This window comes from Salvelinus namaycush, chromosome 34 (genome assembly GCF_016432855.1).
Source record: "Salvelinus namaycush isolate Seneca chromosome 34, SaNama_1.0, whole genome shotgun sequence".
NCBI lineage: Eukaryota > Metazoa > Chordata > Actinopteri > Salmoniformes > Salmonidae > Salvelinus > Salvelinus namaycush.
The window spans coordinates 29,366,018-29,438,106 of NC_052340.1; the positions used below are offsets into that span (position 1 = coordinate 29,366,018).

At 43.9% G+C, this 72,089-nt stretch overlaps 1 protein-coding gene across 2 annotated transcripts; it reads right to left on the minus strand.

Moving 5' to 3' along the window:
* Positions 1-2,074: 2,074 nt before the first annotated feature.
* On the minus strand, positions 2,075-56,561 carry LOC120028567 (solute carrier family 12 member 9-like). 2 transcript variants are annotated; one of them, XM_038973762.1, is made up of 14 exons: positions 56,413-56,561; positions 55,941-56,202; positions 54,575-54,709; positions 54,049-54,186; positions 53,129-53,446; positions 50,305-50,412; positions 50,056-50,167; positions 34,125-34,282; positions 33,386-33,468; positions 32,114-32,238; positions 17,405-17,597; positions 13,452-13,626; positions 3,996-4,142; positions 2,075-3,858 (listed from the first exon to the last, which is right to left on the minus strand). In XM_038973762.1, the coding sequence occupies exons 2-14, from the start codon at positions 56,164-56,166 to the stop codon at positions 2,915-2,917; spliced, it is 2,862 nt and encodes a 953-aa protein (XP_038829690.1). In that variant the 5' UTR covers positions 56,167-56,202; positions 56,413-56,561; the 3' UTR covers positions 2,075-2,914. The 2 variants fall into 2 exon arrangements, with proteins under 2 accessions (XP_038829690.1, XP_038829689.1); XM_038973761.1 differs by having other exon boundaries at positions 55,941-56,561.
* Positions 56,562-72,089: the final 15,528 nt, after the last annotated feature.

A 72,089-nucleotide genomic window follows, 5' to 3' on the forward strand; every position in this document is an offset into this window, starting at 1 on the left:
GATGAACCCTACCTGGATGCCTGACAAGCAGAACAAGAGGAGGGTGTTCCTGGAGCAGCCGGGAAAGGCACTTGTAAACCCACACATTCAAAGAAGGGAGCACCTCCCCCACACAGCAGCCCCTGCAGCGCTTGTGAAAGCTGTTCAGGGGGCTGAATCTTGTCCTGATTCACCGGAGGCTGCAGCTAGGGCAGGCAGAGGAGATGCCAATTCTGCCCCCCAAAGGAGGACTGTAAGACAAATACTATGTCCTGCACATGTGAGAAATACATCTGCAAAGTCTATGCACACACACTTGCATACTGTCCTACATGTGCTAATTAGAGTTGATTGATTTATGTTCTTCACGTTTTTGTTTTGTATCGATTATCTTATTTTGTTGTTTATACACCTTGTGGGTGGGGGCAATGGTTAGAAAATGGGAGAAGACTAGTATTTTGTAGTTGAATTCCTCATTGTACAGAATATAGGAATATATCACTGTTGCCAAAAGTTCAAGACTGTTATTGTTTCCCTTCAATAAAATGCATTCAAAACTACTTTCTGCACATTTCTGCTACTTTCTTAGGTTATACAAGTGCCATATCTTGCTAAAAAAAAAGTATGTTTACACCTATGCAGTACCTATAGCAACAATAATAACAATAAACTTAAATTCAATTCAGCCGCTTTATTTTAGGGGTTTAGTGAAGGCGTGTCATTTTTTACCCTTAGGACAAGGGAAGTACACATAATGTTAAGACTGCACAAGGGTTAAGTTAAAATGATTCAGACTGACACGTAGCATCAGCGACTGAGCAGTCAGTTGTATCAATGCATTGCATAAAATCAATCAACTCTTTATATCGATATCTATATTCTCAATTGCATAGCGTTCATAGACTCATATCTCCCTCACTAACTTTAAGCACCAGCTGTCAGAGCAGCTCACAGATCACTGCATCTGTACATAGCCCAGCTGTAAACAGCCCATCCAACTACCTCATCTCCATACTGTTATTTTTTCATTTTGCTCCTTTGCACAACAGTATTTCTACTTGCACATTCATCTTCTGCACATCTATCACTCCAGCGTTAAAATTTCTAAATTGTAATTATTTCGCCACTATGGCCTATTTATTGCATTACCTCCCTTATCTTACATCATTTGCACACACTCTACATAGACTTTTTTCCCCCATTGTGTTATTGACTGTATGTTTGTTTATTCCATGTGTAACTCTGTGTTTGTGTCACACTGCTTTGCTTTATATTGGCCAGGTGGCAGTTGTAAATGAGAACTTGTTCTCAACTAGCCTACCTGCTTAAATAAAGGTGAAATAAAATAAATAACAAATATTTCTATTATAAGCATTACTAATCAAGCACCACACAAACAGATATCAATGGAGCACACAGATCATCATATTACATTTATTATTAGAATATTACTTACGATTCTGTATTATTATCAGTGATGTAGTGGTAAAAAGGTTGGTAATGGTTAAACTTAAGAGCGAAAAGCACCGATAAACAAAAACATATTACATTTTTTTTTTTACACGTTGTTTGCGATTGTGAGGCCGGTTGGACGAACTGCCAAGTAATTTAAAACATTATGGTTTTAAAATGAACATTCATTTATCTGGCAGCAGCCCTAGTGGACTTTCCCGCAGTCAGCATGCCAATTGCACTCCCTGAAATCTTGAGACATCTGTGGCATTGTGTTGAGTGACAAAACTGCACATTTTAGAGGCCTTTTATTGTCCCCAGCACAAGGTGCACCTGTGTAATGATCATGCTGTTTAATCAACTTCTTGATATGCCACAGGTGTCAGGTGGATGTATTATCTAGGCAAAGGAGAAACGCTCACTAACAGGGACGTACATTTATTAAAAAAAAAAAAAAATTGTGCGAATGGAACATTTCTGGGATATTTTATTTCAGCTCGTGAAACCAACACTTTACATGTCGCATTTATATTTTTGTTTAGTATACTTAGACCTGAACATTGACACAATCAACATTTCAACTAGGTTTAGATAAATTGCTGGCACAATGACAGTGAAATTAAAAAAAGACAATACACAGAACTTATACAAAACAGCTTCTTTATTCAATTACAATACACACATTTTAAAATATGATTTGGATGGTGCTTTTAAAATGTGTCATTATTTCCTTAATTTAAAATAGTGTCGATGTACCGGTATGTGTTCACCCAAAAAGTCATTGAGCTGCGTAGGACCTGTCATATACCAGCATTCTTTGCATAGTTGTGTAGTGTCCAATAGAAGGGCTTCATGGAGATTAAATAGATCTATATAGAATAGATATCCTTTCAGTAAACATCCATGGGATTCCATGTAGACTAGAGTTGGACTAGAGTTGGTCCAGGAAACTACTGCTCCTAAAGCCTACATGGAGTGTGCAATGTATAGTCTTCTACACTCAGGCACACAAGAGCACTTTGGCATTCTAATCAGTTCAGTCAGTAATGCATAGTCATAACGATACAAAAGGGAAAAAAGATCAAGAGCACCCAAATACATTTCTTTAATGCTTTTTTGTTGTTTTATTAAACAGATCGATGGATTTTCATATTTGAACTGTAAACGTTTAAAGGTCACATGTTTCTTATCTTGTAGATAAACTCCAAAAGTGCTTTCAGAAAATCAAACATTTAGCTGAGCTCCAATGACTTGGCAGTGTCAGACTTCAGTCCCCTTGAAGGAGTAAAATCAATATATTATTTACTTTTTGGCCATTGCAACCCTTCCATATTCATAAGGAGGATGGGGCTGTATTTTAGTACAGCTTTGAGGAAGGTAAGTGGATCCTTGACCTTTGTCTAAGTACCACTTCTACCTGCAGCAATTTGGTAAGGGGATGTAATAAGGCTTTAATCAGAGGTTAGCTGGTGAAAGTTTAGGGTTAGAGGTCAGTGGTGAGGACAGGTGTAACCCCGTGTATGAGCAGGGTAGGACCCAGATCCTTGGTGAGCAAGTCCAGCTGGCGCAGGTAGGCCGTGTAGCGGCGCGTGTCAGCCGGGGGGCGGGGTAAATACAGGAAACGCACAGCCGGAGGGGGGCGGGCCTGCTCCAGGATCAACCTATTAACTGCCAACAGATACTCATCCGACAGCCTTGTGGCGTTGCTTGGGAAGCTATTCACATAGTCGTCGTCTCCTTCCTCCTCCTCAAACAACCCCTTGTTTCCCAGCCCCTCCTCCTCTCTCCGTGATTGGCGGGAGGGCCTCCGCTTGCCCGCCTCACCCTGCCTCTGCCAATGTAGCGCCACCTGCTGGTCCCAGGGCACCGTGTACACGTTGGCTTTGATCCTCAGCTCCTTTAGCAGCTGACCCAGCTTCCCTTCAGAGCCCCGCAGGCTCCGCCCTTCCTCCACACACAGAAAGAGGCGGAGTCTAGCATGGCGCCAGGCGCGGACCATGTTGAGGACGCAGGCGAGCTGGAGCAGGAAGAGGGAGCAGGTGTCTACGTAGCTGGAGCTGTCTGGTCTCAGCAGGTTGACGGGCCACACGTCCACGTACAGAGCACCCTTCCCTGGGGACGAGGAGATGGTCGAGGCCCGGTCGAACTGGTGGAAGTAGCGGGCTAGCGCTACATTCTTCATCATCTTCATGGCATCTGCGATCACCGCCACGTATTCTTGGGGTCCCATGACTTTTCCGTTTTCTCCGTTGCCCTCCTCCTTGCCATCAATGGACGCCCGCAGGGCAGGAAAGTGGTAGGGCGGGCGTTCGTCCTCGGGGTCCTGAGTGGGGACGGTGGCATCTGCGAGGTTGTGGTCAGTGAGTTTGTCTTTGGGGGTGCAGTCATCATAGAAACCCAGGACCAAGGTGTTGGGCCTCATCCCACCTAGAGAGACAAAGGGATGGAAAGAGGGAGATACGAGTCAATGGGTATGATAGTAAAAGAGGTGTTTGAGTGACAGTTGGGGCAGTTACAGGTAATAGAGAACATGGTATCAGAGAGTAGTGAATGGAATCACTGACCTAGGCCAGAGATGAAGAGTAGATGTTGGACTCCGTGCCGTACTGAGTCAGCCAAGGTGAGGTTGACAAATGCCTTGATGTTGAGGTGGTCCACCAGAGATAACCATGAGTCATAACGACACTGGAGAGGGTCAGACGGTAATGTGTCTGAGAGAGAAGGGGGGGAAAGAGAGCGAGAGAGAAACAAAACATCAATATCTATGCAAACATTTTGGCCAGGGGCCATTATCTGCCAAGTGCTCTTAGCGAATAAGAGATTAAGTTCTTTCTCTGTATAGTGACCTGATTTGGCAGTGTGCCACAGAAGAACATAAGCTCTAGACAGAAGAGACACACGAGAGAGCGAGAGAGAAGCACCACCCTCTTCAACATATATATCAACGAATTGGCGAGGGAACTAGAATAGTCTGCAGCACCTGGCCTCACCCTACTAGAATCTTAAGTCAAACGTCGACTATTTGCTGACGATCTGATGTTTCTGTCACCAACCAAGGAGGGCCTACAGCAGCACCTACAATCTTTTGCATAGATTTAGCCAGACACCGTTGCCCTAGAGCACACAAAAACTATACATACCTCAACCTAAACATCAGTGCCACAGGTAACTTCCACAAAGCTGTAAACGAGCTGAGAGACAAGGGCTTTCTATGCCCACAAAAGGAACATAAAATTTGACATACCAATTAGAATCTGCCCCAAAAAATACTTGACTCAGTTTACTTTATGGTTGTGAGGTCTGGGGTCCGCTCACCAACCAATTATTGGCAAAATGGGACAAACACCAAATTGAGACTCTGCATGCAGAATTCTGCAAAAATATCCTCCGTGTACAACGTAAAACACCAAATAATGCATGCAGAGCAGAATTAGGCAGAAACCCGCAAATGATCAAAATCCAGAAATGACACGTTAAATTCTACAACCACCTAAAAGGAAGCGATTCCCAAACCTTCCATAACAAAGCCATCACCTACAGAGAGATGAACCTGGAGAAGAGTCCCCGAAGCAAGCTGGTCCTGGGACTCTGTTCACAAACACAGACAGACCCCACAGAGCCCTAGGACAGCACAGCAGCACAATTAGACACAACCAAATCATGAGAAAACAAAAAGATAATTACTTGACACATTGGAAAGAATTAACAAAAAAACCAACAAACTAGAATGCTATTTGGCCCTAAACAGAGTACACAGTGGCAGAATACCTGCCTACTGTGACTGACCCAAACTTAAGGAATGCTTTGACTATGTACAGACTCAGTGAGCATAGCCTTGCTATTGAGAAAGGCCACACTAGGCAGACCTGGCTCTCAAGAGAAGACAGGCTATGTGCATGTGCACACTGCCCACAAAATGAGGTGGAAACTGAGCTGCACTTCCTAACCTCCTGCCAAATGTATGACCATATGAGAGACACATATTTCCCTCCGATTACAGAGATCCACAAAGAATTCAAAAACAAACCCAATTTTGATAAACTTCCATATCTACTGGGTGAAATACCATAGTGTGTCATCACAGCAGCAAGATGTGTGACCTGTGGCTACAAGAAAAGGGCAACTAGTGAAGAACAAACACCATTGTAAATACAACCCATATTTATTTTCCCTTTTGCACTTTTAACTATTTGCACATGGTTACAACACTATATAGACATGACATTTGAAATGTCTACTCTTTTGGAACTTTGTGAGTGTAATGTTTACTTTAAATTTTTATTGTTTATTTCACTTTTATTATCTACAGTTGAAGTTGGAAGTTTACGTACACTTAGGTTGGAGTCATTAAAACTCATTTTTCTAATTTCTTGTTAACAAACTATAGTTATGGCAAGTCGGTTAGGACATCTACTTGGTGCATGACAAACCATTTTTCCAACAATTATTTAGACAGATTATTTCACTTATAATTCACTGTATCACAATTCCAGTGGGTCAGAAGTTTACATTCAATACGTTGACTGTGCCTTTAAACAGCTTGGAAAATTCCAGAAAATGTCATGGCTTTAGAAGCTTCTGATTGACTCAAATTATGTCAATTAGCCAATTGGAGGTGTACCTGTGAATGTATTTCAAGGCCTACCTTCAAACTTAGTGCCTCTTTGCTTGACATCATGGGAAATTCAAAAGAAATCAGCCAAGACCTCAGAAAAAAAATTGTAGACCTCCACAAGTCGGGTTCATCCTTGGGAGCAATTTCCAAATGCCTGAAGGTACCACGTTCACCTGTACAAACAATAGTACGCAAGTATAAACACCATGGGACCATGCAGCCGTTATACCGCTCAGGAAGGAGACCCGTTCTGTCTCCTAGAGATGAACGTACTTTGGTGTGAAAAGGGAAAATCAATCCCAGAACAACAGCAAAGGACCTTGTGAAGATGCTGGAGGAAACAAGTACAAAAGTATCTATATCCACAGTAAAACAAGTCCTATATCGACATAACCTGAAAGGCCGCTCAGCAAGGAAGAAGCCACTGCTCCACAACCACCATTAAAAAGCCAGACTACGGTTTGCAACTGCACATGAGGACAAAGATCGAAATTTTTTGAGAAATGTCCTCTGGTCTGATGAAACAAAAATAGAACTGTTTGGCCATACTGACCATCGTTGTGTTTGGAGGAAAAAGGGGGAGGCTTGCAAGCCAAAGAACACCATCTCAACCGTGAAGCAAAGGGCTGGCAGCATCATGTTGTGGGGGTGCTTTGCTGCAGGAGGGACTGGTGCACTTCACAAAATATATGGCATCATGAGGGAGGAAAATTAGATGGCTATATTGAAGCAACATCTCAAGACATCAGTCAGGAAGTTAAAGCTTGGTCGCAAATGGGTCTTCCAAATGGACAATGACCCCAAGCATACTTCCAAAGTTGTGGCAAAATGGCTTAAGGACAACAAAGTCAAGGTATTGGAGTGGCCATCACAAAGCCCTGACCTCAATCCTATAGAAAATGTGTGGGCAAAACTGAAAAAGCGTGCGCGAGCAAGGAGGCCTACAAAGCTGACTCAGTTACACCAGCTCTGTCAGGAGGAATGGGCCAAAATTCACCCAACTTATTGTGGGAAGCTTATGGAAGGCTACCCAAAACATTTCACCCAAGTTAAAAGATTTAAAGGCAATGCTACCAAATACTAATTGAGTGTATGTAAACTTCTGACCCATTGGGAATGTGATGAAAGAAATAAAAGCTGGAAAGAAATAAAAAAATAAAATCACTCTACTATTATTGTGACATTTCACATTCTTAAAATAAAGTGGTGATCCTAACAGACCTAAGACAGGGAATGTTTACAAATCAAATCAAATTTTATTTGTCACATACACATGGTTAGCAGATGTTAATGTGAGTGTAGCGAAATGCTTGTGCTTCTAGTTCCGACAATGCAGTAATAACCAACAAGTAATCTAACCTAACAATTCCACAACTACTACCTTATACACACAAGTGTAAAGGGATAAAGAATATGTACATAAAGATATATGAATGAGTGATGGTACAGAACGGCATAGGCAAGATGCAGTAGATGGTATAGAGTACAGTATATACATATGAGATGAGTAATGTAGGGTATGTAAACATAAAGTGGCATAGTTTAAAGTGGCTAGTGATACATGTATTACATAAAGATGGCAAGATGCAGTAGATGATATAGAGTACAGTATATACACTGCTCAAAAAAATAAAGGGAACACTTAAACAACACAATGTAACTCCAAGTCAATCACACTTCTGTGAAATCAAACTGTCCACTTAGGAAGCAACACTGATTGACAATAAATTTCACATGCTGTTGTGCAAATGGAATAGACAAAAGGTGGAAATTATAGGCAATTAGCAAGACACCCCCAATAAAGGAATGGTTCTGCAGGTGGTGACCACAGACCACTTCTCATTTCCTATGCTTCCTGGCTGATGTTTTGGTCACTTTTGAATGCTGGCGGTGCTTTCACTCTAGTGGTAGCATGAGACGGAGTCTACAACCCACACAAGTGGCTCAGGTAGTGCAGTTCATCCAGGATGGCACATCAATGCGAGCTGTGGCAAAAAAGTTTGCTGTGTCTGTCAGCGTAGTGTCCAGAGCATGGAGGCGCTACCAGGAGACAGGCCAGTACATCAGGAGACGTGGAGGAGGCCGTAGGAGGGCAACAACCCAGCAGCAGGACCGCTACCTCCGCCTTTGTGCAAGGAGGTGCACTGCCAGAGCCCTGCAAAATGACCTCCAGCAGGCCACAAATGTGCATGTGTCTGCTCAAACGGTCAGAAACAGACTCCATGAGGGTGGTATGAGGGCCCGACGTCCACAGGTGGGGGTTGTGCTTACAGCCCAACACCATGCAGGACGTTTGGCATTTGCCAGAGAACACCAAGATTGGCAAATTCGCCACTGGCGCCCTGTGCTCTTCACAGATGAAAGCAGGTTTACACTGAGCACATGAGCACATGTGACAGAAGTGACAGAGTCTGGAGACGCCGTGGAGAACGTTCTGCTGCCTGCAATATCCTCCAGCATGACCGGTTTGGCGGTGGGTCAGTCATGGTGTGGGGTGGCATTTCTTTGTGGGGCCGCACAGCCCTCCATGTGCTCGCCAGAGGTAGCCTGACTGCCATTAGGTACCGAGATGAGATCCTCAGACCCCTTGTGAGACCATATGCTGACACATGCACATTTGTGTTCTGCTGGAGGTCATTTTGCAGGGCTCTGGCAGTGCACCTCCTTGCACAAAGGCGGAGGTAGCGGTCCTGCTGCTGGGTTATTGCCCTCCTACGGCCTCCTCCACGTCTCCTGATGTACTGGCCTGTCTCCTGGTAGCGCCTCCATGCTCTGGACACTACGCTGACAGACACAGCAAACCTTTTTGCCACAGCTCGCATTGATGTGCCATCCTGGATGAACTGCACTACCTGAGCCACTTGTGTGGGTTGTAGACTCCGTCTCATGCTACCACTAGAGTGAAAGCACCGCCAGCATTCAAAAGTGACCAAAACATCAGCCAGGAAGCATAGGAACTGAGAAGTGGCCTGTGGTCACCACCTGCAGAACCATTCCTTTATTGGGGGTGTCTTGCTAATTGCCTATAATTTCCACCTTTTGTCTATTCCATTTGCACAACAGCATGTGAAATTTATTGTCAATCAGTGTTGCTTCCTAAGTGGACAGTTTGATTTCACAGAAGTGTGATTGACTTGGAGTTACATTGTGTTGTTTAAGTGTTCCCTTTATTTTTTTGAGCAGTGTACATATACATATGAGATGAGTAATGTAGGGTATGTAAACATTATATTAAGTGGCATTGTTTAAAGTGGCTAGTGGTACATTTTTACATAATTTCCATCAATTCCCATTATTAAAGTGGCTGGAGTTGAGTCAGTATGTTGGCAGCGGCCGCTAAATGTTAGTGGTGGCTGTTTAACAGTCTGATGGCCTTGAGATAGAAGCTGTTTTTCAGTCTCTCGGTCCCTGCTTTGATGCACCTGTACTGACCTCGCCTTCTGGATGATAGCGGGGTGAACAGGCAGTGGCTTGGGTGGTTGTTGTCCTTGATGATCTTTATGGCCTTCCTGTGACATCGGGTGGTGTAGGTGTCCTGGAGGGCAGGTAGTTTGCCCCCGGTGATGCGTTGTGCAGACCTCACTACCCTCTGGAGAGCCTTACGGTTGTGGGCGGAGCAGTTGCCGTACCAGGCGGTGATACAGCCCGACAGGATGCTCTCGATTGTGCATCTGTAGAAGCTTGTGAGTGCTTTTGGTGACAAGCCGAATTTCTTCAGCCTCCTGAGGTTGAAGAGGCGCTGCTGCGCCTTCTTCACAACGCTGTCTGTGTGGGTGGACCAATTCAGTTTGTCCGTGATGTGTACACCGAGGAACTTAATACTTTCCACCTTCTCCACTACTGACCCGTCGATGTGGATAGGGGGGTGCTCCCTCTGCTGTTTCCTGAAGTCCACAATCATCTCCTTTGTTTTGTTGACGTTGAGTGTGAGGTTATTTTCCTGACACCACACTCCGAGGGCCCTCACCTCCTCCCTGTAGGCCGTCTCGTCGTTGTTGGTAATCAAGCCTACCACTGTAGTGTCGTCCGCAAACTTGATGATTGAGTTGGAGGCGTGCATGGCCACGCAGTCGTGGGTGAACAGGGAGTACAGGAGAGGGCTCAGAACGCACCCTTGTGGGGCCCCAGTGTTGAGGATCAGCGGGGTGGAGATGTTGTTACCTACCCTCACCACCTGGGGGGCGGCCCGTCAGGAAGTCCAGGACCCAGTTGCACAGGGCGGGGTCGAGACCCAGGGTCTCGAGCTTGATGACGAGTTTGGAGGGTACTATGGTGTTAAATGCTGAGCTGTAGTCGATGAACAGCATTCTCACATAGGTATTCCTCTTGTCCAGATGGGTTAGGGCAGTGTGCAGTGTGGTTGCGATTGCGTTGTCTGTGGACCTATTGGGTCGGTAAGCAAATTGGAGTGGGTCTAGGGTGTCCGGTAGGGTGGAGGTGATATGGTCCTTGACTAGTCTCTCAAAGCACTTCATGATGATGGAAGTGAGTGCTACGGGGCGGTAGTCGTTTAGCTCAGTTACCTTAGCTTTCTTGGGAACAGGAACAATGGTTGCCCTCTTGAAGCATGTAGGAACAGCAGACTGGGATAAGGATTGATTGAATATGTCCGTAAACACACCAGCCAGCTGGTCTGCGCATGCTCTGAGGACGCGGCTGGGAATGCCGTCTGGGCCTGCAGCCTTGCGAGGGTTAACACGTTTAAATGTTTTACTCACCTCGGCTGCAGTGAAGGAGAGCCCGCAGGTTTTGGTAGCGGGCCGTGTCAGTGGCACTGTATTGTCCTCAAAGCGAGCAAAAAAGTTATTAAGCCTGTCTGGGAGCAAGACATCCTGGTCCGCGACGGGGCTGGTTTTCTTTTTGTAATCCGTGATTGACTGTAGACCCTGCCACATACCTCGTGTCTGAGCTGTTGAATTGCGACTCTATTTTGTCTCTGTACTGGGACTTAGCTAGTTTGATTGCCTTGCGGAGAGAATAGTTACACTGTTTGTATTCGGTCATGTTTCCGGTCACCTTGCTCTGGTTGAAAGCAGTGGTTCGCGCTTTCAGTTTCACGCGAATGCTGCCATCAATCCACGGTTTCTGGTTTGGGAATGTTTTAATCATTGCTGTGGGTACGACATCGTCAATGCACTTTCTAATGAACTCGCTCACCGAATCAGCATATTCGTCAATGTTGTTGTTGGACGCAATGCGGAACATATTCCAATCCACGTGATCGAAGCAGTCTTGAAGCGTGGAATCAGATTGGTCGGACCAGCGTTGAACAGACCTGAGCGAGGGAGCTTGTTGTTTTAGTTTCTGTTTGTAGGCTGGAAGCAACAAAATGGAGTCGTGGTCAGCTTTTCCGAAAGGAGGGCGGGGGAGGGCCTTATATGCGTCGCGGAAATTAGTGTAACAATGATCCAAGGTTTTACCAGCCCTGGTAGCACAATCGATATGCTGATAGAATTTAGGGAGTTTTGTTTTCAGATTGGCCTTGTTAAAATCCCCAGCTACGACCACACACCCTCAGGGTGTGTGGTTTCCAGTTTACAAAGAGTCAGATAAAGTTCGTTCAGGGCCATCGTTGTGTCTGCTTGGGGGGGGATATATACGGCTGTGATTATAATTGAAGAGAATTCCCTTGGTAGATAATGCGGTCGACATTTGATTGTGAGGAGTTCTAGATCAGGTGAACAGAATGAGGATTAAATGTCAGGAATTATGAAAAACTGAGTTTAAATGTATTTGTCTAAGGTGTACGTAAACTTCCGACTTCAACTGTATTTCACTTGCTTTGGCAATGTTAACATATGTTTCCCATGCCAATAAAGCCCTTGAATTGAATTGAGAGACACAGATAGGCTGGGCTTGTCAATACTGGAGGAGCTCGGTCACCACTGAAAGCCTTGTCAAGATAAAAAAGTGACACTATACCATATAGCGCCACACACCTACACTACAGAGAACAGCCTGATCACATGACACCATATAGCGCCACACACCTACACTACAGAGAACAGCCTGATCACATGACACCATATAGCACCACACCTACACTACAGAGAACAGCCTGATCACATGACACCATATAGCACCACACACCTACACTACAGAGAATAGCCTGATCACATGACACCATATAGCACCACACACCTACACTACAGAGAACAGCCTGATCACAGGACACCATATAGCACCACACACCTACACTACAGAGAACAGCCTGATCACATGACACCATATAGCACCACACACCTACACTACAGAGAACAGCCTGATCACCAGATAACAGCCTGATCACAGGACACCATATAGCAGCACACACACACTAAGTAGCCAGTTTATTAGGTACACCCATCCAGTACCAAGTCTGACCCCGCCCCATCTATGCATCCATAACAGTCTGAATTATTGGGTGCATGGACACGTTGCTCAATTGGTATCAAGGGACCTGACCGAGGAACCTGACTGAGGGACATGACCTGTGCCAGGAAAACATTCCCCACACACCACCAGCCTGTACGGTTGACACCAGGCAGGATGGGGCCATGGACTCATGCGGCTTATGTCAAATCCTGACACTGCCATCAGCATGATACAACAGGAACTGGGATTCGTTGGACCAGGTAATGTTTTTCCACCCCTCAATTGTCCTGTGTTGGTGATGGCGTGCCCACTGGAGGCGCTCCTTCCACTTTTTAGCTGATAGGAGTGGAGCCCGGTGTGGTCGACTGCTGGAATAGCCCATCCGTGACAAGGACCGACGAGTTATGAATTCCGAGATACCGTTCAGCAGTGGTTCCCAAACTGTGCGGGCGTGACGGGTCGGTGCAGGATGTTCTCCAATGCTGGAAGGGGGTCCTGAATGAAAAAGTTTGGGAACCCCTGGAGCACACCACTGTTGTACTGCTCCGTATTTTCCCGTTTGTGGCCCGCCTGTTAGCTTGCACCATTCTTGCCATTCTCATCAAGTTTTCGCCCACAGGACTGCCGCCTGACTAGATGTTTTTGTTTGTTGCACCATTCTCGGTAAACCCTAGACACTGATGTGGGTGAAAAGCCCAGGAGGCCGGACGTTTCTGAGATACTGGAACAAGCGCCTGGCAGCGACTCACTGTCTGTAGGAGCGGACTATTTTCGTGAATGAGGTGGTGTACCTAATAAACGTCACGCTGGTCAGCAGCCTGGCTTACCACACATATAGCTTCAGTTACTGTACTAGCCAAGTCAGAGACATACTGCTTCAAACATTTGTTTGACATCAACTCAGTCGAACAATTCCCCTAGACATTCACCAAGAAGCCTGAACTGAAATGGATGAGTGGGAGGTATTCAGCCACTCTTGGGGAATAATGGAAGTGAAATGTGAAAGGCTTCTTTATTCTTGAAAAGCCAACATCTCCGTATGCCCTCTTACCCAGGTCTCCTAGCTGTACATGTCCCAAGACATAGAGACCACTCTTCTTGATGTCATTGATGAAGGTGATGAGACCTACACTGCTACGGGGGTTAGATACCATCAGCAACACCTGGGGTCTCCAGAACTTTACATGGTCCTTACGCACGTCCAACATCAACAGGTACTTACGCACCTGGAGGGAAGAAATAAAAGAGAAAGACCGAGAGAGAGAGAGAGACAGGTTACAATAGAGCTGTATACAGTATTCTCTATAGCAGTGGTTCCCAACCGTTTTTGGTTAAATGTACCACCAACTGAATTTTGCTGTGCCAAAGGGAGTACCCCTGAAGTACCCCCTTGTGTATTTTGGTCTCATGAGCATTCTCAATTACCCCATGGATAGGCCAAGTACCCCCAGCGGTACTAGTACCCATGGTTGGGAACCACTGCTCTATAATACACACACAATAGTTATCAGGACTGGATGACTGGAATGCTAAGTGGTAACAGACGTAGAATCTTAATTTGACCTATATTGTCACAGCAAAATACTTTTAGCCCGGTAGTTAGGCTATTAGCCGTAGGCTACATGAAAGGTGCAATACTGTTAAGATAACACATGGTTAGTGTGGGCTTTCAGTAAATTTATTTAAATCACAAAGCTCATCTGCATTTCCTTCGGTGCAGTAAAATTTCTCAGCAACAAAAGAGTGATCAAATGAAGATCCTACATGTGGACAGTAGAATGGTTACCAAGGCATGTTGCTACTACTGTAGCCTAGTGGCCAGATGATTTGGCAAACTCCCCAGTTGAACATGTATGGTATAACAATGAACATGTCATATATATTATGTATGGTACAACAACAAACCACAGAGGAGTTGGCTAAATCACAGATCTGGTTACTAGCGGCAACTAGAAACATGGTGTATATCGCTAAAGTTTGACACGGAATAAAACCATTCCTTTACTCTCCTCTGACACACACGTTCTTGTGCATCCCCCACACCAAGCTCCCTGTCTGCAGAGTGTGTGTCTGTGTGGTCTAGTCAGGATTCCGCCAATGCAGAAACAAATTGGATCCACAATCAGAATCCCATTAAGACATGAGACTGTAGCAGAGACTGCAGACTAGGGAGTGTGTAGGAGGGGTGTGTGTGGTGGTCATGAAGAGATAGTTGTCATTAAGGAAAGGGAGTACCGCCGACCTCCCGCCATATTCTCATTACATAAAATCACAGAGCTGTAATTATATCTACAGTACTAATGTTGAAACATTCCAAGTCTGGAATATAAACCTGCCTCTCCTATATTCATTCCTGTTACCTAGCCAACCATAGAGATAATTAGCAAATACTAGGTCCAAATGGCCACCAACCTACAGACATTCAAGATAATGGGTCTTAAAATCCTCTGAAAACATTGTTCCTTCCACCCTTCCTTGGAGTGATCACTGAAGGGGCATGGCTGGATATGTGAAAGATGTGTAATCGATTCTAGGTTTCATTAAGATCAGTGACTACTTTACGGGAGACAGGATACTAAGATAAGTATTTTAATAACTAAACACTATGATAAAAAGTACTGAAACCATGCTTATGACCAGACAACCTCATCTGAATAATTAGTGTGTGTGCATGTGCATGCGTGTGTGTATGCATGTTTATGTGAGTGTGTGCATGTTTGTGTTTACATACTGCTAATGATGAGAATGCTAAACACTCATAATAACACAATCATTATCATCATAATTATCATTATCAAAGTTTCTGCTAAACAGAGAGGTCCTGGAGTCAATGTGCTTCTGCCTCCTCCACTCATCTACCGCTCCATCGCTCCCTCACGCCATCTCTCCATCACCCTCTCTCCTGATCCATCTCGGTCTTCTGATCCATCACGCCTTTTCTCAATCACTCCTCTCCATTACCCTCTTCCATTGCATTTCCAACTTGTATTATTTTAGCAATCTATAAACTTCCTTTCTATCACTCCTTCAATAGTATCAGCTTGCATCTCCTTGGCTGGATCACATGAATCCCTTCTTCGTCTTTCCTCAATGTCACCCAGTTGGCACCGATACATAGAGCACTGCCGAAACATGCACCCTCGTAATCCCCAGACACACGCACACACACACGCTAGTTTAATCTAAGTGGGCCAGTCTCTCTGCGTTCCCCTCATTTCCCTCTCTCCCTGGGACGGGGGGATGGGGAGGAGAGGAGGAGAGAGGGAGCAGTGGAGGAGAAAGGCTCAATAAGTTAAGTGGCTGTAATAATGCTCCTGGAGCAGCCTAGCTTTTGACAGGCTCCTGGCACCTCACTGCCCTGGCAACTGTCCCCTTGGCAACGGTCCCTCCTGGCAACACTACCCTCCTCCTTGAAAATATGGTGTGCAGAGCAAAAGGCTTGTAAAATAGAGGACAAATACAAACACTTCTGGATAAGAGGCTTGGGCGGTATACCGTATATACACACACCTTATACCAGGGTATTTTGAAATAGCCACGGGATGGTTTTTCAATACCGTCAAAACAATTTCTTTGAAGTTTTTCAATACATTTTTATATTTGTAGCTACTTAAGTAAATACCTGCTGTCAACTTGTGCAATACATTAGGAGATAAAGCAAATTGCGTTCTTAATTTCACCTGGCACATTATTTTACATTATGAAGCTTACCATAGTTGAGCCACTTGTTTGTAAATAACAACGAGAGAAAGCGGGAGCAGGTGACTGAGGTGAGTACAGCTGTGTATGGACAGGGGTTGCATTTTATATTGAAAGTCATGACAACAGAAGAGCAACGCTATTTGGCTGGCAGTCACACAAGGAGCTTACAATGAAAAAGCAAGGTATTTTTTGCTAAAATTATGCATGGCCATCAGATTTCTAATGTTTATCATAGAAAGAATGTGGCTAGCTGCATTTCCTATGTTTTAAAGTTAATCTAGCATTTTACTGGAGAAAAGTAGGCTGGGTTACACTGAGAAAAGTACCAGAGAAAAGTAGCTCCACATCAGTCAGAGCGCTGTCTGCTGATAGAACGCCTGTTCGTGAATTCTCATTCGAGTGGAGAAGTGCAACTGAAGCACAGAATTAGTCTGATGCCGAGCAGAAATTACAACAAGAAGCATTTTAGATTTGCGTTTACAAAACGCAGCCAAAATACACTATTTCTTATGCATTATATATTGTTTCCCTGTGTGAACGAATTCTGCATTAATGCGACCCTTAAGTTTAATTTGCTAGACATCTAAGTAAGTGGCTGAATTAATAAGGTGACAGGGCATCATATTGTGTTAGCTTTCTGCCATGTTTGAGAAGTCAAAGCCCTTTGGATGAGTTCTGTACAACTGCCACTGTTATCTTGATTTTCTGGTGTTTTTTTCCCTTCTCTGTTCTCAGCCCGTCTGCTCCTCCCCCTCGTGTCAGAGCAGAGCAAGCAGGCCCGTTGCCCTAGCGAATCCAGACTCCACACATGTACGGATGCTGCACTAGCGACAGTACTGTTGTTGTTCCTTCAGACAAGCATGCATAACAAATGGGTTCAATTGCACAACGTTGCTCATTCACATTCGCTCGTAAATGTCCAAACTCACCAAAAAAGACATTCAGTAACTCCTACCTATATATATATGTTTAACTTTATGAGCTAGATTGCTTGTCTTTGCGAGTCATTTATTTTCGTTTGTGCTCGTTAACATACAGTACTTAGCTAGCAGCCTCCATGGAAATTCACTATTAATTGTGCAGATTTTGTTAGCATTCTGGTAATAGACGCCCAATGGGCTTTTATGCTGTTTTGTGTACTAAACCGGTAAAACCCGAGATGAGAAATACAGTATAACGATATGAAAATCTGGACACCGCTCAACCCTACTGGATGACATCATAATGTTCTGCAGACTGATGTAGCTGAGGAAGTGAATGTGGCACAGAAGTGTGTGTGTGTGTACACACTGTACTGTGTACCTGGTGGAAGATGAGAGCCTGGCTGATATAGCCCCAGCTGCTGGTAGGGCTGAGGTAGTGGATGAGCAGCAGTAGTAGCAGCATGAAGGCGATGGAGGCTGAGGCGTAGATAGAGTTGATCAGGAACATCATAACAGCACAGCCCACGATGCCCAGCACACAGGTGTGCCACGTGAAGTAACGGAAGGTGGGCCTGGAGGGAGAGGGGAGAGGGTTTACACACACACACACACACACACGTAAATGCATTTGCTTTTAGAGATGCAAATTATCTTAATTTCTCTCTCGCTTTCCCACTCTCTCTCGCTCACGTGAGCATTCTAAGTGAATGTAAAGCTCTATCTAAGCATGATAAACAACTGGAGGTGAGTCAGTATATAGAAAGTGATGGGGTTATTTATCTGCTGTGTTTTTGTGAGCAGTCTTAATGACTACACACAAACTGTACACCTTTTCTATAGATGCAGTTAGTGTCCATGCACGTGTGTTATTGTGTGCGAGTTTGAGCGAGAGTAAATTAGTGTGTGTTAGTTAATGTGTGAGTGAGACAATTGAGACATGGATTGTGTGTGTGTGCCATTCAGAGGGTGAATGGGCAAGACAAAATATTTAAGCGCCTTTGAACGGGGTATGGCAGTAGGTGCCAGGCGGACCAGTTTGAGTGTGTCAAGAACAGCAACGCTGCTGGGTTTCACGCAACAGTTTTCTGTTTGTATCAAGAACGGTCCACCAACCAAGGGACATCCAGCCACCAACCAAGGGACATCCAGCCACCAACTTGACAACTTTGGGAAACATTGGAGTCAACATGGGCCAGCATCCCTGTGGAAAGCTTTCGACAGTAAAGTCCATGTCCCAATGAATTGAGGCTGTTCTGAGGGTAAAATGGGGTGCAACTCAATGTTTTATGCATCTACTGCTGTACATATTCTTAGTTTAGCATGTGTAAATTCCCCCGGTGTACATAAAATCAGCAAAAAAATAAACGTCCTCTCACTGTCAACTGCGTTTATTTCAGCAAACTTAACATGTGTAAATATTTCTATGAACATAACAAGATTCAACAACTGAGACAAACTGAACAAGTTCCACAGACATGTGACTAACAGAAATGGAATAATGTGTCCCTGAACAAAAGGGGGTCAAAATCAAAAGTCAGTCAGTATCTGGTGTGGCCACCAGCTGCATTAAGTACTGCAGTGCCTCTCCTCCTCATGGACTGCACCAGATTTGCTAGTTCTTGCTGTGAGATGTTACCCCACTCTTCCACCAAGGCACCTGCAAGTTCCCGGACATTTCTGGGGGGGAATGGCCTTAGCCCTCACCCTCCGATCCAACAGTTCCCAGACGTGCTCAATGGGATTGAGATCCGGGCTCTTCACTGGCCATGGCAGAACACTGATATTCCTGTCGTTCAGGAAATCACGCACAGAAGGAGCAGTATGGCTGGTGGCATCGTCATGCTGGAGGATCATGTCTGGATGAGCCTGCAGGAAGGGTACCACAAGAGGGAGGAGGATGTCTTCCTTGTAACACACAGTGTTGAGATTGCCTGCAATGACAACAAGCTCAGTCCGATGACGCTGTGACACACCGCATGATGGACCCTCCACCTCCAAATTGCTGTCTTAGACATCTCACAGTACTGACATTGCAATTTATTGCCCTGGCAACATATGCAGTCCTCATGCCTCCTTGCAGCATGCCTAAGGCACATTCACGCAGATGAGCAGGGACCCTGACCATCTTTCTTTTGGTGTTTTTCCAGAGTCAGTAGAAAGGCCTCTTTAGTGTCCTAAGTTTTCATAACTGTGACCTTAATTGCCTACTGTCTGTAAGCCGTTAGTGTCTTATAGACCGTTCCACAGGTGCATGTTCATTAATTGTTTATGGTTCATTTAACTAGCATGCGAAACAGTGTTTAAACCCTTTACAATGAAGATCTGTGAAGTTATTTGGATTTTTACGAATTATCTTTGAAAGACAGGGTCCTGAAAAAGGGACGTTTCTTTTTTTGCTGAGTTTATGTATGGATAGCATTTTGATACTGCTATTTGGGTTGTTAATTGGATTCGTCCGCCATTCTTGATTTATTTTATTACATTCTAGCTGTTTGACATTTGACTGCATTGTTAGGAGCTTGTAACATAAGCATTTCGCTGCATCGCTACAACACCTGCTGAACTGTGTACACGACCAATAAACTTAGATTTGACTCGATAAAGGTCAGCCATTTTGGTCAGGGAGTTGGTCAACCATGGTGTGATAAGATAGTGGAAAATAATGAATTGAAGAATTGATCTGCACTTTGTGTTTGTTAGCTAGCTAGCCAGCCAGTTTTAGAGGACTGCCAATATTATGCCAACATTCCATTCAAACAATGCAGTCAATCCACAGCCATACACCGGCTGAAATCAGCTAATGATAGGATTTAGACAAGTTGTAAATGCAACAAGTACTGTTCATGTATCATATAATAGCACTCACAGCTTTCCAAGAAAACAAACATTGAGGGCTCTATTTCAACAAATCTATCGCAATGGTAAATCTAAGCGCAGGAAACAGCGTTATAATTTCAGGGGTGTCAGAAATATTTTTGCCATTTTCACCATCACAAATATCAGCGCACTTGCTGGCGTTGGAGCGAAAGGGTTGGGTTTTGATGAATAAACAAGTTGTGGGTGTGTCGAGGCTTGCCCTCTCACAGGCCAATCAGAACGTGCTCCATGGCGAAATGTGTGGTTGCTTCAAATTGTGTACTTACGGTCTTTATGTATTGCCTTGGAATCTTCTCCAATTCCGACATTTTTTATTTAACCTTTATTTAACTAGGCAAGTCAGTTAAGAACACATTCTTATTTACAATGGACGGCCTAGGAACAGTGGGTTAACTGCCTTGTTCAGTGGCAGAACGACTAACTTTAGCGTTAGTTTGTTAAATGGCTTACAGAAATTAAATAAAATGTAGACCTATTTTGCTAAATACGTTAATTTCAACCCATTTGCAGTCCACATTGTTCTAAGTAATTGCATGCCTTCAATAGCATTCACACTGATAGAGGCCTACTGTAAATTGCATTATGTCTGAGTATGGACATGCCAAACATTGTCAATAAGCAAGATTAAATTCATTATTGATAAGGCCTAAAAAGACAACATATAAAACAAATTTTAAACAAAACAACTTGTTTTAAATTGGCGATGTCAGACTTACAGGCACCACAATTGCTCCCCGCTGGCATAGAATGTTAAAACAACGCAGACTATGGAGGGTTCTCACAGTAGCTGGACAAAGATCCAATATAGAGAAAGAGAGAATGTCCACTCACTTTTTAGTGCTCTCAAATAGGTCTATGTTTTATGAACATAATCTGGACCATTTTACAATCAGATCGCATTCAAACATCTCTAGAAGTTGCATTGCATGCGCACCACAAATGTTGTAACCGTAAAACCAGAAAGGTGAATCATTCTAATAAGATTGGTTGGAATAAAGAAAAACAAGCACTTTTTTATAAACAATAAATGTAATGAGATCATAAAAATGGCCAGCATAAAAAAATACATTGCTGTTGAACCAGCCGTTGTTATAGTAGGCCTAAGGGAGGGCTTGGGTTGTGAACATATGAAATGGAAAACAAGGATGGGCATGGACACGTAATCTATATCATGGATGGGGTTTTACGTATGTCCAATATCTGACCTGAATGGCCAGAATAATGTGGGCCTGCCAACAACGCATAGATAAGGGAATGTCTGCACACTGTTGAACTCCTCTCAAATGTTAGATTCTAATAAAGGGTCGGTGATTAAGATTTATTTCCAAGCGATCTCAGGAACCAAACCCTTTATCGACAGTCTTGACTACTTGGCAGGACAAAAAAAAGTATGTATTGAGAGGGGATGCTATGCCAAAAAAAACTAAATAAGAAAAACTAAATGTTTTTTATGTTTCTAAATACAAACTATGCAGACACCAAAAGCACATTAGGCTACTCTTGTTCCATATGTGCATATGGGCAGTGTGCGTCACGGCTGGATAGGCTGAGTTTCTGCTGTCAAAATTCATGATATAACCAACTGAGCTCCCGCTAAAACCAGGTTTTGGTTGGTCTTAAAAATCCATATCAGCACTGCCTGAAATTAGCACTTTGGATCATGTTTTTAAGGACACAAACATTTCCACCCCGCCCAAGCGAGCTGAGCGCAACCGAGCTGATATAAGAACCTGCTGTTAGGGCTGGAGAATGCCAGTGCGCCAGTTTTTACATGACGAAATTGCAAACTAACCTGCATGACAACCAGCGCCACCTTAACGCCAGCCAGAAATAGAGCCCCGAGACATTTACGGTCCGTTTACATACATTTTAAGAGGCTATTTATACAGAACATGTGTATAAAACCCGTATAAATAATTATATGACAATATTTTAGGTTGACAATTGTATTACATAATTTGTGCATTCGGAAAGTATTCAGACCCCTTGACTTTTTCCCTCACCATTCTACACACAGTACCCCATAATAACAAAGCAAAAAGAAGTTTACAAATGTTTGAAAATTAAAAAACAATAAAAATACCTTATTTACATAAGTATTCAGACCCTTTGCTATGAGACTTGAAATTGAACTCAGGTGCATCTTCTTTCCACTGATCATCCTTGAGATGTTTCTACAACTTGGAGTCCACCTGTGGTAAATTCAATTGATTGGGTATGATTTGGAAAGGCACACACACTGTCTATATAAAATGTCCCACAGTTGACAGTACATGTCAGAGCAAAAACCAAGCCATGAGGTCAAAGGAATTGTCCATAGAGCTCCAAGACAGAATTATGTCTAGGCACAGATCTGGGGAAGGGTACATTTCTGCAGCATTAAAGGTCCACAAGAACACAGTGGCCTCTATCATTCTTAAATGGAAGAAGTTTGGAACCACCAAGATCTGTCCGCCTGTCCAAACTGAGAAATCGGGGGAGAAGAGCCTTGGTCAAGGAAGTGACCAAGAACCCAATGGTCGCTCTGAAAGAGGTCCTGAGTTCCTCTGTGGAGATGGGAGAACCTTCCAGAAGGACAACCATCTCTGCAGCACTCCACCAATCAGGCCTTTTTGGTAGAGTGGCCAGACAGAAGCCATTCCTCAGTAAAAAGCACGACAGCCCGCTTGGTCTTACCCAAAAGGCACCTAAAGACTCAGACGGTGAGAAACAAGATTTTCTGGTCTGATGAAACCAAGATTGAACTCCTTGGCTTGAATGCCAAGCATCACTTCTGGAGGAAACATGGCGCCATCCCTACGGTGAAGCATGGTGGTGGCAGCATCATGCTGTGGGGATGTTTTCAGTGGCAAGGACTGGGAGACTAGTCAGGATCGAGGGAAAGATGAACAGAGCAAAGTACAGTGAAAACTGTGCTCAGGACCTCGGAAGGTGAACCTTCACCCAGTCTAACAGGACAACGACCCTAAGCACACAGCCAAGACGATGCAGGAGTGGCTTCAGGACAAGTCTCTGAATGTCCTTGAGTGGTCGAGCCAGAGCCCGGACTTGAACCCGATTGAACATCTCTGGAGAGACCTGAAAAAAGCTGTGCAGCAACGCTCCCCATCCAACCTGACAGAGCTTGAGAGGATCTGCAGAGAGGAATGGGAGAAACTCCCCAAATACAGGTGTGCCAAGCTTGTAGTGTCATACCCAAGAAGACTCAAGGCTGTAATTGGAGCCAAAGGTGTGTCAACAAAGTACTGAGTAAAGGGAATGGCCTTACTGAAGAGTTGAAGAGCTCAGTGACTTTCAACGTGGCACCATCACAGGATGCCACCTTTCCAACAAGTCATTTCGTCACATTTCTGCCCTGCTAGAGTTGCCCCGGTCAACTGATCACCATGTGCAATTCCAAGCATTGGCAGGAGTGGTGTAAAGCTCGCCGCCATTGGACTCTCGAGCAGTGGAAAAGTGCTCTCTGGAGTGATGAATAACGCTTCACCATCTGGCAGTCCGGCGAAGGGGTTTGGTGGATGCCAGGAGAATGCTACCTACCCAATGCTTAGTGCCAACTGTAAAGTTTAAAGGGAAATCTTAACGCTACAGCGTACAATAACATTCTAGACGATTCTGTGTTCCAACTTTATGGCAACATTTTGGGGAAGGCCCTTTCCTGTTTCAGCATGACAATGCCCCGTGCACAAAACTATGTCCATACAGAAATGGTTTGTTGAGATCGGTGTGGAAGAACTTGACTGGCCTGCACAGAGCCCTGACCTCAACCCCATCGAACACCTTTGGGATGAATTGGAACGCCGACTATGAGCCAGGCCTAAACGCCCAACATCAGTGCCCGACCTCACTAATGCTTGTGGCTGAATGGAAGCAAGTCCACGCAGCAATGCTCCAACATCTAGTGGAAAGCCTTCCTAGAAGAGTGGAGGCTGTTATAGCAGCAGACGAGGGACCAACTCCATATTAATGCCCATGATTTTGGAACGAGATGGTCGACAAGCAGGCGTCCACATACTTTTGGTTATGTAGTGTATCACATGCCGTACTTGTATTTTCCGCCATAAGTAAAATCAGGATTATGCCTCTACCACCATTCATTCCAATTAGACTGGTTTGGATTTCTACCTGACCAATATGTCTGCCATTTTCATCCCATTCTGGAACTGAGGGTTTTTGACATAGCCCCTCTATAATTGATTAGGATATATGTTTGCGAGTGAGTGTAAGCGCGTGTCATATGTAAATGAGTGTTTGGTAGTTAATGTGTGTGTGAGAGAGTGTGTGTATACAGTGCTTACAGAAAGTCTACACCCCCTTTGACTTTTTCAACATTTTGTTGCTTAACAAAGTGGGATTGAAAGAGATTAATGGATTTTTTTGTAATCAATTTACACAAAATACTCCATAATGTCAAAGTGAAAAGAAAATTCTACACATTTTTACTAATTAACAAAAATGTTATAACTAAAATAGTCATTGCATAAGTAAATCACCCCCTCTGTTTAGGCAAGCCTAAATTAGTTCAGGAGTCAAATTTGGCTGAACAAATCACATAAAAGTTAAATGGACTCACTGTGAAATAATAGGGGATGACATGATTTGAATGACTACCCCTTCCTCTGTCCCCCATACATACATCTGTAAGGTCCCTCAGTTAAGTATTGAATTTCAAGCACAGATTCAACTACAAAGACCAGGGAGCTTTTCAAATGCCTAAAAGGAGGGCAGTGACGGGTAGATATGCAACAATAACAAATCAGACATTGCATACATCATCCACAGCATAATTATTCACTTTAAAGATATTAAGCATGGTCAAGTTAATAATTATGCTGTGGATGATGTATTAAACCACCCAGACACATCAAAGATGCAGTCGTCCTTCTGAATGGAGCTGCAGGAGCTGGTTATTTTAAAACAGCTACAGAATTCAAATGGCTATGATGGGAGAAAACTGTGGACTACAATAATGACCTAAACGACAGAGTGAAAAGAATAAAATATACAGAATAAAAATATTCCAAAACATGCATATGTATTCAACAAGGCACTGCAATACTGCAATAAAAAAACTGCAAAGGAATACACTTTTTGACCTAAATGCAAAGCCTTATGTTCGCGGCAAATCCAACACATCACTGAGTAACTGCCACCTTATTTTCAAGTATGGCTGCATCATGGTATGGGTATGCTTGACATCAGCAAAGAATGGGATGGAGCTATGCACAGGCAAAATCCTAGAGGAAAACCTGCTTAAGCCTGCTTTACACCAGACACTGGGAGAGGAATTGACCTTTCATCAGGATAATAACCTACAACACAAAGCCAAATCTACAATGGAGTTGCTTACCAAGAAGACAGTGAATGTTCCTGTTTGAAAGTTGACTTATATCTGCTTGAAAATGTATGGCAAGACTTGAAAATGTCTATCTAGCCATTATCCCAGCATTGACAGAGATTAAATAATTTAGAAAATAATGGGCAAGTAAGCGGGGGCGGCAGGTAGCCTAGTGGTTACAGCCAGTAACCGAAAGGTTGCTGGATCAAATCCCTGAGCTGACAAGGTAAAAATCTGTCGTTCTGGCCCTGAACAAGGCAGTTAATCCACTGTTCCCCAGTAGGCCGTTATTGTAAATAAGAATATTGTTAAATCAAGTTTGTATAAAATAAATATTTAAATTGCACAATACAGGTGTGCAAAGCTCTGAGACTTATCCAAGAAGACTCAGCTGTAATCACTGCCAAATGTGTTTTCTAACACGTATGAACAAGTAAACAAGTTATATTAATTTTATTTTTCATTAATCTTTAAAAGAAAAATTGATATTTCTTCCACTTTGACGTGAGTATTTTGTGTAGATCTTTAAAATATACAATTAAATTCCTTTTTATTCCCACTTTGTAATACAATCAAATGTGAAGAAATCCAAGGGAGGTGTACGTGTGTGTGTGTGTCAGTGTGTGTGATGTGCGTGTGATGTGTGTGAGCTCCCCCATGTGGGCAGGTGCAGAAAAGGTAGGGTCATTGATCACGTAGTGACCCTAATCTCCTGCAATAACATCTTCAGCAGATAAACAGCTATTAAGGATAGCTACTGTAATTTCCATCCAAATGAACAGGCCTGGGCCCAGCTGGGAGCGCTAGGCTACGCTAAAAGACAGCTTCATTAACAGAGTGGAACGCACTCGAGCACTAAATGCTTCATAGCCCCCACTAAAACGTGATGGGGAGAGAGAGAGAAGAAAGACTGGCGCAGTCGTTACCCTTCTCTCCTTTTCTGTTCTCTCCATCACTAGAGTGAAATGGCTCTTCTTTTCCCCTACTATTTGCTCTAAGTTTCTCTCCCCAATTTCTGTTTTTTTTATTGCCAATTTCACATAATTTGTCACCCCCAATGTCTTACTTCTCAATCTTAACCCCCCCCCTCTCACAATCCCACTCCTCTCTTTCTCTCCCTCCCTGATGGAGAGAGTGTTATTTTAAAACCTCACCCTGCCTGTGCTCCCTCTCCACCTCCCTTTATTTTGGTCTCTGTAATCCCTCTCTCATTAGTGTCAGTGTATCGCTGGCACTCCCCATGTCCGTTCTTCCCACCTCTCTCCTTGCCCGCAACACAGTCATTTCCCAATGACTGATGTCACTTTGCTGACATCAGCGAAAACAAAAAATGGTCCACCATCAAGTACTTAGGAAGAGGGAGAGGGGACCCGGAGGCCAGCCAAAAGACACATCATGATTAGAGAGGACATAACTGTGCTACTGCCAACCACCACCTTAAAACACCCCCGCTCTGCAAACACACACTTGACTCAAGTGCACACAAAGCTGGCAGATCTAGAAGTACGTCAGTGAGTGCTCATTCAGACATTACGTCAGTCATATCATTCAGAAGGGTCTCTCACTGTAATTAGAATAACCTTCACAAAATGTATGCTAAGAGTGACAGAATACAGTCAGACTCAGTGCATGTGTAGTTAATAACAGAGCCTGGGCTTCAAGTCTTACCCAAAAACCTAGCCTGTGTGTGTCTAAGCCAGTCAGCCCGGTCCTCTAAACCCAGTAGTCAGTCCCATCAGTAGTGAACATAAAGCCCCAGAGGAGCGCTCTGGGAAACTGGAGCCAGTCACTGATTAAGCTGCAGCCAGCAACCCCTTTACACATTCAGAAAGATGAAGAGGAGTGTGTTGGACACAGTGGACACATTTACGGGACACAGTTAAAAAAACAAACATTTTCACACCCCTATACACACACCTTTCTTTCACACACACACACACACACACACACACTTAACAAGCAGACAGCTCTTCCGCTACATCATAATTCAGCAGTCCCCTCCCCTTCCCATCAGCTAAACAACCGTGTGCCAAATTTAGGGGAAAGGAAATATTTCTGCTAAATTAGTTATGCTAATTACAGAGCAGTTCTCAGGGGAGAGCAGCGCTAAATGGCTTTAAATGATTTTCGCCTGGAAAGAGGTGCAGGGAACACAATCAACAACAACAAAAACAACAACACCCAGAACCCGCCCTGCGACAACAGCAGCAGCAACATGCTAATATAATTAAGGAAGTGCACCACAGCAGCTAGCCAACCACGTGCCTTATCAGCCCCCAGCTGAACCCCATCGGCCAATAGGGAGGGCGATACGGAGAGAGGGAAAAGTTTGGGTAACATACATACATATAAATACATATTTTCTAACTTTATATACCCTTGACACATGGACAAGCACAGATATGGACAGAGAAGTAGGAACTTCTAGAGATAGTTTCCCCATTATGAAAAATGTGTTGTGATACACGTGTCCACACACCAACCCCATCACACATCATTAACAGCATACATTAGAGCTGCACGACATGATTATCTAGGTACTCTTAGCTCTAAGACTAACTGAACTGTGCTGCCTGCTTGAGTGAAAGGAGGTGGGTCTTGGTGTGTGTGCGCGCAGTGGATATTGCATGTCTACATCGCAACTTCAATTAAAATGTGATTAATTGTGATTACATCAACATTTGAGGATTCACTGTATTCAACACACACACACACACACACTTATCTTCAGTCCTTCTCAGATGTGCAGCTGGGAGCTGTGGCCAGTTTATCTCTTAATTAGCACGTGGCCACAACACCCAGCTGGTGCACACTGTGGAACACTAACTCTCCACACCATCAGATAGAGAGAGGATGCCGTAATGAGACCTAATGTAGCCTAAGCTACTGAAAATAGGCCTTTTACACGATGAAATCATGACAGGAGTGTTTGATTCATATTAAAATAGAGGAGTTCAGACAGACTACTTTAGGAAACTTACTGAAGGGACATACCGTATAGGCCTATAAAAATAATCAGCCAACTCACACACCAGTAAAGCACCTGTCAATCAAAGACACCAGCAAATATTTCTCCTTTCCTTAAAACATATTAAAAAACCTTGGCCTACCTTTCCAAAAGTAGGCTATAAGATAATGAATTGACAAGGAAAGTATGAAGCGGACAGCTATGCTATAGTATGAAGACGAAACTGACCATTATCAAAATAGCAACAAAAACGCAACATGTCCATAGCCTATTTATCAGCGACGCTGATCATCGAGGGGGAATGTTGGAAAGACTTTACTGTGAGGAACTATTATAATTTGAATGGATGTAAAACAAACTTAAAAAAGGACTTTGTTGACGAAAAGCTGGGCACTAAATAAGAAGTTCATAAGATAGTTCAAGTGCAATTCCTTAAGAATATGTTAAGATTTAATGATTTTCTTACAAATTTCTCAAATATCTTCTTATGAATCTTCTTAAGTTTGTTGCTAGGCAATAATTTTAGCTAGCTAGCAATAGCAATCGGGTACTTCTGCACGCACACACACACACACAAGCTCAGTCAACATTAATAGGACAAAGAAACCAGACACATGCTCAATGCTCAGAGTGCGTAAATGATAGTATGATATAAACCAAAAGTGTTTCTCATAAGTGTAGCAGGTTGTGAACTCTGCAAATAACGTTTCCACTCCCGAGAATGAGAACAGTAAATTACTGTAATTAATACACGCATTAACATAAACTTGTTTCTCATGGTCTGAGAGTCCTTTAGGTGCCTTTTGGCAAACCAAGCAGGCTGTCATGTGCATTTTACTGAGGAGTGGCTTCCGTCTGGCTACTCTACCATAAAGGCCTGATTGGTGGAGTGCTGCTGAGATGTTTGTCCTTCTGGAAGGTTCTCCCATCTCCACAGAGGAACTCTAGAGCTATGTCAGAGTGACCATCAGCTTCTTGGTCACCTCCCTGACCAAGGCCCTTCTCAGTTGACAGTGCCAAGCCATGAGGTTGAAGGAATTTTCCATAGAGCTCCGAGACAGGATTGTGTCAAGGCACAGATCTGGGGAAGGGTACCAAAACATGTCTGCAGCATTGAAGGTCCCCAAGAACACAGTGGCCTCCATCATTCTCAAATGGAAGAAGTTTGGAACCACCAATACTCTAAGAAGAGCTGGCCGCCCGGCCAAACTGATCAATCAATCTGTGCCGAATACTTATGTAAATATGAAACCAGTTTTCAATACATTTGCAAAAATGTCTAAAAACCTGTTTTTGCTTTGTCATTACGGGGTAGTGTGTATAGATTGATGAGGAAAAAAACTATTTAATCAATTTTAGAATAAGGCTGTAAAGTAACAAAATGTGGAAAGAGTCAAGGGGCCTGAATACTTTCTGAGCGCACTGTACACGCACACAAACCGCTGTCACTCCCACACAAATCCCTCACAGATTCAAACACTGCATACGCCACAGGAGCCTGCTAAGGGGAGAACGGCTCATAATAATGGCTGGAATGGCGCAAATGGAATGGCATCAATCACCTGGAAACCCTTGTGTGCTGTATTTGATACCATTCCACTCATCCTGCTCCAGGCATTACCATGAGCCCGTCCTCCCCAATTAAGGTGCCACAAACACCCCCCCCCCCACACACTTGCTGCTGCTACTCTGTTCTTTATTTTACTCTGAATAATAACATCTATCCTGATGCCTAGTCACTTTACCCTGCCTTCATGTACATATCTACCTCAAAATACCTCGTACCCCTGCATATTGATCTGGTACCTGTACATGTGTACCTCGTACCCCTGCATATTGATCTGGTACCTGTACATATGTACCTCGTACCCCTGCATATTGATCTGGTACCTGTACATATGTACCCCGTAACCCTGCATATTGATCTGGTACCTGTACATATGTACCCCGTACCCCTCCATATTGATCTGGTACCTGTACATATGTACCTCGTACCCCTGCATATTGATCTGGTACCTGTACATACAGTATATCACAAAAGTGAGTACACCCCTCACATTTTTGTAAATATGAGTATATCTTTTCATGTGACAACACTGAAGAAATGACACTTTGCTACAATGTAAAGTAGTGAGTGTACAGCTTGTATAACAGTGTAAATTTGCTGTCCCCTCAAAATAACTCAACACACAGCCATTAATGTCTAAACCGCTGGCAACAAAAGTGAGTACACCCCTAAGTGAAAATGTCCAAATTGGGCCCAAAGTGTCAATATTTTGTGTGGCCACCATCATTTTCCAGCACTGCCTTAACCCTCTTGGGCATGGATTTCATCAGAGCTTCACAGGTTGCCACTGGAGTCCTCTTCCACTCCTCCATGACGACATCACGGAGCTGGTGGATGTTAGAGAGCTTGCACTCCTCCACCTTCCGTTTGAGGATGCCCCACAGATGCTCAATAGGGTTTAGGTCTGGAGACATGCTTGGCCAGTCCATCACCTTTACCCTCAGCTTCTTTAGCAAGGCAGTGGTCGTCTTGGAGGTGTGTTTGGGGTCGTTATCATGTTGGAATACTGCCCTGCGGCCCAGTCTCCGGAGGGAGGGGATCATGCTCTGCTTCAGTATGTCACAGTACATGTTGGCATTCATGGTTCCCTCAATGAACTGAAGCTCCCCAGTGCCGGCAGCACTCATGCAGCCCCAGAACATGACACTCCCACCACCATGCTTGACTGTAGGCAAGACACACTTGTCTTTGTACTCCTCACCTGGTTGCCGCCACACACGCTTGACACCATCTGAACCAAATACGTTTATCTTGGTCACATCAGACCACAGGACATGGTTCCAGTTATCCATGTCCTTAGTCTGCTTGTCTTCAGCAAACTGTTTGCGGGCTTTCTTGTGCATCATCTTTAGAAGAGGCTTCCTTCTGGGACGACAGCCATGCAGACCAATTTGATGCAGTGTACGGCGTATGGTCTGAGCGCTGACAGGCTGACCCCCCCCACCCCTTCAACCTCTGCAGCAATGCTGGCAGCACTCATACGTCTATTTCCCAAAGACAACCTCTGGATATGACGCCGAGCACGTGCACTCAACTTCTTTGGTCGACCATGGCGAGGCCTGTTCTGAGTGGAACCTGTCTCTGTATGTTCTTGGCCACCGTGCTGCAGCTCAGTTTCAGGGTCTTGCCAATCTTCTTATAGCCCAGGCCATCTTTATGTAGAGCAACAATTATTTTTTTCAGATCCTCAGAGTTCTTTGCCATGAGGTGCCATGTTGAACTTCCAGTGACCAGTCAGTATGATGGAGTGTGAGAGCGATGACACCAAATTTAACACACCTGCTCTCCATTCACACCTGAGACCTTGTAACACTAACGAGTCACATGATACCGGGGAGGGAAAATGGCTAATTGGGCCCAATTTGGACATTTTCACTTAGGGGTGTACTCACTTTTGTTGCCAGCGGTTTAGACATTAATGGCTGTGTTGAGTTATTTTGAGGGGACAGCAAATTTACACTGTTATACAAGCTGTACACTCACTACTTTACATTGTAGCAAAGTGTCATTTCTTCAGTGTTGTCACATGAAAAGATATACTCAAATATTTACAAAAATGTGAGGGGTGTACTCACTTTTGTGATATACTATATGTACCCCATAACCCTGCATATTGATCTGGTACCTGTACATATGTACCCCTGCATATTGATCTGGTACCTGTACATAGCACCATTCTTCTGTACTTTATGTTATTCCTCATGTTAATTACTATTTCATTTTGTATTATTATTTTTTAACTCTGCATCGTTGGGAAATGTTCTTAAGCAAGCATTTCACTGTAAAGTCTACACCAGTTTTATTTGCCGCATGTGATAAATACAGTTTGACTTAGTACCTGAAGTTAGGAGCTGAGGCCCACTCCAGAGCCAGACAGGCCAGGTCCACAGCTGCATAGACCAGCAGGAAGAAGATGGTTACAATGCTGGCGATGGTGTTCAACTTCCCTGTGAACAACACCAACTATAGATGGAGAAAAGAGAAGAGTAAAATTGTGATTAATGAACCCGTTTCACTGACGGGAGAGAGAAAAAGGACAGAGGGAAGGAATAGTTTCTCCTCTGACCTCCACAATGCTAAGTCAGTCTCCCTAGTTGACCCATGAGAGGCTCTTTTACAACAGCATTAATTAGCTATTAACTGAGCCCTTAGCCACAGGCCAGCATGGGCAAATTCTGGGCCTGCCAGTGCACCACACAATCATCTGTGTGTGTGAGATCAGGTCATTCGTCTTCATGCTGTATGCCCAGTCCATGTAACGTGTACATGATACTGCAACATTTCCCCATCTTTTTTTCTACTCACCCCTCGCTCCCTCCATCCATTGCTCCCTTTCCGTCGGCTGAGATTGTTTAACATGGAGTGAGATTAGATTATCATTCGTGTCATCAGTGAATCATTGAAATGGCTGAGAGCGAAAGAGAGAGCGTGTGAGGGATAGAAAGAGGGCCAGGACTAGTGAGTCAATGAGCTCTGATACAGGCTAACGATTTCCTCTAATTACTCCCCCACTCCAGCGGAGAAATGTAGCGAGGGATGAGAGAGGAAGAGAAAGACGAGCCATTTAGCCTTTCTCACTTCTTGAAGAGTATCTGACTAGCCAGTCATTAACAGAGCTCTCTCCTCTTTGCATCTTTACCCTCCCATCTCTTGCCTCCTCTCTCACCCCTGGTCTCCCTTTCTAGTTAAATCTTGGCCATTTCTCAGTAATCTCAAATTACTTCCCTTCTCCATCTACCTTTCTCCTCTACTCTCTCCATCTATCTTTCCTTCATCTGACCTGATCAGATTATTGAGCATGTGAAATTAGACCTAATCTATCCTCTCTGTCTCACCTATACTAGGAACCAGGATAGGAGGACAGACACCCAGGGGTTCCCATTGTCTTACCTGTACTAGGAACCAGGATAGGAGGACAGACACCCAGGGGTTCCCATTGTCTTACCTGTACTAGGAACCAGGATAGGAGGACAGACACCCAGGGGTTCCCATTGTCTTACCTGTACTAGGAACCAGGATAGGAGGACAGACACCCAAGGGTTCCCATTGTCTTACCTGTACTAGGAACCAGGATAAGAGGACAGACACCCAGGGGTTCCCATTGTCTTACCTGTACTAGGAACCAGGATAGGAGGACAGACACCCAGGGGTTCCCATTGCCAGATGTCTTCTTAGCTGGAGACAACACCGTGCCTGCAGAGAACGAGAGCATATGTGAGAGCAAGAGGGAGGTCGAGAAGGAGCAAGACGGAGGGGATTAAAGTTAAGGACCACATTTCACAGTTAATACATGAAATTAATTAAATTAGGAGACTTTCAACTCAAATCAATGCAGCCAAGAACAGGGGATGGAGAGAGGAAGGAAATACAAGTAGAGGATAGGAGAGAGGAAGGAAAGGTAAAAGAGGGAAGACAAAGCAGATAGTTTTAAACTGGGTGAGATGAGGTGTGTATATGTGTGTTAGACTATATTAGCCAGTGGGTGTAGGAGAGTGACATGGTGATGCCGCATGCAGAATGACACACACATGATAACTTCATTTGAAGTTAGACACCTTTAATCAAACAGTCAACTAGGCAAAGAAGACAAAAAAAACATAAACTAAAATCTGTTTTTAACCCCTGAAAAGCATTGCTAGCAATCCAGAGCTGAGTCATTGTCAGTTTGGTTCAGTATGGTTTTGAGTCATCTCCCCTGCTCCAGCTGCCCACTACAGGGGAACCCTGCTTAATATCGCTTTTCGTCTCTCCTATCCACACACAACACCAGTGAGAAGGGAGACAGAAGAAGCTATAAAGAAAAATAATGAGGGAGAGAACAAGAGAGAAGAGGACATGGGTGTACCCACCAAACAGGTCATCCCGTGCCAGGGCGTAGAGGATGCGAGAGGCCCCTATCAGGTTACTCATGGCAGCAGACATGGTGGAGGAGTACACACCGACAGTCACCAACGGGTTCCACACATTAATGTCCCGCAGGAAACTGTAGTCCCTCTGGAGGAGAATGCTGAGAGAGAAATCAGATTATTATACACATTCAAATGAAACACTTGTGTTACCTATGAAGAGTGAATGGTAACACGCAAACAAACATCTACATGAATAGGTGCAAGAGGAAAGGGGTGAGACAGTGGGTGAAAGAAAGACAGACGTTCCTACTTTATTTGCCGTGTGTTATCTTAATACTTGAATAAGAGATGGAGAGAAATCAGAGAGAAAATGGACACCCCTCTCTGATTGTGCCCTGCCTCACTCCACCCCTTTCCCACACAATGGAGCTGTAGAAATGAAAATCAGTAAAGAAAGTCTGCTCCTCTCCCCACTCTCACCATATCTCCCTCATCAACCACTATTTCCTCCTTCTCAACATACTACCGCTTCTCCCACCCCCCCTCTATTTCACCAGGTCTTTCTACCCCTCTCACTTTGAATCTCTCCTTCGCTGCCCACCCGTGTCCATTCTCTCACCCCCACACTGCCCACCCGTGTCAATTCTCTCGCTCCCCTTCTCTCTCTGCCCACCCCAGTGTCCATTCTCTCGCTCCCCCTCGCTGCCCACCCGTGTCCCTTCTCTCCCTCCCCTTCTCCCTCTCTGCCCACCCGTGTCCATTCCCTCGCTCCCCACCCAAGTGTCTATTCTCTCGCTCCCCCTCGGTGCCCACTACTGTGTCCATTCTCCCTCGCTCTCCACTGTAATTAAGACTCCCGTCACGTTCTTTCAGGTCGTCTGGTTTTAATACTTATCATCATGGCCCTATTAAATATTGTTCCGTCCAGCCACACATCTGAACACCATTTTTTCACACTGAAACCCAGATAGAGCCACACACGATAAATTAATATCTCCCCCGAAAATTAGGAAATGCCAATGATTGGTTTGTGTGTGTTACTTGATGTGTGTGTGCGATTGTTCGTCTGTGTTATGAGTCGGGTGCCGCAGTAAAATGTTTATGAGCCATTGCTTTAATCAGGCTCTCTGACATATGCTTAATAGTGATTCACTTTCAATGGTCCTTTCCACAAGCAACACACACAGAATAGCGAAAAAATAACATTCATTTGAGTGTATGCTCATGTGTTGGTTGGACCATTGAAAGTGACTTTTGTGTGTGTGTGTGTGTGTGTGTGTAAAAATGGAGCTGGTCAGTGCTATGGCCTGGTTATTAATTCCTGTGACATGTGGCAGGTGCAGTATAAATCTGAACGGGCTTGACATTTTCAAACCTGCACTCCAAAATAAAGCCATCATAAAGAGATGACAGCCATGCAGAGAGAGCAGAGGAGAGAATATGTGCGTTTGTGTGTGTTCATGCACAGTTGGGTACTTTCATATGGTCATTTTTATTAACATGCCTGTGTAGGCTATGCATTTGTAGAAGCATGTGTGTATACGGTTGTTTTTGAGTGTGTCCGTTCTGGTGTCCCCTCCATCCCATAATGCTGATTATTGATCGGATCATGAAGCTGGAATGAGCTCTGCCATGGAAATAAAGAACAGAACGAAGTAAAGCACCTGACAGAAGAAAATAGGTTTTTTAAGAGGGGAATGCAGTTAAATGAGTGAAAGAGCCTGGAGAGATTGGACGCTCATTCTCATTCCACACCTCATCTGTTCTTTCCCTCGTTTGTTGATCCCCTCAATCATACTCTTATTTGTTTATTCATACATTCATGTTCTTTTGCCATTTCTTTCATATTAAAAAAAAAAAAAAAAACACTTCAGAACCAACTACAGAGGGGAGGGAGGCAGATAGGGCCATACAGACAGAGAGAGAGAGAGAGAATGTGTGATGGTTAAGTGCTCCCTGGGGGCTAGGCTGTGGCTGAGGAGTATAAAATGGGATCAATAGCTAACAAGGCCTGCAGAGCTCCTCTCCCTCTCTGCTACCCTCTCTCATTCACTCACTACCACACTCTCATTCTGTCTCTACTTCACCCCTCTCCTATTCTCTATTGTTTGGCTACATTCTCATTCCTGATACTATGTTTATGTGGTTTATTTATGAGGCTCTCCATTAGCTGTTGCTCATGCAGCAGCTACTCTTCCTGGGGTCCACAGGATTACAGAGGACATGGGCAACATAAGAACCTTCTCCATCTCTCTACCAGTTGTGGTAAGGGTAGGACCAGTTGTAGTAAGGATAGGAGGGTGAAGTACTTGGAGATTTGGAGCGTTGTACAGTCCACCAGTGGACAAGACCGCTTTCACCACGCTACTGCCATGGAAAGAGAGACAGACGGAGAGGGGGAACGAGAGATACAGAGATTTCTGTGGTGGAGAGACAGCAAGCAAATAATGTGAGGAAGAACAGAGAGAGCTAAGGACAGGCACTCTGCAGTGGGGTGATTGCAAGGGAACAGAGGTATGAGACAGAGGGAGAGCAGACAGACTGAGAATGTTGGACTTGTTGCCTCACAATGGCTGGACAAGAGACTAGTACTACGAGCCAGCGAGTGTGTGTGTGTGTGTGTGGGGGGGGGGGGGGGGGGGGGGGGGGCATGAGAGAGACAGTACAACATTCTCTCACACACTAATAAAAGATAAAAGCCATGTGGGGGGCTAAAAAGCAAAGAGATAGCAGAGCCTTGTGGGACTGCACAGCTTCCTCACACACACCAGGCTGCATGTTGGAGATAGCAGAGCCCTGTGGGACAGCACAGCTTCCACACACACACCAGGCTGCATGTTGGAGATAGCAGAGCCCTGTGGGACTACACAGCTTCCACACACACACCAGGCTGCATGTTGGAGATAGCAGAGCCCTGTGGGACAGCACAGCTTCCACACACACACCAGGCTGCATGTTGGAGATAGCAGAGCCCTGTGAGACTACACAGCTTCCACACACACACCAGGCTGCATGTTGGAGATAGCAGAGCCCTGTGGGACTACACAGCTTCCACACACACACCAGGCTGCATGTTGGAGATAGCAGAGCCCTGTGGGACTGCACAGCTTCCACACACACACCAGGCTGCATGTTGGAGATAGCAGAGCCCTGTGGGACAGCACAGCTTCCACACACACACCAGGCTGCATGTTGGAGATAGCAGAGCCCTGTGGGACTGCACAGCTTCCACACACACACCAGGCTGCATGTTGGAGATAGCAGAGCCCTGTGGGACTGCACAGCTTCCACATACACACCAGGCTGCATGTTGGAGATAGCAGAGCCCTGTGGGACTACACAGCTTCCACATACACACCAGGCTGCATGTTGGAGATAGCAGAGCCCTGTGGGACTGCACAGCTTCCACACACACACCAGGCTGCATGTTGGAGATAGCAGAGCCCTGTGGGACTGCACAGCTTCCACACACACACACCAGGCTGCATGTTGGAGATAGCAGAGCCCTGTGGGACTGCACAGCTTCCTCACACACACCAGGCTGCATGTTGGAGATAGCAGAGCCCTGTGGGACTACACAGCTTCCACATACACACCAGGCTGCATGTTGGAGATAGCAGAGCCCTGTGGGACAGCACAGCTTCCTCACACACACCAGGCTGCATGTTGGAGATAGCAGAGCCCTGTGGGACTACACAGCTTCCACATACACACCAGGCTGCATGTTGGAGATAGCAGAGCCCTGTGGGACAGCACAGCTTCCTCACACACACCAGGCTGCATGTTGGAGATAGCAGAGCCCTGTCGGACTGCACAGCTTCCTCACACACACCAGGCTGCATGTTGGAGATAGCAGAGCCCTGTGGGACTACACAGCTTCCACACACACACCAGGCTGCATGTTGGAGATAGCAGAGCCCTGTGGGACTGCACAGCTTCCACACACACACCAGGCTGCATGTTGGAGATAGCAGAGCCCTGTGGGACTGCACAGCTTCCTCACACACACCAGGCTGCATGTTGGAGATAGCAGAGCCCTGTGGGACTGCACAGCTTCCACACACACACCAGGCTGCATGTTGGAGATAGCAGAGCCCTGTGGGACAGCACAGCTTCACACACACACCAGGCTGCATGTTGGAGATAGCAGAGCCCTGTGGGACAGCACAGCTTCCACACACACACCAGGCTGCATGTTGGAGATAGCAGAGCCCTGTGGGACTGCACAGCTTCCACACACACACCAGGCTGCATGTTGGAGATAGCAGAGCCCTGTGGGACTGCACAGCTTCCTCACACACACCAGGCTGCATGTTGGAGATAGCAGAGCCCTGTGGGACTGCACAGCTTCCACACACACACCAGGCTGCATGTTGGAGATAGCAGAGCCCTGTGGGACTGCACAGCTTCCACACACACACCAGGCTGCATGTTGGAGATAGCAGAGCCCTGTGGGACAGCACAGCTTCCACACACACACCAGGCTGCATGTTGGAGATAGCAGAGCCCTGTGGGACAGCACAGCTTCCACACACACACCAGGCTGCATGTTGGAGATAGCAGAGCCCTGTGGGACAGCACAGCTTCCACACACACACCAGGCTGCATGTTGGAGATAGCAGAGCCCTGTGGGACTGCACAGCTTCCACACACACACCAGGCTGCATGTTGGAGATAGCAGAGCCCTGTGGGACTGCACAGCTTCCACATACACACCAGGCTGCATGTTGGAGATAGCAGAGCCCTGTGGGACTGCACAGCTTCCACACACACACACCAGGCTGCATGTTGGAGATAGCAGAGCCCTGTCGGACTGCACAGCTTCCACACACACACCAGGCTGCATGTTGGAGATAGCAGAGCCCTGTGGGACTGCACAGCTTCCACACACACACCAGGCTGCATGTTGGAGATAGCAGAGCCCTGTGGGACTGCACAGCTTCCACACACACACACCAGGCTGCATGTTGGAGATAGCAGAGCCCTGTGGGACAGCACAGCTTCCACACACACACCAGGCTGCATGTTGGAGATAGCAGAGCCCTGTGGGACTGCACAGCTTACACACCAGGCTGCATGTTGGAGATAGCAGAGCCCTGTGGGACTGCACAGCTTCCACACACACACACCAGGCTGCATGTTGGAGATAGCAGAGCCCTGTGGGACTGCACAGCTTCCACACACACACCAGGCTGCATGTTGGAGATAGCAGAGCCCTGTGGGACTGCACAGCTTCCACAAACAGGCTGCATACCCAGAGAAAGAGAACGACAGTAAGATACACACAGATCATTCGGGTCCCTAACCAAGATACACACACGCTAAGCTGAGTGTATATTGGGGGATTGGGCAGGACTTGGCTGTGAGAGGGGTTGGAGAGTTGGCAGTGGGCCATCTGTCACCACTGGCTACCCTGTCACACAGGGTTAACAGACTTCTCATCTCTGGACACTCGACCTTCCTCCTCCATCATCATATTTTACATCGGGCTCCTATACACCTTCTCAGACCCATCTAGAACACATACACACACTGTAAATGTGCACCTGTAACAAACACACACCTGTAACCTATTCAGGTATGCATCAGGTGTCATTCTCCCAAAAGGAAACACTACTGTAGATCTGAATACCCATTCCTAATCTCCCTGACATTCACGTTAAGTGAACACAATGCCTTTACCAAGAATGCAGAATAACTAGCTGAAGAGGAGAGCAATTCATTTTGGCTTTATTCAAAGGTTATACCGTTTCTGTATCAGTAAGGCAGCCCAATTCTGATCTTTTTCCAACTAATTGGTCTTTAGACCAATCAGATATGGAAAAAAAAAAACTGATGCGATTGATGTGATTGGTAAAAATATCAATTAGCGGGAAAAAGATCAGAATTGGGCTGCATGGGTAAATGCAGCCTAAGAAACCTATCAACATCATGTTAGTCTGAAACACAAAGGGAGCGCCTCATCTTGTGAGATGTGTGACCGCCACCTGTTGGAAATTTCGGGATACTGCTACCATGTTACTCCATTTCTGACTAACAAAAGGGGAATAACATCTAACTCAAAAAGCTTCTAGTAGTTCCTCCTCAGTGAGAATCACTGACCCAGACTGTGATCGGCCTTCAACTGATTTCCCGTCAACGATGTGTTGTTGCTATGGCAATGCTTGGAGTCTTCGTGGTGACGATGGGGGTGTTTGGCATTTAGCAATGTCTCGATGTGACGTTGACTGATGGCTTTAATACACATTCTTCCTATTTAATCTCAGTAATCTATTTAGTCTGTCTCTTAATGACATGAACCGGGACAGTGGTGACAGGTTCACTAGAAAAGTTAATATCATAAATATGATAAAAGTGAAAAAGTTTTTAGTTTGGTGACAGATACACTAGCGACATGGGTTTTTCCTGAAAAGTGACTTGAATAGGAAAAGCTTTGGGCCCTTTTTTGGGTCCTACAACTGACATGTTACTTTCAACAACAAAACACATGGTATATTGTTGACAGACATAACCTGTGACCTTCCTTGTGACAAGGGTGTAACTGTTTCATAATGTAAATCGGCATTTATGAAGTTTACCTCTAGTCAAGGATGTTATACAGCCCTTCTGGTGAATGAGGTTATAATCAATGTGGAATGCCCTGTCCAGAAATTAAAAGTTTATGTTTCCAGTAACAGGCATGATGAAATGGTGGCTTTACCCCTGGTCAAGTTCCCATTATCCTCTTCAACACGTTACTGTACTCTATGTACAACTGGAGGAGCAGTCAGTAGTGTTACTACACATGTGAAAACACACTAAGACAGTTCAGTAAAAGGTCTAGATATGGTTTTGAGACACCATCAAGTACTATAAAAAGGACCTTGGAGGTAGTATCATTCATAAACCCTGTACATTTCCTCCATTCAGTCTAACTATCTAAGACCAATAAAGTCACACTCCACTACATGCCAGGCCCTGTCCAACATAAAGCAACACTAAACCACAGCAGATAAGGACACAGCTAGATAACAACCTGCCTGAACCTACTGGAGAAATAAATGCATTCTTATTATCCTTTTGTTCATATCCTGAAGTATGGATTGAAACGGACTCTGAATTTCCTCAGTGTAAAAACGTACATGTGCCTCTACGAGTCCTGAATGCCACTTCCCTCATGATCTAGATTGTGTAGAAATCAACCACCTAGGATATCATGATCCGGTGGGTCTCATCAACTACTACATTATCCATCACTGAACACGTTTACATGCGCACAGTATTCCAGATAGTAGCACGTCTTATATATATATATATATATATCCTGTCTTATTCGGGATTAGCTGATTATATGCACTTTTGATATCCCGCTCACGAGTATCCCTGAACCCATGAATATTCCTCATTTAAGTTCATATGGGTTAAATGGTATAGTAAGTGAAATGTAGACACTATCTGTAGGTCTATAACCTCTCACGTGTAGAGTAATATAATATTAACTCCAGTATAATTATGCATTTCTTGTAGTAGGCCAAAAATTATACAACAAATGTTAATTGTGTCTTGAGAACAGGAGTTGAGAAATAGGATCTGTCTTTCAGCATCTCTTGATGTGAATGTACGTGTAACTTATCTTTTGCACTTATGCAAAGTAGACAGTATTTCAACCAGATAAAATATGCACCCAAGACGAAATGAAGTCTTATCAGAAACAGTTTGTTTTCTCAGTTTTTCATTTCCATAAAACCAGTCAAACTGATGACATTTGGACATTTTGCACGGGAACAATCTTTCCACTGTTCCAGAGTTATTGCATTTTCTCCCCGGTCCCTAAATGAAACAGACAACTTTACCGTGTTAACTGGATTATACTGCATTCATTCTATTGATGAAAGACATTCTGGTGAGCAATACTTATTTTGGTCTTCTGGGCAACCAGTTATGACAGAAGAGAAGCTGCATGTATCTAACTATAGTTGACAAACGGCCTACCAAGTGCTGGAAATGATATAAGCAGAAACGTATCTAAATTAGGGGTGAAAGTAAGCTATACCGCCCAGTAGACTACGGTGTATCAGCAAAATACATTCTTATGGAATTATTATGGTGGATGGAACTGTGCAGGTATAGCCTACTTTAAGTGATTTGTTTGATAATCAGACGGGAAGAAAATTATAATCACAACACCCATGAGACGTGAAACTGAGCCTGCACAGACAGCGAAAAACAACAGTAAACGGGATAAACTATTTACATGCCACAGTATCCCTTCTAAGATCAGAATATCCCAGGCATCTTATCCGGGTTTCTCATAACCGGGATAATAGCTTTTTTGGGGATATTGTAAAAGGGATATGATGTTTAACTCAAAAAACTAAATATTTGAGTTTAACGAATAACGAGATATTGGTGGGCATGTAAACATGGTCAATGAGTTAGTATATTTCTAGCTGCTAACGTCTGATCTACTCTTACTTCCTCATACCACTTCTTCTTCTCGTTTCTATTTGTGGTGTAAAATGTCACATGACTACTTCCACAACTCAACTATGAATACCCCCGGACACACACAAACGTTTTGTTATTCTATCCTCGTGTGGACCTAAAATTGATTTCCATTCAAAATCCAATTTTCCCTAGCGTCTTACCCTAATTGTAACCTTAACCCTAAAACCTAAGCTTAAAATAGCCTTTGTTCTCATGGGGATGTGGGAAATGTCCCCACGAGGGAACATTATTCTTGTTTTACTATCCTTGTGGGGACTTTAGGTCTTTAGATAGAAGAACCAACCCACACACACTTCATGTGAACAGGGTCTCATTGCCTCCATTGAAGCAGCCCTCTCGTGAGGTCATGTGATTAGCACGTGGTGCCAATTTGAAAAGGTGAAAGGTCAATTTCACACTCAAACACACTAAGATTAGCCTACAACTACCACTAACCACTGTTTCAAATGAAAACATTAATGACTACAACCACACACAACTACAACCACATCAATTTCAGGAGGGGAAACGGTGAAACAGGCAGAGGGGAGGACAGGGAGGAGTATAATTTATGGCTGTATTGATTTCCAATGCTCCTTTATGGGCCTTTTATGTCAGTTTAGCACTTTGGCAACACTTGCTTTAGTGCCACATCAATACTGCACACTGGCACTGAGCTAGAGACGGGAGTGTGAGTGAGAGAACGTGTGTGAGAGTAGGAGAGAGATTGAATTGTAAATGTGAGTCTTTCATTGAGTGGAAATTAGAGACGAGTTTGAATTGGATCGGGGTGTGCGCACCTGTATATGAACATACAGTGCACTCGGAAAGTATTCAGACCCCTTGTCTTTTTCCACATTGTTACGTTACAGCCTTATTCTAAAATGGATTAAATAAAAACATTTCCTCATTAATCTAGACAATACCCCATAATGACAAAGTGAAAACAGGTTTTTAGTAATATTTGCAAATTCATAAAAATATCAACAGAAATACCTTATTTACATAAGTATTCACACCCTTTGCTATGAGACTCGAAATTGAGCTCAGGTGCATCCTGTTTCCATTAATCATCCTTGAGATGTTTCTACAACTTGGAGTCCACCTGTCAGTGGTGTAAAGTACTTTAGTAAAACACTACTTAATTAGTTTTTTGGGGTATTGTTGACTACTTTTAATTCACTACATTCCTAAAGAAAATGTTATTTTTACTCCATACACTTTCCCTGACACCCAAAAGTATTCATTACATTTTAAATGGTTAGCAGGACAGAAAAATAGTCTAATTCACACACTTATCAAGAGAACATCCCTTGTCATCTGATCGACTCACTAAACACGTTTCATTTGTTAATGTCTGAGTGTTGGCGTGTGCCCCTGGCTATCTGTAAATGTAAAAAAAAATAAAAAATAAAAATGGTGCCACCTGGTTTGCTTCATATAAAGAATTTGAAAAGATGTATACTTTACCTTTAACTTTTGATACTTAAGTATATTTTAGCAATTACAATTACTTTTGATACTTAAGTATATTTAAAACCAAATACTTTTACTCAAGTAGTATTTTAGTGGGTGACTTTTACTTGAGATCTTTTCTATTAAGGTATCTTTACTTTGATGTAGACCTTTGGAACATCTACACCTTCACAATATATCCAGTATTTATTTTAGACAGGTCTAACGAAGCATGATATGAAGAAAATGTAGTCTATTTCAGAAGAACAGAATAGCATACTCTGAATTGTCCTTAGGTCCTGATCTGGCAATGCAAAATGTCTTTGGGCGACAAGTTCATTTAGCTGACAAGATTTGCTTAGAATTCCGAGGCATTATTTTATAGTATGAAGAATACAATTGAACACAGCTGAATAAAATAGACTGGAGGGAGTGCGCACATGCGGCTATTTTGTGTTGAGCGGTTAACAAAAAAAAAAGGTACTCCTTATGCTTAATTTTGAGTTATTAATGTAACTAAAGTTGTTCGACAAATGTTGGGCTACAGGTTTTGATTTTTAATACATGCACATTTGTGGCCTGCTGGAGGTCATTTTGCAGGGCTCTGGCAGTGCTCCTCCTTGCACAAAGGCGGAGGTAGCGGTCCTGCTGCTGGGTTGTTGCCCTCCTACGGCCTCCTCCACGTCTCCTGATGTACTGGCCTGTCTCCTGGTAGCGCCTCCATGCTCTGGACACTACACTGACAGACACAGCAAACCTTCTTGCCACAGCTTGCATTGATGTGCCATCCTGGATGAGCTGCACTACCTGAGCCACTTGTGTGGGTTGTAGACTCCGTCTCATGCTACCACTAGAGTGAAAGCACCGCCAGCATTCAAAAGTGACCAAAACATCAGCCAGGAAGCATAGGAACTGAGAAGTTGTCTGTGGTCACCACCTGCAGAACCACTCCTTTATTGGGGGTGTCTTGCTAATTGCCTATAATTTCCACATTTTGTCTATTCCATTTGCACAACAGCATGTGAAATTTATTGTCAATCAGTGTTGCTTCCTAAGTGGACAGTTTGATTTCACAGAAGTGTGATTGACTTGGAGTTACATTGTGTTGTTTAAGTGTTCCCTTTATTTTTTTGAGCAGTATACACACACACACACACACACACACACACACACACACACACACACACACACACACACACACACACACACACACACACACACACACACACACACACACACACACACAAACAGTGGGGAGAACAAGTATTGGATACACTGCCGATTTTGCAGGTTTTCCTACTTACAAAGCATGTAGAGGTCTGTAATTTTTATCATAGGTACACTTCAACTGTGAGAGACGGAATCTCTCTCACAGTTGAAGAAAAAATCCAGAAAATCACATTGTATGATTTTTAAGTAATTAATTTCCATTATATTGCATGACATAAGTAATTGATACATCAGAAAAGCAGAACCTAATATTTAGTACAGAAACCTTTGTTTGCAATTAGAGATCATACGTTTCCTGTAGTTCTTGACCAGGTTTGCACACACTGCAGCAGAGATTTTGGCCCACTCCTCCATACAGACCTTCTCCAGATCCTTCAGGTTTCTGGGCTGTCACTGGGCAATACGGACTTTAAGCTCCCTCCAAAGATGTTCTATTGGGTTTAGGTCTGGAGACTGGCTAGGCCACTCCAGGACTTTGAGATGCTTCTTACGGAGCCACTCCTTAGTTGCCCTGGCTGTGTGTTTCGGGTCGTTGTCATGCTGGAAGACCTAGCCACGACCCATCTCAATGCTCTTACTGAGGGAAGGAGGTTGTTGGCCAAGATCTCGCGATACATGGCCCCATCCATCCTCCCCTCAATACGGTGCAGTCGTCCTGTCCCCTTTGCAGAAAAGCATACCCAAAGAATGATGTTTCCACCTCCGTGCTTCACGGTTGGGATGGTGTTCTTGGGGGTTGTACTCATCCTTCTTCTTCCTCCAAACACGGCGAGTGGAGTTTAGACCAAAAAGCTCTATTTTTGTCTCATCAGACCACATGACCTTCTCCCATTCCTCCTCTGGATCATCCAGATGGTCATTGGCAAACTTCAGACGGGCCTGGACATGCGCTGGCTTGAGCAGGGGGACCTTGCGTGCGCTGCAGGATTTTAATCCATGACGGCGTAGTGTGTTACTAATGGTTTTCTTTGAGACTGTGGTCCCAGCTCTCTTCAGGTCATTGACCAGGTCCTGCAGTGTAGTTCTGGGCTGATCCCTCACCTTCCTCATGATCATTGATGCCCCACGAGGTGAGATCTTGCATGGAGCCCCAGACCGAGGGTGATTGACCGTCATCTTGAACTTCTTCCATTTTCTAATAATTGCGCCAACAGTTGTTGCCTTCTCACCAAGCTGCTTGCCTATTGTCCTGTAGCCCATCCCAGCCTTGTGCAGGTCTACAATTTTATCCCTGATGTCCTTACACAGCTCTCTGGTCTTGGCCATTGTGGAGAGGTTGGAGTCTGTTTGATTGAGTGTGTGGACAGGTGTCTTTTATACAGGTACGAGTTCAAACAGGTGCAGTTAATACAGTTAATGAGTGGAGAACAGGAGGGCTTCTTAAAGAAAAACTAACAGGTCTGTGAGAGCCGGAATTCTTACTGGTTGGTAGGTGATCAAATACTTATGACATGCAATAAAATGCAAATTAAATTAATTAAAAATCATACAATGTGATTTTCTGGATTTTTGGTACACTTCTCGCAGTTGAAGTGTACCTATGATAAAAATTACAGACCTATACATGCTTTGTAAGTAGGAAAACCTGCAAAATCGGCAGTGTATCCAATACTTGTTCTCCCCACTGTATGTATGTATGTATGTATGTATGTATGTATGTATGTATGTATGTATGTATGTATGTATGTATGTATGTATGTATGTATACACACACACACATACGTTCTGAAAGGCCCCAGAGTCTGCAACACCACCAAGCAAGCGGCACCACGAAGACCAAGGTGCTCTCCAAACAGGTCAGGGACAAAGTTGTGGAGAAGTACAGATCAGGGTTGGGTTATAAAAAAATATCCAAAACTTTTCACATCCCACAGAGCACATTAAATCCATTATTAAAAAATGGAAAGAATATGGCACAACAAACCTGCCAAGAGAGGGCCGCCCACCAAAACTCACAGTCCAGGCAAGGAGGACATTGGTCTTTTTGTTGCCTCTCTGATTAAAGACAACCCTGAAGGAGCTGCAAAGCTCCACAGCAGAGATTGGAGTATCTGTTCATAGGACCATTTTAAGCTGTACACTCCACAGAGCTGGGCTTTACAGAATATTGGCCAGAAAAAAGCCATTGCTTAAAGAAAAAAAATAAGCAAACACGTTTGGTGTTCGGCAAAAGGCATGTGGGAGACTCCCCAAACATGTGGAAGAAGGTACTCTGGCCAGATGAGACAAATTGAGCTTTTTGGCCATCAAGGAAAGCGCTATGTTTGGCGCAAACCCAACACCTCTCACAACCACAAGAATACCATCCCCATGTTGGTGGCAGCATCATGCTGTGGGGATGTTTTTCCCCATCGGCAGGTACTGGGAAACTGGTCAGAATTGAAGGAATGATGGATGGCGCTAAATACAGGGAAATTCTTGAGGGAAACCTGTTTCAGTCTTCCAGAGATTTGAGACTGTGTTGGAGGTTCACCTTCCAGCAGGACAATGACCCTAAGCATACTGCTAAAGCAACACTCGAGTGGTTTAAGGGGAAACATTTAAATGTCTTGGAATAGTCTAGTCAAAGCCAATACATACATCCAATTGAGAATCTGTGGTATGACTTAAAGATTGCTGTACACCAGCGGAACCAAGCCAACTTGAAGGAGCTGGAGCAGTTTTGCCTTGAAAAAAGGGCAAAAATCTCAGTGGCTAGATGTGCCAAGCTTATAGAGAGATACCAAGAGACTTGCAGCTGTAATTGCTGCAAAAGGTGGCTCTACAAAGTATTGACTTTGGGGGGAGGGGGGGGGGGGGGGGGGGGAATAGTTATGCACGCTCAAGTTCAGTTTGTGTCTTAATTTCTTGTTTGTTTCACAAATAACAAACATTTATTTTCAAAGTGGTAGGCATGTTGTGTAAATCAAATGATACAAAGCCCCAAAAAATCCATTTTAATTCCAGATTGTTAGGCAACAAAATAGTAAAAATGCCAAAGGGGGTGAATACCTTCGCAAGCCACAGTATGCACTTAAAATAGTGAACTGAGGACACTTATGCCCGTGGTTTCTTCATGCCAGCCAGGTAGGCTGTAAAGATAAGTAACATACTTCATTTTAAGAAAGCTTAGAAATAAATATAGTAGGCCAAGCCTATAGAAAGCTGATCCTCCTATTTTTAGTAGAGGCCATCACTGTTTTCTCACACAATTGCATAGCCTATTGAAATGTTGCACAACATGAGCTCATGGGCTCTCATGAAGAGTGTGATTTAGATTTTCAAATACATTTGCATTTATGTCAGAGTGATTAGACGGATAGAGTGCTGAGTACCAGGCAGTTAGCAAGTTTGGTAGGCTACTAATGACCATCAGCAGCATTACAGCTTGGAGAAGCCTAATTAACGTGACTAAACAGTCACGTGGAATTTGACTGCCTTCATGACACGTGACCGCCTGTGTGGTGGAAATACTGTCACAGCAACAGTCCTAGACATGATTTGGGAAGGCACACCTGTCTATATAAAAAGGTCCCACAGTTGACTGTGCATGTCAGAGCAAAAACCAAGCCATGAGGTCAAAGGAATTGTCTGTATAACTCAGAGACAGGATTGTGTCGAGGCACCGATCTGGGGAAGGGTACCAAAACATTTCTGAAGCATTGAAGGTCCCCAAGACCATGGTGGCCTCCGTCATTCCTAAATGAAAGAAGTTTGGAACCACAAAGAATCTTCCTAGAGCTGGCCGTTCGGACAAACTGAGCAATTGGGGGTGAAGTGCCTTGGTCAAGGAGGTGACCAAGAAGCCGATGGTCACTCTGAAAGAGCTCCTGAGTTCCTCTGTGGAGATGGGAGAACCTTCCAGAAGGACAACCATCTCTGCAGCACTCCACCAATCAGGCCTTTATGGTAGAGTAGCCAGACGGAAGCCACTCAGCTAAAGGCACATGACAGCCCGCTTGGAGTTTGCCAAAAGGCACCTAAAGGATTCTCAGACCATGACAAACAAGATTCTCTGGTCTGATGAAACCAAGACGGAACTCTTTGGCCGGAATGCCAAGCATCATGACTGGAGGAAACCTGGCACCATCGCTACGGTGAAGCACGGTGGTGGCAGCATCATGCTGTGGGGATGTTTATCAGCAGCAGGGGCTGGGAGACAAGATAGAGGGAAAGATGAACAGAGAAAAGTACAGAGAGATCCTTGATGAAAACCAGAGCGCTCAGGACCTCAGACTGGGGCGAAGGTTCACCTTCCAACAGGACAACGACCCTACACACACAGTGGCTTCGGGACAAGTCTCCGAATGTCCTTCAGTGGCCCAGAATTGAACCCAATCTAAAATCTCTGGAGACCTGAAAATAGCTGTGCAGCGACGCTCCCCATTCAACCTGACAGAGCTTGAGAGGATCTGCAGAGAAGAATGGGAGTAACTCCCCAAACACAGGTGTGGCAAGCTTGTAGCATCATACCGAAGAGGACTCGAGGCTGTAATTGCTTCCAAAGGCGCTTCAACAAAGTACTGGGTAATGGGTCTGAATACTTATGTAAATGTGATCTTTTTTTATATTTTTAATACATTTGCACACAAAAAAAACATTTATTGCTTTGCCATTATGGGGTATATTGTGTAGATTAATGAGGGGAAAAAACTATTTAATCCATTTAAGAATAAGGCTGTATTGTAACAAAATGTGGAAGAAGTCAAGGGGTCTGAATACTTTCCAAATGCACTGTATGTGTTACAGGTGTGTTCATATACATAGATTATGCCCAAACTTGTGTGTGTGTGCGACTGACCGGTCACAGGAGCAGGCCACCATCAAACTGAGGAGGTTGTAGATTATGAAGGTGAAGATGACAGCTGTGATGGTTCCACGAGGTATGGAGTAGCTAGGGTTCTTCAGGTCACCTGGGACACAGCACAACACCAGGTCAGACACACACATCTCTGATCCCTTGGATAACTCCTGAATGACCCCTTTGAAAATTGAGCAGCTAAATAGAAATTCAATCTCTCCACCCATTGATCAAACATCAATTTCTTACCTGACATGTTGGATCCAGCCATGATGCCTGTGCACCCGTTAAACATGACCGCAAACACCGTAGCAAAGGACATCATGGTTCCTGTTGTGTAGTCCACAGCATAGTCAGCTAGGGAAAGGGGGGGGGGGGCGGATTTAGAAATCAATTCAATCAGCTCCATGTCCGACTCCACCCCAAATCCAGATATTTAACCAAAAAAATGGAATTGATGAACATGCATGCCTCTTGGAATTCAAAAAGTACAGAAATGTCCTATCTCGCCATCGCTGGTTCAAGTATAGTTTGTGTTACATATGAAGCCATTGACTTTTAACCCACTTCTCATTGGAGGGTAAGCTTTACAGTGGCAAACAAAGTGTGTCATTTTGTTGACAACAGGGTCTTTGAAGGTGCTGTGTGTGTGTGTGTGTGTGTGTGTGTGTGTGTGTGTGTGTGTGTGTGTGTGTGTGTGTGTGTGTGTGTGACTGAGTTATGGCGATTAGCAGAGTAATCATGTGGTTGATTTCCACACTGAAAATAAATCCCTCAGCTCAGTGAGGTTGGTATGTTATGGTGGAAATGGGGAGCCAAAGGATATTTACAATACCCACTAATTACAATTAAATAATGAATTACCTTTTTCACTGCCAGCAAGCCTGATAAACATTCAGCAAAACAAGAGGCTTAAACCTATAATTGGTGTGTGTGTCTAAGATAATAAACAAGTACATTCTGCCACCATAAAGTATGCATAACTGACATTACTAGCCTGTTCAACCTCTTTCGTATTGTCTGAGATCCCTAAAGATTGGAAAGCTGCCGCGGTCATCCCCCTCTTCAAAGGGGGAGACACTCTAGACTCAAATTATTTTTACAGACCTATATCCATCCTGCCCTGCCTTTCTAAAGTCTTCGAAAGCCAAGTTAACAAACAGATCACCGACCATTTCGAATCCCACCGTACCTTCTCCGCTATGCAATCTGGTTTCCGAGCTGGTCATGGGTGCACCTCTGCCACGCTCAAGGTCCTAAACTATATCATAACCGCCATCGATAAAAGACAGTACTGTACAGCCGTTTTCATCAACCTGGTCAAGGCTCTCGACTCTGTCAATCACCGCATTCTTATCAGCAGACTCAATAGCCTTGGTTTCTCAAATGACTGCCTCGCCTGGTTCACCAACTACTTCTCAGAGTTCAGTGTGTAAAATCGGTTCAATTCTCGGGCTGACTCTTTTCATATCAATGATGTCGCTCTTGCTGCTGGTGATTCTCTGATCCACCTCTACGCAGACGACACCATTCTGTATACATCTGGCCCTTCTTTGGACACTGTGTTAAACCTCCAAATGAGTGTCAATGCCATACAACACTCCTTCCGTGGCCTCCAACTGCTCTTAAACGCAAGTAAAACTAAATGCATGCTCTGCAACCGATCGCTGCCCGCACCCGCCCGCCCAGCATCACTACTCTGGACGGTTCTGACTTACCTAGGTGTCTGATTAGACTTTAAACTTTCCTTCCAGAATCACATTAAGCATCTCCAATACAAAATTAAATCTAGAATCAGGCTCTTACTTCGCAACAAAGCCTCCCTCACTCATGCTACCAAACATACCCTCGTAAAACTGACTATCCTACCGATCCTTAACTTCGGCGACGTAATTTACAAAATAGCCTCCAACACTCTACTCAGCAAATTGGATGTAGTCTATCACAGTGTCATCCGTTTTGTCACCAAAGCTCCATATACTACCCACCACTGCGACCTGTATGCTCTCGTTGGCTGGCCTTCGCTACATATCCGTCGCCAAACCCACTGGCTCCAGGTCATCTAAGTCTTTGCTAGGTAAATCCCCACCTCATCTCAGCTCACGGGTCACCATAGCAACGCCCACCCGTAGCACGCGCTCCAGCAGGTATATTTCACTGGTCATCCCCAAAGCCAACACCTCCTTTCCTTCCAGTTCTCTGCTGCCAATGACTGGAACAAATTGCAAAAGTCACTGAAGCTGGAGACTTACATCTCCCTCACTATCTATAAGCATCAGCTGTCAAGAGCAGCTTACCAATCCCTGCACCTGTACACAGCCCATCTGTAAACAGCCCACCCAACTACTTCATCCCCATTTTGTTATTTTTTTTGTTGCTCTTTTGCACCCCAGTATCTCTATCCCATGTGTAACTCTGTTGTTGTTTTTGTTGCACTGCTTTGCTTTATCTTGGCCAGGTCGCAATTGTAAATGAGAACTTTTTATCAACTGGCCTACTTGGTTAAATAAAAGGTAAAATAAAATTAAAATAAAACATCACTCACATTGTTTATGCTCACATTAATAATGCTTTGCTATATTAAATTCCTTAAAGATGCACTATGCAGAAATCTCTCCGCCATTTCCTGGTTGCTAAAATTCTAATGACAGTTTATGTGAGAAAACAAGCAAGCATAGTGTAGAGAATCTTGTACAATCTAAACTGCTGTGAAATATACATTCCATAAACCAAAAATATTGTATTACCAGCTGTTCGAAGCTGGTGTACAAAACCGAAAGCAAAAGACGAATGAAACTTAAGAACGGGAAGCATAGAAATAGCACACTTAGAACACATCTACTGCTTCTTAGACTTGCTTTAAATGCAAATTACAGATCTATAACACACACTTATGTGAATTTGGTAGGGGCACCCAAAAAGTTACACATTGCAGCTTAAATCAAGTGCAATTCTATTTAGAATGACACATTCATTAAGCACACACATTTATATTGGTGCACAACACACACACTTACCACCACCCCCCCCCCCCCCCCCCCCCGCCATTGCGCAGACAGACCCCCTTTCTCACCATCCAGGTTGCCCAGGAGTGTGTTCAGTTTAAAGCCGGTGAAGTTGGCCATGGTCGGCGGCTGTGGCCCCGTGCCGTTGTGGATGGGCGGAGTGGCGGGCAGGAGGATGGTGCGCGGGCGCACGGCGAAGAAGCTGATAAAGATGGTGGCCAGCACCAGCATGACCACCAGGAAGATGATGAAGGAGGCTTTGGCGTAGATCTCTGCCCCCACCAGACACACAAGCAAGCAGAGGAGGAGGATGCCGGTGGCATAGAGCAACGACCACCAATACCCCGCTGGCAACACCTGGAGGGAACCCGCTGGGCTCACCCCATCTGGAGAGGGAAAGGAGAGATGGGGGTGAGAAGAGGAGGTGATGTAAGTGGGGGGGTTAGTAGGTTAAAAGGTGAGGGGGTTGATGAGAAGATGAGGGAGTGAAGGAATGAGGTGATAGTTGAAACAGACCATGAAAAGGTCAAAGGGTTGTAATCCAATTCCATTTAAATTGTTCAATTTGATTCAATAAGCTTTAAAAATGGGCATGACATGCATGAGCAGACATTGTCAAAGCAGATTAGTTTGAGATCAAATACAATATACTAAAAAAGTAGTCTGTCAATATAAACAGAGCACAGGTTGGTATTTATTGGGATGACTCATGTACTGGAGGCTCTGCAGGGTTGTCACTAGCTGGTACAGCAAAAAGTAATACAATCAGATTTTAAACCTAACCACACTGGCAACCTTATGCCTTACCTTTATTAAGATCAAAAAGTAATTATTTGTTTTCATAAATGTATACAATAATTTCCAATTTCGAATTTGCCGCTGGCCCATCTAATGGAAATCACTCAGCTCTGCCTCCAGGACAAGATTCATCCAAATAAACATTGACCCGCAAACCGAGCAGGAAGAGGTAGAGAGCATGGCTGTATACCTTCTGGAAGCCCGAAGGTTGCTACTATGGCCTCGACCAGACCCAGGATATAGAGGGCACTGCTACACACATTAGCCAGGAAGAACATGACGCCTAGACTGCCCCCAAACTCTGGCCCCAACGCACGACTTATCATGTCTGGGTGAGGAGGGGGTTAAGGCTGGGATACACAGGGGTTATGAGTGAGTGTCAATATGTGAGAGAAAGAGTGTGTATGTGGACACTATAATGAAGTGAAGGCCTTTAAAATGTGAATGTGATCAGGCACTGAAAGAAATAGGCCCAGGCACAGACACTCATTCCCATCCTCCTTTCACACACTCACAATGTGTCTTACAGATAAAGTGAAAACAATACCAGCCATTCACTGACACACACACAAATATCTATATGTTGAGGAATGCAATGCTACATTAATGAAACTGAAAGAGCACTGTAAGGTGGAGTGTGTGTGTACAGCAAATGGGCCTGAAATGCCATGTCTATCTATCATGTACAGCTGTGTGTGTATTGCTGAGGAGGATACAGTAGGCCCCTCCTGCGTCCAGAGCTCCATTGGTTGAGATGGCACACACAGACAGCACGGTCATACTGATGATGAAGTAGGCCACTAAGAACATGGCTATGGCCTGATACAGCCCACACTGGCCCACCACGAAACCTGACGGGAGAGGAGAGAACACAAGGACCACACTATGGTTTAACATTTCAAATTCAAATCATCTCAGTCTCTAACAGGAACGGAGTTTGGTGGTTTAACAACTTTCTTACAGCAAGTTGGAACTTGGAATTTACAGTAACTGTCAACAAGAACATGCAGTGGGGAATTCTCATTGGCTTTCACCTTCACTATACAGTTGAGACAGCAGTTTGACCCTCCTCCCCCATGTGAAGTTACACAATCATGTAATTATTAATCAAAACACCATGCCAAGGCATCCAGTTATGTTTAAGAAATGTTTTTCAATGTCACACACAGTAAAATCAGTTTAGACTGATAATAGCCTATGGCAAAATACCAAACTTCTACAATGCTACCATTTCCTTGCAACATTCAACAATAGGTCAAAATGCAGAACAAGTTACCTCATGCTTTTAACCAAAACAGAAGTCATCCAATTCACTGTACACCACTCCTATGCATTGAAACAGAAGTGCCATATTGTTCCATATAAGGTATAATGCAGTGCTTATGTTATATGGAATGTTATTCTTGTCTCTCAAACTAGTGGCTGTTCAACGTTTGCGTGTCTACACCCCAGCAGCTGAGGTATCACGAGACAGGGGACAAAACAGAGGGTGGAACACGCCAAGGCAAGAGAGAGAACACTCACAGACAGACCACTGTACTTACCGAGAGAACTCTGTGATAGAATAAAATACCTCTGAACAAAGAAAACAGATGAGACATTGACGAATGGGGATTGTGTTTGTAAACATATCTTCAGATTATTTGTGAATACACTATGGATACGGATGTCATTATTGCCATCAGAGATATTGGACCTCGAGCTCTGCATCATGTGAATGTGATTAATGGCTCGAGACTGAAGTTATAGCGCAAGTAAATACTCAATTTCTTGCAAGAACTACATTTTACTCCATATTGTTAGTCCACTTGAAACTACCATATTCCTCCAGTAAGAAAATTGTTGTCGTACATATTTACACATTTATCATCATGACTATGACCACATAACGATCCATTCCCAATGTGTCCCGGGATGCACTCACTCCAGATTCCAACGCTAATTTCTGCCCGATGTAGAATTCAATGCAATTCAACGTCGGGTTCCCAGGCAACAACTGGCTCAAAGTTACCAACATGGGCCTATAATAAAGCTATTTTGTGGACATTGTAATACATAACAGTAGGCTATAACGTTACTCACCAATTCGTAGGAAGACCACCACGCTGAACATAGACAGCAAGGTGGGTATCACCACACCAAAGAATGTGGAGAGCTTTTTGGGCCGGCTGTGGTGCGCCGACTTCCGTCTGTAAACTGCCGGGGACTGCTCCACAGCCTCCCTGGGAAGACACGGTTGATGCTCCCCCGACTGCTCATTGACACTTGTGGAGAGGCGATAGTGCAGGAGTGGTGTCCTCTCCGACATGGCAAAGCTGCTGTTGGCTACTACGACTAACCAGAACTTAAAAACACCAAACACCAACACCAATCACCAATTGTGTCGGCTTTATCAACTAAACTAGTTTCTAGAGTTCACTCTCAAACATTGAAGCAAAAATCAGTGCGCATGACTTTACTACATTGTCTTCTCAAATCATGTAAACAGACGCTGAACAACATCGTCACGCACCAATCGTTACAATCTGAATGCTAATCAATATAGTTTGCCTACCTCGACATTAGAAATAGTTTCTCTTCGTGTGGCCTAACCCCACTCGAAAACACTATATTGTAGTGGGCCTACATTACAAACCACACATTATCGTAAAAGTTGTCTGTCGAATTTGTTGGCACTTTCCAACAATCCGTGAACATTGTGAAGCTAGAGCCATTTAGGTCACGTAATCATACAGCAAATGTTCAAAATAAAAGTCCCCCCTCAAGTAACCTAACGCAGCAGGGGTAAAATAAAGACCTGAGCGGAGTTCCCACGTTTTCAGTGGAAGGGAACCTAGGTTGAAGATACTGTATCCCTAAAAACTGAAAGCATCCAGTTGTTACCATCGCCAGAACAACCGAATGCATCCAGTTGTGGCCTACACCGTTAAGGGTGAGTTTAAAGTTGCTTAAACATACATTTATTGAAAATACAAACAATATATTATTGAAATCAAATAACAAACATTGATTTACAGGATTATTTTTTTTATTATAATGATGATGTTTTACATTATAGTCCCTTGTAAAAAACAACAACAATATCAACACAATACCGACAACAGTAAATGGTTTTTAACTACTATCAACTCGTAACAGAACAGGATTTAAAAGTTTTGAAGTGAACATTTTCACATTGACCCTGTCTAGGGGTAACTTTGGATGGGGCCACAGTGTCCCCCGACCCTGCATATCTCAGTCCCCAGTATCTATGCTGCAATAGCCTATGTGCCAGGTTATTATCTGGTGTACTGTAATCTTAGGCATGCTCTCTAGGACGACGCCTGATGACTCCTGGCTGTCCCCATCCCCAGTCCACCCAGTTGTGCTGCTGATCCAGTTCTACTGTTCTGCCTGCAGCTGAAGACCCATGACCTAATTCACCAGGTGTGCTACCTTGTCCCGGGACTTGCTGTTTCAACCCCTTCTCTCTCTCTCTCTCTCTCTCTCTCTCTCTCTCTCTCTCTCTCTCTCTCTCTCTCTCTCTCTCTCTCTCTCTCTCTCTCTCTCTCTCGCTCTCTCTCTCGCTCTCTCTCTCTCTCTCCTGGCCTTGCTGTTTTGACCTCTGAATGTATGGCTATGAAAAGCCAACTGACATTGACTCCTGAGGTTTTGAACTGTTGTACTCTCTAAATAGTTTTCATTATAGCTCTACACATGACATTTATACTGTACCATTTAAACTATAGAGGTTGTCAGCCCTGTACATCTGCTTGCTATTGTATTTTGGAATCCTCAGACCCTCTACTAATGGGATCTTGTGTCATTAGGGTATTTTTTAGAGCTCTGTAAATAAGGCCTCTATTGAAAATGTAAATTTTAAACTTATGCGGTCAATCTTCATGGTATGACACTGGATCTTATTAGTAGAGGGTCTGAGTATACTAAAATACCTCTGTTTATTGGTGACAACTTCTCTAGTTTAAATGGTGGAGTAGAAATTAGATGTGGATAGCTATAATGAAATAACGTTTTGCTAATAAGTGAAAGTAGGTCAACTAACAAAAAAGTATCTAATGCAGTTAATCTACCTGGTATGACACTGGATCTTATTAGTAGAGAGTCTGATGATTCTAAAACATCCCCCTTTATTGGTGATAATTTATAGAGTTTTAACAGTACATTAGCAAGCAGCTGTATAGGGCTGTAATGAAGGCCTCCAATGAGAATGTATTTTTTGGTCAGTGGTCACAGTAGCTTTCTGCTGATAAAAGATACTTATGCAGTCAATCTTCATGGTTTGAAACTGGATCTTATTAGTAGAGGGTCTGAAATACCCCCCTTTAATGCTGATGACTTCTATAGTTTAAAATAAATGTTATAGAATCAAACATCTGTAGATCATCGATCACATTTATTTCATAAAGCCCTTCTTACATCAGCAGTTGTCACCAAGTGCTTTACAGATACCCAGCTTAAAACCCCAAAGAGCATGCAATGAAGATGCAGAAGCACAGTGGCTAGGAAAAACGCCATAGAAATCAGGAACCTACTGTAGGAAGAAACCTAGAGAGGAACCAGGCTCTATATTTTTTTGTCTTTTCAAGTGACTTTAAACTATATATGTGTTGTGGTTTTAAATCAAAAAACGTCCTCTAACAGTCAAGTAATTTTTTTTCAGGGGGACTTTGTTATTAGAAAATTAGCGTATGATTATGTCAAGTTAATGGCGCTAGCTTTTGTGATGCTGGCCGTGTTCGAGAGCATCATATCCATGATGCATTGTGGGTAAATGGTGACTGACTGATCTACAAAGTAGTTATTTATTATGCAAGGTGATTTGTAGATCAGTCAGTCGGCAATTGCCTCCGTTTACTTGAAGCCCATTGTCTTCAAGTAAACGGAGGACTTTTATTCTGAAGCTATTTGCGCTATTTGGGACCCGTTGATGTTGCTTATTGGCGCTGATTTCATGGAGCTCAATCCGTTGACTAGATTTATCATGTGATGCCAGGATTTTCTAGTTTGTCATCCGATCATATGATCCAGCCCGTTCGTCCAATCAACTCTCTCCAACTTGTAAATGCACTTTGGCTATGTCTTAAAATATTACATTGTAACAACCTCCATGTCTTACTTCCTTATTACTGGAAACTTTGTATCGACACGAAAGTTGACACCTGTTTAGACTCAACAAGTGACATTGTATCGTTGGAAAAAGTAGCCTACAGTAATATCGTTGCGGTTAGCCAATCCTTCTATTTACCATGGAATTGCAACCTAAAAACGATCAAATAAATCACTGAGTCCAACACTGATACCCAAAAAGCACACTCTTGGATTAGATTTAATCTTATACTGATGTAGTCTATAAATAGAAACCAAGGGTAGGCTAATTGTTATAACATTCCATGTAACAGTCTGTATCATGCATATAAAAAAATACAGAAATAAGAAGCAAATAATATTTCAATATAAAATATGACATAGCCAAACAAATGTTTTCGACAGGGACACTTTAATATCAATCATTATACATATAGAATACAACACACAAACTCTTTCTCCCTCTCGACATTTTCATTCAGTCTTTTGGCTCAACTTTTTCCAAACCACTCATTCTTCAACAGTATGCCTTTTTACAAAAATTCCTCTTCCATTCTTTCAACCAGTGCAGTAATCCATTTTAACCAACCAAATTTCCACCATAGATGTTTCTTTCCCTCCTGACATGGCTGGGCAAATCCATGCATATTAGGCTACCTTATCTCTGTTGACATTTCCATTTGAGAAAATAATATAGCACGTCTTCTTCCAATTTGGCACTGAGGGACTTTAAAGTCAGGGCAAAAAGTCTTTAGAATTGTCTAATCTAATAAGAGCATAGGTCCAGTCTCTTTGGTATTGGTTTCTCGAATAGTGCCTGCTTCTGATAGAGCACAATAGTAATGGCGTCTTTTTGTAGGCACTAACTCTGCCATAGCTCGTTGGCCAAAGCCAATGGGGAAATGAATGGGGCTTTTGTAGGGTTTTTGGATAAACGCTGAAAATAAGGTCTGTGGTAAACACAGGAGACATAAACCTTTTGTTCTATGATATCATTTTCATTAGCTAACGTCACTTTTTCTGAATTTTGATGCATTTATATAATCAAAACTAGCACATAAAGGCTTCAAAATTCAGAAATGTCAGGTTAACTGACTGATATAATCACATAGAACAAAACGTATAAGATCTCCTAAACCTGTGTTAACCCCATTCTTTCCACATTTCCCCCATAGGAATGGTCGAACGAAGCAGAAGTAACTAATTTCTAGTTTTTAGGACTACAAGCTGGCGAGCTCTATAGAAGCCAGTTGTAGCCTACCTACTCAGATTGCACCTACTCGTCAACAGGTACGGCACCATGTCATAATGTATATCACCAGAAGAGGGCGGGCTAACTCCATCAATAAATCTAGGTGGCAGCGAAACACTGCCATGTAGTACAGACAGCCTCCACCAGGGAGTGCTAGTGCAATCTTCTGGTCACCCTAGATTCCTCAACCAGTTCAGCCTTGATAAAATAGAAGAGGAATAGAAGAAATCCCAGGCTATTATCCCTGATCACCGAAAACGACGAGACAGCCTATGGCAGTGTGGTGCCAGGACCTCTCTCAACGTAAGCAAGACAAAGGAGCTGATCGTGGACTACAGGAAAAGGAGGGCCGAACACACCCTCATTCACATCGAGGGGGCTGCAGTGGAGAGGGTCGAGAGCTTCAAGTTCCTTGGTGTCTACATCACCAACAAACTATCATGGTCCAAACACACCAAAACAGTCGTGAAGAGGGCACGACAACGCCTATTCCCCCTTAGGAGACTGAAAAGATTTGGCATGAGTCCCCAGAATTTTCAAAAGTTCTTCAGCTGCACCATAGAGAGCATCCTGACTGGTTGCATCACCGCCTGGTATGGCAACTTCTCGGCATCCGACCGTAAGGCGCTACAGAGGGCAGTGGGTACGGCCCAGTACATCACTTGAGTGACTCCAGACACGCCAAGTCTAGGTCTAAAAGGCTCCTTAACAGCATAGGCATATCTCTCTGCTACCACATAGCAAGCGGTACCGGAGCGCCAAGTCTAGGTCCAAAAGGCTCCTTAACAGCTTCTACTCCCAAGCCATAAGATTGCTGAATAATTAATCAAATGGCCACCAGAACTACTTGCATTGACACCCCCTACATGTACATATTACCTCAATTACCTTGACTAACCTGTAACCCCCACATATTGACTCGGTACCGATACCCTGTGTATATAGCCTCATTATTGTTATGTTATTGTGTTACTTTTCTTAACTATATTTTCTTAAAACGGCATTGTTGGTTAAGGGCTTGTAAGTAAGCATTTCACGGTAAGGTCTACACCTGTTGTATTCGTTGCATGTGACAAATACAATTTGATTTGATTTGGTCCAAGCAATTGTCTCTGAGGTCCAGGGAGAGCCACTCCAGCTTCCCTCGGAGCAGCCTGCCATACAGCTGCAGCACCTGGGTCAGACTCCGGCTCTGCTGGCTGGGACAGCCTGGGTCTGGATCTGTCACCCTGTGGACCAACAGACACACAGTCAAGTGTTTGTGAGGGGAGATTAGGAGAGAGGAAGAGAGAGAGGGCTGGCATGAATGAAAGAGAGTGAGTGTGTGTGTGCCTCTGTCTGTGCATGCGTGAGTTTGTGTGTATGTGCGTGCATGTCTGTGAGTCTCATTGTGATGTCCAGGTTGGTGACTGTGCAGGTTGTTTGTGATTCCATGCACCAGTCTCTCCAGCAAAGATGACTGACAGCTGAGTTTTGTCCGTGTCCTCACTCTTCCCACACCGTCCAACAACACTCCCAGAGCCCCTCTCACCTCACCATGCTTCTGCTGCAGCTAGGGAGGCACACACAATCGATTTGCAACTTTGACTTGATGTGTTATAGAGCATTATAGATGTAAGTGTTATAGAGAGAAACGCTTACAGATTTGTGATCCCAGGATGCCTTTAGAATCCTGACACAGGGTAGCTGAAGGGAGGAGGGGAGTTGGTCTGAACCACTACAGCCAACCTGGATGGATTAAAGAAACATAAAAGATACATAAAACAGATAAGATAGAGACAATGTATAGATTTCTGTGTGATTGACAAGTCTCTCACCATGGCCACCTCCAGGTTGTTCATGTTACAACTTGTGCGTACGTCGCACACAAAGTTGAGTGATCTGGTCTGGAAGTTGGGTACCTCAGGAGAAAACATGTACAACAGCAGGAGCAGAAGTCCTAAAGAAGTGAAGAGCAGAGATTTCTTTGGCCTTCATGAGTACATCCAAATGTTATTGGTTCAGCAACCTCATCCCTCCAATCAACGGCAATTAGTTTAGTATTTTTAGACTTTGGCGATTTCTTACAAATGTTTATTGACTTTACATAAAATAATACTTCCTTAAAGCCCCCTGCAAGCACGCAGCTCCCCACAGGACTGCCACACAGAAGAAATACCAGCCCGTGCTGAGACGCATGAGATTGAACATCACTCAACTTTACTAGAATGTTGCCCGTTAGTTTACACTATCAACATTTCCCTATACTGTGGGAATTGTGATCGAATCAACATAATATTAGCCCCTTTCAATGCAACATACCAAAACAAGTCTGTGATTTTGTTTTAGGGCAGAGTGCATCAGAGGAGGATTCTATTGCATTGACAGGCATGAGCTGTCGTTAGTAGATGTGGTGTTTTGAGATCAAAGCAAGAGAGATTAAAGTAGATGTCACGCGTCAAAATTTTGATTGATGACCCTATGTGAACCTATGTGACCGCTATGTGAACCCTATGTCCTGATGACGTGTGCATGTCCCAAGGGCTGCCGGTCAGGCCAGCCTGGTGGTTAGGTGGGGGCTGGTTGGGTGAGTAAGGGTCCAGTTGTCAGGTCAACCGGTAATGATTTATGACCCAAGCCTGATTTATGACCCTATGTAATGATTTATGACCCTATGTCCTGTAGAAGGGTGCATGCCAATATTTGGGTTTCAGGTCAGGACATCGTGGTGGTTAGGGGGGTAGGGTTGGGGGGTTGAGTAAGTGACCAGGGGTCAGGTCAACCTGTTTCTCACGGTTTGGGGTGGTTAATGCCCCTTATAAAGCCCCAGAACAATTCCTGTTTAAGAGTGCACAAGATCTTAAGAATAACCATGGATTTTGGGATCGGTGACAAAGAAGTGATGACTGTAACAACTGAAGCAGGCCCTCGGGTTGCCCATAGAGCAAGGGCAAAGTATCAACCCGCAATATATGATGCGCCAAAAAAACGTTTTTTAAATGTGTATAGAACCCAAATACCTCCAGCAAATGCTCTGACAGATCAAGTGTTGATGTCTAATGGTCAGCAGTGGGGGTATCGGTTTGATTACCTGGCCTGTAGAGTGACCCTCTATACGGTAGATGAAGGAGAAGAATATACAGACCAGACTGTAGGCTTGGAATATGGTGTTGAAGACTGGTCGGTTTTTCGCAAGGTTGTGTGTCCTGAACTGAGCCTTATCACCAAGGGGTATAGTGTGTTCACGGGCCACGAGACCCGTTGGGAAGTTACCCCTGACTCCTCAGGACAAATATTTCACAGGGTGAAAATACAAAGACAGAATGGACGACCGTGCGGCTGCGTGGAGTTCTATATCGGCACCGAGGCAATCCGAAACCACAACATTAGGGGTGGTGGCCTGACTGGGGATACCCGACTGCGTCTGCTTATTCCTTTTAAAAGTTGGGATGTAATGGAATTGAAAATGTTGCAACCGTTGGATGCTCTCTTTGTACAGAGCCAACAGCGGCAGAGCCTTGTTCATTTAAAGAAGTGCATAATATATACGAATCGTAAAGATTACGATGCAAAAGAGCCTCAAGAAGATACAGCGTCAGAAGAAAACTAAGTAAGCGGATGCTTTAACCACGCCCCCCCAGATACCCAATGGCCTTGTTCTACAATAAAAAGAAAAAAGCAGCCAGTTCTTCATTTCAGCATACACCATGGATCTCCAGACCATCTACGTGGACGCATCTACGTCATGGGGGCCCGACACTAAGGACTCTATGCCACGAAGCCCTACACTCTACGCACCCCTGGCAAGACCCGTGACACCCCCGACATTTACACAGCCTGAGGATGTGTTTGATGGGGTGGCCAGTACTATTTTTGTGGATACCATCAAGGCCTCTGTAGCTACACTTTTAGACGTGGTGATTGGCGAATATATACGAGAAAAATGCATCGGCTGTGAGATCAATCATCCCAGCCAGCGTCGTCATCCTTGCCTCTACGACCCGCCTAGATACTACTTTTTCAATCATTTTGAGGAGCTGGTGAAAAGACTGTGGTCCTGCCGTTTTATACCAGCGCTGGTCCTCGCCCTGGAGTCTATGGGTCTTGTGCCGTCTATCCCTAGAGTTTACGGGGTAACCGAAGCCTTCCTACATGAACTGAAGGAGGCCATCTTCATCCACGAGAAACTCAAAGAAATCCGACACACCCTGGTGGACGACAACAAATACCGGGAAGCTGTGGTGGCTGATGTGATGCTTTTCTGGCTCAATAAATCCCAAGAGACCGAGTGACATTTTGTTATTTAGAGCTATGGGTAACTATGTGTCTACGATGTTTGAGCGAATAAATACCTTTTTTCTTTTGAGAGACCTTACATATGTTATGCATCAGATTATTGAAAATAAAGTGAACAAGGGATCGTTCTACACGACACACAATACCTGGGCTAATGTAGAGCGTTTGCTGAAAATGGAGCAAATCATGAAACAGGTCCGACATACGGGCGAGAGTTTACAATGGACACATATGGTATCAAGGCTTGTTGAGGATTCTGAAGAACTAGAAATAACTTTGGCTAAGATTTTACATTATTTGTTTGAACCACCCTTTAATGTGAATGTGTATCATATTTGTTGTTTATATACTTATATATCAGACGTGTGTGTTTTAAAAATTCAGCGACACAAAACTGTAAATCTAAACCATATATACAGGGTGTTGCATGCTGTGATTGTTGAGAAAACTGGGACTTGTATCTTGCAACAAATCCTGAATTGTCTGTATACGTAATACTTGTTGCATTCTTAAAATAAAAATTCACAAACTGAAATGTTGTCGTTATATGAAAGTGGCTCATTAACGTTATTGTACCTCAGAGAGGCAAGAAGGATGGCTGAGCAGCTGTTGAAAAACATATATTATAATCCCGCTAACCCCGGGTCTTATGGGGGTAAAGAGCGTTTACAGAGAGCTATAGTCGAAGAAACAGGTAGTCTGTTAAGCGATGCTAAAGTGAATGAATGGTTATCCGAGCAAGATGCCTACACTCTACATAAACCTGTAAGAAAACAATTTCCAAGAAATAGAGTTTTTTCTACGCACCCCTTATCCCAATTTCAGGCGGATCTATGTGACATGCAGTCCCTTGCCGATAAAAATGATGGAAAGCGCTACATGCTAACGGTTATAGATATTTTCTCTAAATTAGCCTATGTAAGGGTGTTAAAAAATAAGAGCGGGGCAGAGGTGACCAGGGCCTTTGAATCGATCTTGAAGGCAGGAGGCGCACCCAAGAAAGTGCAGACGGATGGCGGAAAAGAATTTTTTAATAAAACATTTCAGAAGCTAATGAATAAGTATAATATAGTACATTTTGCTACAGGCTCTGATTTGAAAGCTTCGGTTGTGGAACGCTTTAATAGGACTTTGAAAGAGCGGATGTGGCGATATTTTACAGCTCACAACACCCACAGATATACAGACATAGTTCAGGATTTAGTAAACGGGTACAACCACAGCTACCATAAGAGTATACGTATGAAGCCCTCTGAGGTCTCTTCGGAAAACTCTTTTCAAGTCTTTAAAAATATGTATGGTTTGTTCCCACTTCGCCGTAAGAAAAAAATGACTTTTAAATTCCTAGTGGGTGACTTGGTGCGTATATCAAAGTTGAGGGGTGTTTTCGACAAAAAATACGAACAAGGCTTTAGCTCGGAGTTGTTTACCGTTACAGAATGTCTGCCACGCATTCCCCCGGTCTACAAATTAAAAGATTATGACGGGGATCTTATAGAGGGATCTTTTTATGAGAAGGAATTACAGAAGGTCCAGTTGGGTAAAGACAAAGTCTTTCACGTGGAGGAGATTCTAGATCAGAAGAGAGAAAAGGGTAAAAAATGGTTGCTGGTCCGCTGGAAAAACTGGCCTCAAAAGTTCAACAGTTGGATATTGGAGCATGATGTGGTGGAGGCAACGGGGATTAATTTAAACCCCTAGTCATGATAACTAGCGCATCAGTCGCGTGTACACAGTTGGGCATCATGGAACACAGCGGCTTCTACCTGACTCTCCCCAGTAATGCGTCGGCACAGATATATCGTAATAATCAGAGTTCGAATTATACAACCAATTTTCCAAAGCCTATAGAGTTATCAGAGGCTTGGGAAGTAGGTCTCAGCGAGATTACATACCCCCATAGTTGGTATAATATCAAAGCTAAGGACCGTGATTTTTATTGCAAAAGGTTATCGGAACCTGCAAAACTTATTAAGCTTAAAAAAGGTTTCTATAGAACCGTCGACAGGATCGTCTCAGAGTTGAATGAACACCTAACCCTGAACAAGATGGAAATATTCCTATTCTACAATCCAATCCATAAAAGGATACAAATCTCAGGGCCTGCTAACGGCGGTATAAAGACCAGCGGTAATTTAGCCTACATGTTGGGGATGGGTCCCAATAAATGGACGTATGTGAACGATAAATTATTCCCATTCCCTGCGGATATACATGCAGGATTTTACAACATATTTGTGTATACCGACATCATAACCTATCAAAGGGTCGGAGACACATGTGTGCCCCTCCTGCGAACAGTTCATATAGACGGAAAGGATGGGGACATCGTCACTGTCAATTATGACAAGCCGCACTACGTACATGTCAGCAAGAACTATATTGAAAACATTCTGGTTGAGCTTAAAACGGATCAGAACGAAAACATTGAATTTACTTATGGTAAAACGATTGTAAAACTCCACTTTAGACCCACCAAAACCTCTCTACATATATAATATCTGTATTATATTTATAAACATAATACAAATAAAAGAGTTATGGAGCACCATCAGCTCGACCCTAACCGTTATGTTTCATACTATGTGGATCAAGTTGGTAATGGACTACCAGGATATCATGGAGCACCGACAATGTATGGTGCGGGGATAGGCGGTATATTCCGTAACCTCTTTAGGATGGTTTTACCGTTTATGAAGAGGGGCTTCAGCATAGCCAAACCACATTTAAAATCCGCGGCTAAAAATATAGTAAGTGAGGTTGTAGCCAATGCTATGACCCGAAGGGCGTCACCAGATGTGGAGCATCAAGAAGGCTCGGGGCTTATGATATTGTCTCGAAGACCAAAAAAGAGACCCCCAGGTTTAAGACGCAGGCCGGCACCTAAAAAGCGGCGGTTAACTGTTAAAAGAACCTCAGTAAGTCAAAGACGTGGTAAAGTGAGGAGGTCTGAACCAAAACAGGCTAAAAGAATACTAGGAAGTATTTTCTAAAAGAATAAGTGACATGGCTCTTTTACATCGAATGTCCTCTGAAGCTATAAAGACAGAACTCGATCTTTTCACGGCCCCGTTAACGCAGCATTCAATAGATAGATCCAGTTATGTGGAGATAGCCCCTCTCTCTGCTATTACCGATAACGGGCCTATCGAATTTTTCATACCAGGCCACGGTGACAACTATCTGGACCTCAACAACACCTTGGTGCATTTACGTCTAAAAGTGACCAAAAGAGATGGGTCTAATATTGCAGGCGATGCCAAAGTGAGTCTCATTAATTACCCCTTGGCCACCATTTTCTCCCAAGTTGATGTGACTTTGGGTGAACGCCTAATCAGTCAAAGCAGCGCCACATACCCTTATAGAGCCATCATGGAGTGTTTACTAAACTACTCCGAAGACACTCTCAAAACACAATTTAGCGCCGGGCTGTTTAGCAAGGATACTGCAGGAGCCTCTATGGAATCGACAGACCCTTCCACCGGTGCAAACAAAGGACTAGCGGCACGAGCTCGCTACTGCGCCGAATCTCGAGAGTTTCATTTGCTAGGCCCTATACACTCTGACATTTTCTTTCAAGAACGGTTACTCTTAAATTCGGTTGATTTAAGATTAAAATTAACCAGGGCCAAGGATGATTTTTGCCTGATGTCTCCCCAAGACGGGGATTTTAGTTTGAAAGTGTTGGGGGCCACCCTTTTTATTAAAAAAGTGTCTGTATCTCCGGCCGTACGCCTGGGTCACTCACATGTTTTGATGAAAGGAAATGCCCTTTACCCTCTCCAAAGAATTACCATGAAAACCTTTAGCATACCTGTGGGCAGTAGAATCTGCAGTCAAGAAAACCTATTTCTAGGCCCTTTACCTAGATATGTGGTTATAGGTCTGGTTGATCACGCCTCTAATACGGGGAGTTTAGATAAAAAACCCTTTAATTTTCAACACTTCAATGCAGAGTATGTAGCTCTCTGTCAGGACGGACGTCAGGTTCCGGCGAAGGCTTTCCAACCCCAATTTAATAACAACATATCTGTGCGAGAATTTTACAATCTATTCCTGGCTACAGGGCGACATCTAAAAGATCTCTCTTTACCTATTGACAGAAATGATTTTGCAGAGGGTTACACGTTGTATGCTTTCAATTTATCCCCTGATGATGACACCTCAGGAAATCTGTCTGTGGTGTCCCAAGGTAACCTCAGGCTGGAAATGCGTTTCCGTACACCTTTAGCCTGTACAGTTAGCATGATTGTTTACGCATGCTCTGATTCAATCTTGGAAGTGAATGCCCGAAGACAGGTCTTAGTGGATTATTATTAAGAACCTTTGAGCAAAGACATGAATACCCAAGAGTTGGACGGGCTCATGAGCCGCTTGATTGGAAAACAATTTTGTGGAGTGTTGGCTTGTGATGAATTACCTATTGAGATATGGCCTGAGAGGCCTGCAATGTTTATTGTCAATACCCATCCTAAACACATGCCTGGTGAACATTGGCTAGCTATGACATTAGAACAGGAAGGTGGACGAAAAATCTCAACTTTTTTTGATTCCTATGGCTTTCCCCCCGGTTTTTCACATTTCCCTAAATCTATTAAAGATTTTTTGACCCTAAACGGTACAAAGATCTACTACAGCATCAAACAAGTGCAAGATAACCTTTCCACTACATGCGGTCACCACTGTGTATTTTACCTGTGCCAAAGAGCCCGGGGAGTTTCTTTTGAAGATGTTATGTCTCTTTATAAGGATGATTTAAGAAGTAATGATAACCTTGTATCTTGTTTTGTTAGAAAATATCAAAAGTGTTCAAATGTGTGTCCTTTAAGAACGCGTAATCAAGGCGTATGCTCACGTCATATGTTTCAAGAATGCCACAAATGTTAACTTGCTTATTTTTCAAATAAAAAATTTATTGAATTTAATCATAGTCATTCAAAAGTCATTTTCAAAAGTCTAACCACCCCGAGAGATCGGGATTAGGAAAAGGTCCTGAGACGTTCATGGGAGTAAATGAGTTAGCATCATCGCTTTCATAGGGGGACGGTGTCGTTGGGGCATCTTTAGGGGTGCTGTATCTCGTTGAAGGCTTTTGTTTTAAAGCTTGAATCTGTTGACGAAGCTTATGGTTGGGTACACCGGAGAGGGGGATGTTGAGGATTGCCAGGGCCTTAAGAAACTGACGCCAGCCGGGAGGCCTTCGGTCATCAGCAACCTTGTGGGCAGCCGTGGTACTTTTAAGCAAGTCCAGCATATGTGACCCCCTGACCACAGAGCCCTGAAGGATAAACTCTCCAGAGTCGTTCCAAGCAGCTATCCCCTTTGAGTCTTTTATCTTGTTCATAATGTATTTAACATTCTTCCTGTTACGTAAAGGCACATGTGTCAGTAGGTCATGCATAACTTTATCTTCAAATGGCATTTGAGCTTCACCAGACATATTATCTCCACTAGGTAAGATCGCCGGTACAGGCCTTACAGGGGCATGGCTATCGTTAGGTTCGACATCTGTTAAAGGGTCCGGTAGGGAAAGGGTTAAATGGTTAGTCTCTCTCTCCCCTTGCTTTACCCGAGTCAAATACCTTTGCATTAGGTTTGTGTATTTTTGAATCTTATCATAGGGGTTCAATCCTTTTCGGTTCAAAACATCCTTCATGGCCGTATCCAAATCATTTTCCGCTGTTTGTCTGATATCTTCAGGACCCTGCATTTGTTTTTTAAGTCTATCCAACTCTTGTTGAGGCACCAAGTACATTTTAGTGGCCATCACACCACGTGTTCAACCCCCACGTCTGGCCGCAATAAGGCTGGTGATGAAGGGCACGGCTATACTGAGTAAAGGTAGAAGAAAACCCCCAGACTGTTGTATACTATGTCTTTTCTTTTGAAGACTGGCCCTTTTATTGGCAAAGAGTTTGATCGCTGTCTTTTGTCTCTTTAATTTTTTCAATTGGTTCAGGGTGAGTGGAATGCGTCCTTTGAGAAGATTCAAAGCAATCTCACATAGGGCTAATATGAGATCTGAAGAACAGCGACCCAAGATGGCCTTCCGTTCTTTAGCTGTAGACCCAACTAGCCTTCTCAAGAGGGGCAGGTTTCTTTTTAAACGCAGAGACATAGCGTTTACTTTTTAGGAAGGTATGCAGCAGGCCTCTCCCCCGGAAACAGCCCTGTACGTAGCCTAAGGTGTTCTGGAGTATTTGCTTTTAAATCCACGATTAAATAAGAAAATGGCTCTTTGGTAGCGTCCTCATAGCTCTCCATAAAGTATGATTTCCGTCCAGGGTACATCTGCTGAGCTAGAGTGCTAATTTGCAGTTTGTCTCTAGGATTTTTAAACAATACCATGTAGTTGGCATTCAAGCTAATGGTCCGACTATTTTTACCTTGGTGAAACACATTCTGGACCAAGTAAAGCACGGACAGGTTTCTATGATGAGTATATTGGGTAAAAGCTCGTGCAATTTCGGGGTGTTCGCTACCAGCAAATAGCATATCGTCCAAAACCAGCAGATTATATTTATGTGGGGGGAGAAGTTCATCATCAGACAGAGATTCGGGTATTCCTTCAACAAACTTGATTTTTATTGTCTTCAATAATTCATCATACAGAGGTTGGTAACATGAATAACACCATACAATATTGTCAGGCTTTTGAGATAACACATGTTCAGAATTCTCTAAAATACTTTTTACAAAAAAAGTTTTACCACTGTTTGAAGGGCCTGCAATTAATGCTGAAAAAGGCAATTGTAGACGGGGGTCAAAACCCTCGACAGCAGTCATAATATCTTAAGCTTTAAGACACACTGGGGGCTTGTAGCATAAGTCAGTAGCCAAAGGGCAATGTGGTACCGTCAGGCAATAGCTGTCTCTTGTCATAGACTACCCTGAATCTTTTAGTGAGTGGTGCGTTTCTTAGATGGAACCCCTTTTTATCCCTCACTATTTTGTTGTAGGAGCTCAAAATCTCCAAGTCACTATTCCTGTCCTTTACGAACCCCTCGACCAAGCGCGTGATTGATTCCAAGTTTACACGCGGGGCATTTTCGTAGTTTTGAGTCACGCCTTTGGCTTTCAACACCACGTGATTGGCTTTAGTCCTAAAAGCATAGCTTTTTGGACCACATGAGGACCATTCTGTAATATGGTCACCCTCTTCGAGTTCACTAGTTAAACCCCCAAGATAGTTGCTAAGTGGGGGGTTCCAATCCCCCGGTTTGCTTACATAGACCACAGAGTCTGTGTCGTGGTAAAGAACCCGCCTCTGAAGCTGTTCCATGAGGGTGTACAGTTCAAGTCGGCCATAGGCTGTGGTAAATGCTGCAAGAAACACATTTACATTACCAGGGGGTAGAACCCACTTTTGGTGGCGCCTCCATTGCACCAATGCAATGTCTTGACTCAAGAAGGAAAAATGTGAAATTTCGTATTGGTCCGAAAAAACAAATTCCAAAAATTCTTCGGGGTCTTTAATGATCGAAGTTGTTAGCATATTGCATCTCTGCGCTAATTTCCCCCAAAGGGAGTTCAAGTACAATTTCGACACATTTCTTTTGGTTTTGTTGACCTCTATTCTGTCAGGGTCAAGAAGTATGCCTTCTCTGTCATGGTAGTCT

Bases quoted from the DNA above. Each gene is read 5' to 3' on its own strand.
- LOC120028567 (XM_038973762.1), bottom strand. From the start codon at position 56,166: ATGTCGGAGAGGACACCACTCCTGCACTATCGCCTCTCCACAAGTGTC. The intron at 53,447-54,048 runs GTATACAGCCAT...TTCCCTCTCCAG, and splicing joins AACCTTCGGGCTTCCAGAAG to ATGGGGTGAGCCCAGCGGGT. The intron at 4,143-13,451 runs GTAAGAGGGCAT...CTTCTCTCTCAG, and splicing joins TGTACAGCTAGGAGACCTGG to ACACATTACCGTCTGACCCT.